Here is a 72089-nt window from a genome sequence, read left to right on the forward strand (position 1 = left end):
TAACACATGTCGGCTGGCTGGTATTTAAGGAACAACCATTTTTAACACATGTCGGATGGCTGGTATTTAAGTAACAACCACTTTTAACACATGTCGGCTGGCTGGTATTTAAGTAACAACCACTTTTAACACATGTCGGCTGGCTGGTATTTAAGGAACAACCACTTTTAACATATGTCGGCTGGCTGCTATTTAAGTAACAACCACTTTTAACACATGTTGGCTGGCTGGTATTTAAGTAACAACCACTTTTAACATATGTCGACTCGCTGGTATTTAAGTAACAACCACTTTTAACACATATCGGCTGGCTGGTATTTAAGGAACAACCACTTTTAACACATGTCGGCTGGCTGGTATTTAAGGAACAACCACTTTTAACACATGTTGGCTGGCTGGTATTTAAGTATCAACCACTTTTACCACATGTCGGCTGGCTGGTTATTTAAGGAACAACCACTTTTAACATATGTCGGCTGGCTGGTATTTAAGGAACAACCACTTTTAACATATGTCGGCTGGCTGGTATTTAAGTAACAACCACTTTTAACACATGTCGGCTGGCTGGTATTTAAGGAACAACCACTTTTAACATATGTCGGCTGACTGGTATTTAAGGAACAACCACTTTTAACACATGTCGACTGGCTGGTATTTAAGGAACAACCACTTTTAACACATGTCGGGTGGCGGATATTTAAGGAACAACCACTTTTAACACATGTCGGCTGGCTGGTATTTTAGTAACAACCACTTTTAACACATGTCGGCTGGCTGCTATTTAAGTAATAACCACTTTTAACACATGTCGGCTGGCTGATATTTAAGTAACAACCACTTTTAACACATGTCGACTGGCTGGTATTTAAGGAACAACCACTTTTAACACATGTCGGCTGGCTGGTATTTAATGAACAACCACTTTTAACACATGTCGGCTGGCTGGTATTTAAGGAACAACCACTTTTAACACATGTCGGATGGCTGGTATTTAAGGAACAACCACTTTTAACACATGTCGGATGGCTGGTATTTAAGGAACAACCACTTTTAACACATGTCGGCTGGCTGGTATTTAAGGAACAACCACTTTTTACACATGTCGGCTGGCTGGTATTTAAGGAACAACCACTTTTAACACCTGTCGGCTGTCTGGTATTTAATGAACAACCACTTTTAACACATGTCGGCTGGCTGGTATTTAAGGAACAACCACTTTTAACACATGTCGGCTGGCTGGTATTTAAGGAACAACCACTTTTAACACATGTCGGCTGGCTGGTATTTAAGGAACAACCACTTTCAACACATGTCCGCTGGCTGGTATTTAAGGAACAACCACTTCTAACACATGTCGGCTGGCTTATTGCAAATAAATTATAATGAAAAATATGAAATTAATCCACAATGAACACAAATTATGTAAAAAAGAAAAAATATAAAATGCAAATCAAATATAAGTTATATTTTTTCGATTACAACACTTATTCCTGTTTAATTATATCAATTTACTCCATGTTTCATTGATTCACAGCAAATAGTGATAGGTGTTGTGTTTTAGTATGAATTCGTGTTTTAAAAGACAAATTGTAATTCTGTAAGTGTTAGGAGTCATTAGCACCAGTGGAGTACTAACATGTATGAGGTTTTTGAAATCAGTATACGATTACTGAGGTCACGATAGATGGAATTATTTTCGGGTTCTAAATCTGTAATCGTTTGAAAAAGAAATCTGTTGCGAATTGATCATCTCCCATCTTCCTCTTGTCATAATGATGTGATTTTATTTCCGATCTTAGTGTATATTTCTTTCTGAATCTGAATGCGGTTCGATCCTACGTACCCTGGATGAATAATTTCTTAGATTCTGTGTCTTTTTGTATTTTGTGGAGAGTTGTCATTGCCATTGCGATTCCCGTTGCAAAATATTAAAGTCAAATGTCTGAGGATAGCATAAAATATGAAACTAGCATTATTATGACTATGTAAAAGAAGTAGCTTGATAACCTACAAGTTGAGAGTTTCACGACATATTTTACTGACAAAGATTTAGCAAATATTGTTTAGTTTTACATGTTGTATCCGACTAGGAATAACATGTCAAGGGATTGTACAGCACTAACAATATAATTAAGCAAATTCGTCTATATTGGTCAATAAAAAAAGACATATAATCTTGTTATCTACTCGAATATTCTGTTATCAGGAAAACCCAAACTGTGCATACAGGAGGCATTCATGATCAACTAGAAAATTGAATCTAAATTCGTTGACGATGCACATGAGTTTAGTTAAAGCAAGGACGTATATTTGTACATCATGGACGTATATGTACATGTATACGTCGGATTCCTTGGTTTAAGTTTTGAGAGTTTTTCTTTGCTGTTTGAAAAAAAGATGAATTCGTCATAATGACTATTGTACATGTGTATCACGCTTTAACATTCTATGAAGTTTTATAAAGATAATTGTGTTGATGCTGATTGAGGCGACGAAATGTCTGATTTTTCATTTTGTATCCGATTGGTTGTTTAAAGTGAAATTCGTCCGACAAAGCGGCATAACTCACATATATATTGAAATATATACACTGTTACACGTACGCAATTGATTTTTTTTTTAGAAAAAATGAACTTCTATGAATGATATACAAAATCTGTGTACAGGAGCAGAATGTTTGAGTTGTAATCGTCATTGGTGCATAATGTTATTCATATCACCGTTTTACTTTTACTTTTGCAACCTTTGAAATTTTAGTTTAGGTGTCTATAAGATAAGAAGTTCAGAATTTTATTAATCTAATCAAGAACCCATAAAGGGCATCAGTTTACAACACAATATGATTGGAAAAAGCATATGTATATGTCTATATCAAATTAGGTTAAAGAACAATCAAGGAACTTTTATTGAATGGTTTGTGTTCATTGTTTATGTGTTCGTGTATGCCTTCTGCTTTAGTAATGCACAGGGGCTTGTTACAAATATGTTCCCACTTGAATTATCTCTCCAATGACATATATTTGTTATCTTAAATAACCTCTATAACTATTGTAATCCATAAAACAAACTCGACATTTTTGAAATAGAACGAATCGAGGCCCTACATTTGAAAATGAAAGTACTAAAGTGACACCTATCGGAAAAATATATTTTCGGCACTCTCGGGTGTTTACATAAATGTTATGCTTTTCGGAAGTCTGCGGTATTTTTTATTACAATAATGTAAAAATTGGCGGGAATTATAAGGAACATACTGTCTTTCGTCCTCATATTTCGGTAAACTCCCGAGAGAGCCGAAAAATAAATTTTCCGGTAGGTGTCGCTTTAGTACTTTCATTTTCAAATGTAGGGCCTCGATTCGTTCTATTTCAAAAATGTCGAGTTTGTTTTATGGATTATAATAGTTATAGAGGTTATTTAAGGTAACAAATATATGTCATTGGAGAGATAATTCAAGTGGGAACATATTTATTCAGGTCACAAAGTAAGTGAAAGTCTTAGAAAAAATTTACAACAATAATTTGAAGCATTGTCGCAAATTAGCTTCCTCCCTTGTGTTTTTTTAGGGGTTCGTATGGATAGTAAACCCGGCAATTGTAACAAGCCCCTGTGAGTAATGTCAGCACATGACCGGTCAGCACATGGTTAAATCAGAAGCAACAGTAATTATTATTTATAACCTATTTTATTCACATGTATTTGAACTATTTACATATATATATAACAAACCAATAATTGTTCACTATATACATTTGTATATACAATATTGAAACCTTATTTATCACAATTAATTTATCACAAAAGTGAACTTGGCTGAACTGTGCCTTCCTTCTTACAAATGTACACTATATATTATATTTACATTATTTACAATCAGGATAACATTTGATCTGTTATGAAATATACACAGCAAAACAAAAATGAAAATGTTTGTCCGAGACATGATATATATTGTTAGTCATCCCCTTCTTAGATGAGTATTTATAACAAATGCACCAGTATTACTAGAGTTATAAGTGCCCATATATAAATTCTATACATCTATGTGTTTCACAGTTCTTATTGACCCTTTGTTTGACCAAGCGTAGTCATAATGATTCAATGCGAGTAGTTTATCTTGGCTTTTCATTAATGGACAACTTCGAACAAACAGTCGCATGTCTTTTTTCAAAATGTCATTTATCTGAGACTTCACGTCTGACTTTGTCAACAATCTAGTTTCCCATGACCCTCTATCCAAAATGAATCCTTTACTTGACTTGCAGTAAACAACATATCTCCTACAACGTTCTCCATTTTGTACTGCGAACTCGTATAAAGTTGGTTTCTTGTAACTTCCGCCACAAATTACTTTCCTTCTGTATCCTTCTGAATCCCCATGCCGTTTTTCCCACTTGTGCTCCTCGTCAGCTGGCACAGACGATACCATTGCCACCTGCCATTTAGACCAATGTGCGCTATTCAACATGAAATTTGTCTCTGGAACATTTTCCCTCTTTAGTTTTGGCAAGTTTTGTAACTGAAATGTACAAAAGTAGTCTATTATAAAAACTTATTTTCGAATTAGTCTTATATAGTTAAGAGTCTTTATTAAATTAAATTGAATTTATTTAATATATTATAATATATATTTATGACTACGAAGTTGATCTATTAAACACAGATATGTTTCAAATATATACCTGAAATTTCATTACATATTTTTATAATCAATAAAATAGTTTATAACTAATGCTTATATCACATACACATTGCATACCTTGTATTTATCAAAAAGTCCGTTTTTCCTTTTGTCCTTCAATTTATCATGCTTTGGTTTGAAGCGTAGAGCCTTTGTCTTTATGGTTTTCTTTAGTACTGGCTTTGGAGTAGGTTTTAGGGCTTTTATAGATCCAGGCTTTGTTAACGATGGTATCTTTGTTATGGGAGCAGGAACTGTATCCATCACATCAGCGTCTGATCTCAATTTCCCAAATAATGCATCTAAATCTTTATGAACCGTCGACCCTCTAGCCCGAACCTCTTTCTCGTAGTTCTAAAATATTAATAACCATGTTTCTTAAACTAGCATGTTTTGACTTGAAAATTATCAAAATGTTAAACTTTTCTGATATGGTGAAATTTGTTTGTTTCTTTTGTTTGCTTTCTATTATAATGATTAATCGTCATTTGCCATGTTGGTCCTTGATCGGTGAAACAAAATATGTTTATGTTTATGTTTGGATTTCAATATGCAATCATTAAAGTCGATTAATTTTTGCAAGCCTAGTTTTGTCTTGATCAAACTTATTTTGTGGGAATATTAAATATCTACCTGTAAGAGAGTTTCATCGTGTTCTCTGTAACAAATTGCCATCATAAAATCAAACATGTTGCTGAAATCTGCTAATTCTAAACATTTGCCATCTGTGGCAGTAGACATCTTTTTGTAGAAGTCCTTCGTTGAACTATAACCTCTGCACTGTACGCCATATATTCTAACATTCTGAAAAATATATATTTTTAATATTATTCTGATAACACAAGTATAAACAAATAAAAACATCAACAATAAAATCTTGTTGACAGTGTTGTGTGCATAATATGTAAACAAATATTAAATTAACTAAAGTTAGTTTTTTGAAATACCAAAAACAAATGTTTCTCGATGAATGGGTCAAAGTATGAAATATAGTCATGCAGATTATAATCTACGAAAGAAATTACCATTGTCATTAGCTGGTATGCCTCTTTCCTCCAATCTATTTTATAAGTTTTCCCGCCATATTTATATCCGGGTTCGTGTGGATCAGCATCGCCAATCATCACAAGCGCTCTCTTTGACCCTGGGGTCCAAGACAACTTTTGGACGTTTTGTAAAACAAGTTCGTAGCATTCATCCCCATCACCACCGCCGGTAGATCCCACATTTTTTACCCAAGTACACAATTCTGCTACATTTGTCGAGAAGTCAATATGTTTCGTTATGTAGTTGTGTTTGTCACAGTAGTCACCATGAGCAAATACTGCCATTCGAATACCAGGAATGTCCGCTTGGAGGCGTTGTATCATGTCCTGAACATTTCCTTTCACTTCATTGATACAGCCAGACATAGATCCAGTCGTATCAAATGAAAAACATATTTCCATCGGCCCACCTGGTAAAGTCATCTTTGATCTGAAAAAAATATAATGCATTATAATCATACGTATATATGTTTGACTGCAGAGTAAACTAAATAATTTACTTCTTAGTGTTTATCTCTTATTATTATCTTATATGTTATCCTTCTACATTGTATGTTAAGTTTAAAACAAATCAAATTTGTCAAATAAGATACATGTATTAAAACACAACTTATTGCCGATATGTTTTGTTTTTTTGGAACATGATTCATTTACCGGGCTGAAGTACGTTCACTATTCACTATTCACTTTTCACTATTCAAAATTCATGAATAGTGAACTGTGTTTTTTTGCACTATTCACTATTCAAGTTTGTGAAATTGAATAAATTTAGTATCAACTTGTATATGTAAAAATGAGAAGAAAAAAAACCCGATATGGTATGCTTGCCAATGAGACAACTCTTGACACAGATATTTAAAACAGCTACTCACCGTACGGCCTTCGACAATGCACAAGTCCCTACAGCATAGTCAGCTATGAAAGGCCCCGAAATGACAATGTAAAACAATTCAAACGAGAAAACTAACGGCATTATTATTTTATCAAAAGAATGAACAAAAAACAAGTATGTAATACACCAAGAAACGACATTCACTTGGGACAGGCACATACACACGGAATGTGGCGGAGTTAAACATGTTAGCAGATCCCAACCCCAACCTAACCTAGGATAGTGGTATAACAGTACCCCATAAGAACCAACTATAATAAAAGTACTGAATTACTGAACATCGGTCACAAGCACCTGTCTCCCATCTCTACGCATGAAAGTAAGGTTAATGTATAAAGAAATATTTATTTTGTACGATAAGTTCGTGCATAAATGATGAACAAACAACCACACCGTAACAACTATTATATTGTAGCAGATACTTCTTAATCTCTTTTATATATATTTCTCTGATTGTAGTAATGTTTTTTGTTACATGTATTTCTATTTGTATTCATTCGATGAGTTTATTTTAGCCTTACACAAATCATTTTTATAAGGTCGTTCTTATGTTGCACTGTTTCACCACTGTCCTAGGTTAGGGGGGGGGGGGGGGTCACGCTAATATATATTTAACCCCCGCCACATTCTGTATACATGTATGTACCTGTCCCAAGTAAGGAGTGTGTAATCAAGTGGTTGTCGTTTTTTGCTGTGTTAAATACTTTATTGTTTTTCGTGAATTTTTTGTACATTAATAAGGCCGTTCTTATTCGGTGACTAACTATGGTGTATGAGCTTTTCTTATAGTTGAAGGCTGTACAATGACCTGTAGCTGTTAATTGCTGTGTAATTTAGTCTCTTGTGAAGTTTTGTCTCATTGGCAATCATACAACATCTTCTTTTTATATATCCAGGACATACAAGAAGATATTAAAGTTATTCAATAATAAACTTGAATAGTGAATAGTGCACAAAAACACAATTCACTATTCATGAATTTTGAATAGTGAAAAGTGAATAGTGAATAGTGAACGTACTTCAGCCCGGTGATTCATTTCGGGCACCTGTTTTTGTTGTCCCTTTTATCGTGTTTATGTCGTTTGAAAAGAACTAATTTGAAGCTGATGCAGGTGCTTTTGTCTATAATAAATATAATACTCACTTTTATTACAATATAATTGTAAATGTTTATGCTGTGAACAACAGATATATTATGATCCATATTAGTAATCATACGGTTTATATACTGTCAAAATCTGTTGACGTAAACATTTATATAGATAAAAATAAGTCTGATCATGTAAACAATTTACAAGAAAACACACGAGGTTGTCCGAGTAGACACCTAAATCGACAGAAATGTTTCGTATCAGTAGAAAAACTATATGAATATTGGCTCAATTATATTTGCATTTTCTGTATTTTTTCTCTTGATTGATATTTACATTGTTTTTGAATAAGCATAACTTGGGAACTCATTGTATTAATAAAATGTAAATTGGAATTCTCCCAACGTATTATTAACTATCCATAGCAATTTAGTCGTTGTTGGGAGAATTATGATTATGACCAAATTGTTTAAATATAACTTTTGCCTGTACAACCTGTGCAGAGATTTCAATGATAAATATCATGTTTGAATAAGACCGTGTCTTCCCTTTTTTGAATGATACTTTGGCCACATGCATATATTTCGAATTTGTTTACTGCAACATCGTCCGGGTACGTATAGCTGCTTGGGAGATTTTGTACTTAATGAGAGAAATGGTACATGTTCAAAATGTTATTAATCATGTTTAAGTAAATAAAATGCAATACTATTGTATAGTATCCAGTGTAATTGATTAAGATATTCACCTCGATAAGTTCTTATGCATGAATAATTGAATTATTTTAATAACTCAATGTAGTAACAAAATGTGAATAAAAATTCTCCCAACGTATATAATACTCTCATAACATTGATCCATGGCTACTTACAAAATGTAGTTGGGAGAATTTTAATCAAGCCGAAACTGTATAAATGGAAATGTTCAATGCACAACCCGAGCTTGGGATTCGATGAATGATATAATTGATGAAGAAGGAGAAATGTTTTTCTTTTTTAAAATTATACTTTGGCCACATGCATATAAATATTAGCATTTGTTGACTGCAACATAGTCCGGATACGTAGGTACTTGTGAGATTTTGTACCAGAATATTGGTACATGAAAAAAATGTCCAGTTATTAATTAGGAACATGGGAATTACTGTTATTTTGTATACATGTTAGTCTCTAGTTCATTTGAAATAGATCTTCACTTTAATTAGTTTAGGCATGTTTTTTCTGCGCATGACTGATTTACGTGAATATACATAAACATAATAACTTTAACATATAATTTAAGGTTATAATTTCTCCCTACTTAAATGTCAAGAGATTTACAAGATATATAGAGATAGTCCTACAACATGTATCTAGTTGGCTTCAGACAAGAAGATACGATACAACGATAGCTAGTTTACATATAAGAATTAACAACTACAATGTTTACGTCTATTCTAGGTTTTTTTCTCATTCGAAAAAGATCAATTTGTGTTGATTAAACCCAGAAAGTCACACTTACAAAAGGTTTATTTTAGCTATTTTTTCATTGCTTAATTCTGTTTTGTTGTCATTAAATTTATACCTTATCAAGGCATGAATAGTTGTTCTATCTGTCTTTATTAAAATCTGAACTTGTGGCTCAGTAAAATATGTACAACAAGGAAATGTACTCCTATTTTAAAACAAAGTCTTCGATGATCCGCCATTGTAGTGATGGGTAAATTGTCAATTACTGAAGTATTCTAAACCCAAGTTGTGAAGAGGACCTATTTGGGGCAAAATTCGCCGCGTATAAAGAATGTTATTTGACGCAAGTAACATTTTGGGCCAAGAAATCATTTTACAAAATGAGTCCATTAACATGTCTTACAAAGGTCACAGACAAATTTTGCAAACCTTGTATAAAATATTTGAAGAAAGTGTCCAGACCTTTGAATTTTTATCGGTGTGTCGCTACAGAGCTACAGGATGTCAACCGTAAGATTTAAAGCGATCTCATATATCGTGCATTAAACTTGCATAAGGTGAATCATTCTATTGAGACACGATGATGTTTTTTGGATTAATAAAAATGAGCCATATTTCGATTCTTGATGTCGTGTCAGAGTTATGGCACCTTTACTGTCAGAATTTAAAAGTCAATGATTTTGCGTAACGAACATTGATTCGTACTAGACAGAAATTACTAGGACGAATATTTAGGTGCTAATTCAAAAGATAAAAATCTATTTACACGGACAAAATATTCCGATTGTAGCCGGCAGTTTGTGTTTTTGTATCTAATGCCGCTTGTTATAAAGAAACAAATAAATACTCATTTTACAGTTGTTGGTTTGTGACAGTCAGGGATCAAACAAAATCGATGCCAGCCTGTTAACCCGAGAAGAAAAAGGACGGATCTTATCGCTTCTGTGTTGATTATCAAGGATAGAACAAGGTAACTGTAAAAGATGAATATCTGCTCCCTCGTATTGACGAGTCCCTGGAACAAGTTGCTGGCAGTGCCTGGTTCTCATGTTCAGGTTACTGGCAAGTGGAAATGCATCCTGATGATAGTTACAAAACAGCTTTCGCTACAAGACGAGGCTTGTTTCAAAGTTATGCCCTTTTGTCTATGATGTGTACCCAGTACATTTGAAAAGATTGGTGGAAACAGTTCTTGCTGTGTTGCAATGGGACATTTGTTAAGTTTCTTAAGATGATGTAATCGTAGCTGGAAAAAAATATTAGTGACTTGTTAGTTAATCTTGATCGAGTATTTGAAAGGCTAGGTTCAGCTGGTCTTAAGCTTTAAGCAAAGAAACGTTATTTGTGTGCAAAAGAGGTATTATTTTTGGGACATGTAATATCAGGAAAGGAGATTCCTCAAAAATTGAAGTCGTGAAAAACTGGCCAATCCCAAGCAATGTGACTGAAATACATTCGTTTTTGGGACTATGCAGTTATTACAGACGGTATATACAAAACTTTACAATTATAGCCAGGTGCTTACACGTTCTTATAGAAAAGGGAAACCCTATGTATGATGTGTTAAATGCCAGGAATCTTTTGAAATTTTGAAAAACAATTCAAAACGATTCTGGCACATCCGGATTTCACAAAGGATTTCATTTTAGATACAGACGCAAGTATTGAATCAATTGGTGACGTTTTATCACAACTAAATGATCAAGGATCTAAAGTTGTGATAGGTTATGCCAGCCGAACATTAAGCAAGGTTGAACGGCGTTACTGTGTAACAAGAAAAAAAACTCCTGCAGTTGTTAACTTTGTAAAACATTATTACACTATATTTACGGTAGACGATTCATAGTTAGGACAGATCATAACTCCTTACGCTGGCTTATGCAGTTCCAAAATCCAGAGGGTTCAATTAACTTGCTGGTTAGAAGTCCTTAGTGAGTATGAAATACAAATAGTACATCGTCCGTGTGCTCAACATCGAAATGCCGATGCACTAAATCGTGTACCCTTTAAACAGTGTGATTATTTTTCCCATTGGGACAAAACACATGAGAAAAAGGAAGCAATGTTTACGTTTTACCGGACACCTCAGACGAATATAAGGATGATCAATCACATCTCAAAGAATTACAAAACAAGGAAAACGATCTTCTTTACATAAAGAATTGTTAACGAAATCAAAGACGTCCAATGTTTAGTGAAGTATCGGGTAAAGTTTTTGTTGTTCGAAGCTTGTTGTCTCAGTGGGAGAATCTGCAACTAAAAGACGAAATTCAAATCAAAAATTGAAAATTGAAAAGAGTGAAAACGACAAAAATCGACGAAAAGTGGTTCTACCGTTTACAGACCAAGAAATGTTCTTCAGCGATGTCATGATGATAAAACATCAGGACATTTGGGCACCAGAAAAACATTAGAAAAAATACGACTTACCTTTTACTGGCCTGGATTACAATCAGATGTAAGATTGTACATCAGGGGTTGTGAGTTTTGCTCTAGAATGAAACGACCAATTCCAACAAAAAGAGTACTAATGGGAATAGTACAAAGCAGTTTTCCAATGTAGAGAATAGCGACAGACATACATGTACTTGGAGAATTACCAGAAACAAGGAATGGAAACAAGTATATCCTCGTTGTGTCAGACTATTTCTCAAAATAGACAGAGAGTTTTCCGATGCCAAACATGGAGACTGAAACGGTAGTAAAACTGATAGTAGAAGAAGTAATCACAAGGTTTGGAATGACAGCATACGTTCATTCCGATCAGGGACGACAGTACGAAAGCTAATTGTTCTATGAAATGTGCAGAGTTTTAAACATAAAGAAAACAAGAACAAAGCCATATAACCCCCAATCCGACAGGATGGTAGAAGAAATTCATTAGAACACTTGCAAAAATGCTGAGTGCATATGTGAACGACAATCATGATGACGGGGACAAATATCTACCTTATGTCATGATGGCATATCGCAGTATCGAACATGAGACCACAGGTTATACGCCAAACTTTTTGATGTTCGGTAGAAAACCCCGCTTGACATTATGTACGAGATGCCACAGGCACAAAAATAAGTACCAACCAATAAGTGGGCTTAGAAAATGAAAGAAAGGATGGAAAGTGCACATTCAATAGTACGAAAGAATACCGAGACAGCAATGCGTCGACAAAAGAGATATCACGACTTAAAGCTGTCATGGCAAAAGATTGAAAAGGATGACGAAGTGTATGTTTATTTTCTGTAAGAAAAAGTGGACGATCACCGAAGTTTACTACATTTAAGATAATAGATCGGTGTACAGAAGTTACATACAGAGTCAACTGTGCTAATAGAGGAAAGGAGCAGGTAATTCATGTTGATATAATCCGCAAGAAGAATATGCAAAGTCTCCGAGACGAGGCGATAGAAAGTGAGAACGGTCAGGAACGAGAACCAGTTAACGATGTATGTAGTACAGAAGGTTGGGGAAACATGCAAAATGAAGAAGAGAATGTCTCAAGAGACTTAGGAACAACGTGTTTGGAAGAAAGTAGTCATGCGCCTGCAATGAGAAGGCGTTGTAAACCTGTAAGCCTGTATGGATGAAGGATTACTGTGTTGAATAAGCATCAGGGTGTATATTACATGTATATTAAAGTTAGTTTTTCATGATGTACATAAAATTGTATATATAATTGGTGTTGTTTTTATAGTTTATTCTAAAGATTAATAGTGTGTTCTTATTGTTGTATTTTCAGAAGGACATCATGTCGAATACCAAGAAAACACCAAGGAAGGTTGTTTTTACACAAGTCCTAGAGGAAAAGTTTCAATTCCATTCTGTCCTGTTGAATTTGGAAATAAGGAAGACAGAAACCGTCATTTAATTGAGTGTACAGATTATTGACTTTTCTGTTAGTTGTGTTCTTATAACACAAATAAGAGAGCTAATCTCACCAGGCACTTTAAGAAGGTTCATTGTAGTACAGATAATAAAGATGAATCCGAGGACACTGAGAGTGAGAGTGATGATAAGAAGCAAAAACCAATAACAAAATCAATCTATGAAGATAAAAGTAAAGATGAAAACAACAACGAGAAACCTGTATGTTCAAGTGAGCCTGCAACTCAAACAGTTGATAAAAATAAACAAGAATAACCACAGAACCAGAAGAAGGAGAACTTTTTGAAGCTGTTTACAGATTATGACGATATATCTAGTGATGAGGATGATGATGATGATTTAAAACTTGTTGATAAACCAAGTGAACTTATTGTTAGTCAGCCAAAGAATCCTGTGGACGAAATAGATGAGAGTGTGAACATGGGAGGAATTTTCAGGAAGAAAACAGACCCCCATGCCTATAATTGCACCAAAGAAAAGGAAAACAACTACAGTGCAGGATCTAAAAATGAAACTTGTCAAGACAAAGTATTAATACAGCGACTCTTGGATTTGATAAAATACCTCACAGATGTCAGTGTAGATAATATGAAGTCTATAAACGTGAAGACAATTACAAAGTATCTAAAAGATGGAAAACAAGTGAAAGTTGTTGAAATGAAGGTTCCTAAGTGAATAACGAACAATTTCTTGGAATAGTTTAATTTGACTTTGATTATTATATGCTTGTGTTGCTACATGTACATCGTGTTTATTTTTATTCAATCGAAAGAAATGACTGAAATAAACCATATATTTCTGCCATTTTTTTGTGTTTTTATCATTATGTGTCCTTCGGATGGGGACGTTAAATCCGAGGCCCCATGTACAGGAAAATATCAAGACCTGTGCATGTAAAAGACCCCTCCTGCAGATTTCGATAAGAGTAGGACTTGTTGCCGCTGCAGAGGCTAAATTATATCAAACCTATTAAATGCAATATATTTCGGAGTGGTCATCAAATTTCTGATATGCTTGTGCTTCTGGAAATTATGTTTAAACAAAGTTATTGTACAGTTAAAGTACAAGGTGTATATCTGCTGGTGTTGCAAGTTGCAAGAGGTGGCGTGAATCAGATGTGGATACTTAAAAATTCCAAAGATCTTTTAGAGTACATACAATCTAACTCTCTTTCATCTTGCAATACTTTTGACTTTTCTACTCTTTACACAAGTATTCCATATTCCATACTAAAAGACAAATTGAAAGAGTTGGTATTGCTTTGTTTCATAAAAAATAATGGCCAACGTAGATGCAAGTATCTTGTCTGAGGGAGGGATGAATCCTACTTTGTACAGGGTCACTCTGATCAAAACAAAAGACTGTCGGCATTCCAATGGGAACCAATTGTGCACCTCTTCTTGCCGACTTGTTTCTTTATTATTATGAGGCTGACTTCATTCATGAACTTCTTAGGAAGAAAGATAAAAAGTTAGCAATATCCTTTAACTCTACTTTCCGCTATATTGATGACGTTCTTTCACTAAATAATTCAAAATTTGGTGACTATGTTGAACGCATCTATCCCATCGATCCAGAGATAAAGGATACACCAGATACAGTTAAGTCGGCCTCATATCTTGACTTACATCTAGAAATTAACAATGAGGGTCGGTTGAAAACAAAACTTTACGACAAAAGAAATGATTTCAGTTTTCCCATTGTGAACTTTCCATTTCTAAGTAGCAACATTCCTGTTTACCCTTCTGGAGTACCTTCGATTACCCCTAGTTTTTGGTGGGGTTCGTGTTGCTTATTCTTTAGTTTTCTATGTTGTGTCATGTGTTATATTGCTTGTTTGTTTATCTTCTTTTTAGCCAGGCATTGTCAGTTTATTTTCGATTTATGAGTTTGACTTCCCTCTAGTATCTTTCGACCCTCTTTGTTACATTGTGGAAGTGTATTAGTGAGAATACAAGGTGTATACTTGCTGGTGTTGCAAGTTGTTATATTGTGGAAGTGTATAAGTGAAAGTGCACTGTGTTTAATCTTACCATTTTGGAATATATTCATTTCGTTTGGATTCATAGTGATAATCAGTGTGTGATTTGAGCTGTGTTCATATACATTCCTTGTGCATGGTGAAAGTGTAATTGAACATGCATAAGGTGATATTACAAATTGGTGGATATTGTTAATATATGTTGTATATATGTGCTATAATGTGTTCATACTTTTTGTGTGATATTTATCTGATGCATGTTGCATAGTAATCCGTTGGTGACATTGTGTAATAAAGTGTCTGATGCATGCTGCATAGTGATATATAAGTGACATTGTGAATTATCAGGCTTAATAGATTCTTAATACATGTTGCATAGCGATTGCATAGTGACATTGTGTATATATGTTCTGCAATAAGGCATTGTGTTTATACATAGTGAATGAGGAATTTTACCTTGTAATTTAATTTATGTGCGTTGTGTAGTGTATATATTTAACATATTGTAAATTCATTTAAGGGTGTGTTAATTGTTTAAAATAGGACAACTTGTTGTGGTGCAAATTTGAGTTAAACACTTGAAATCCTGATGTATAAAGATACGGATCATTGATCGCCCGTTACACGTTACACTTTCGTCCTCTTCTCTTCAATTGTGACATCACTGAATGCTAATAATTATTAAATTACTGCAAATGAGTGAAATAACGGATGTCACTTATTAAGCTTGATTTGCTGTACAATTTCAGAGTATATGAAATCACCCCTGTTAACGTTTGTGGGGTCCGTGTTGGTTATTTTTAACATTATGTGTGGTGTTTTGTGAATAATTGTTCACCCATTTACTTCAATGGTTTGTAATCTGTATCTGTTTAGTGATTTTTTGTTCATTTCAGTTTTTTATTGCTTCCTTGGTACTTTCATTCTAGTTTTTCAATATTTTTATATAATATTTAAGATCGATCAGTTGTAGAATATTTTTTTTTGTCAAATTGTGGTTACAAAAATGTAACACCAAGCTCATTACTATATGTTCCTGTATAAAATTAACGTTCCGACGTTTATGTCAATCTAATGATCATTCGAGCCCAAAATCCAAAACCTAATACAAGTGAGGAAAAGCTAACAAAGACAAATCAAATAATACTCGTATGTTCATGCCAGTATAGATATACCCAAAGTGTCGTAATCCGGAAAGGAATCAGAGCTTTGTCAGCGGAATTCAATATGCAATTGAAGACGTTCGTTTCCTAAATTGTCGTGTATAAGGTTTCTAATTTTACTTGACAACCAACAGCTTTCTATATTTCCCCGCGTATCATACGAAGTGAATCGGGCTTAACTAATTCTGTTTATCATTTCCGTCACACTTTTTACCTTGCCAGGCTTTCAATTTGCTATACTTTTTTGTAATTTTTTAAAACGTTTCGGATTTTTAAATATTATGGCATCGAGTATCATTGAAGAGACGTTTATTGTGTAAATGCGTTTCTGGTGCATTTAAATTGATACTGTTAATGTTATCATAGTAGTATACTAACTTTGTATTTAATTGTAGTTATCAAAAGTACCAGGATTATAATTTTATACGCCAGACGCGCGTTTCGTCTACATAAGACTCATCAGTGACGCTCAGATCAAAATAGTTAAAAAGCTAAACAAATACAAAGTTGAAGAGCAGTGAGGACCCAAAATTCCAAAAATTTGTGCCAAATACGGCTGAGGTAATCTACTCCTGGGGTAAGAAAATCCTTAGTTTTTCGAAAAATTCAAAGTTTTGTAAACAGAAAATTTATAAAAATGACCATATAATTGATATTCATGTCAACACCGAAGTGCTGACTACTGGGCTGGTGATACCCTCGGGGACGAAACGTCCACCAGCAGTGGCATCGACCCAGTGGTGTAAATAGTTATAAAAAGTACCAGGATTATAATTTTATTTAACATCCATGAAATGTTTGTCACTGGACATTAAGCAATTTAAACTCCTCATATTAGAGCAGTACTTGTATTGTTTACAGGACGATTTTTTATCAATATATATATGATAGTGTTAATTTAAGTATTTTTTATCAGTACATGTGCTAGTATTATCATTTATTTTATTTTTGTGTCTTTTCTGTGTATTCTTTGATTTCAAATTACAAGAAATAAAAACTTGCGAAACAAAGCTTGAACATTTGGTGTTTAAATTAGGGTTCTAACATTTAGCTAATGTTGTTGGCTTTTTAACTGTGATGTAAATAATCATGAAATATAGTATAAAATTCTTCATCCGCTTTATTCGATCTCATTTTTAAATAATACCGTTTTGTTTTGTTTTCATTTTTGAAATTTCTTTTTTATTGACCTACATGTACAAAAACTCTTCTTTAAATTTATTTATTGAAATATGGGATGCATAGGAAACTATAAACTTAATCATCAACTCATGATGTCAGCAACTTCATCATCTTCAGGTTCTTCTTCTAATTCACATAACTGAAAGTCTTTATTTGAGTTCAATTGCCTTCTCTCCCGAATATCCGCAAATTGAAGAGGATCCGGTAAACGTTCAGGAAGTTCATATTCTTTTTTTGAACCGGCGAAAAATGAAGGTTCATTTACTTGCATCGAGACTGAGAGTAGAATATCTGGATTAAATATAGCTTTTCTCTCCTTTTGCTCAGCAACTGGTTCCGACTCCGGTTTCCTTGTAGGTGTAGGCGTACTGCGCTTTCGTCGATTTTCTTGACGCTTCAAAACTTCTTCTTGAACTTTTTCAGAAAACCCCATTGCACGATGTAATTGCCCAGACACTATCTTTGCATTTAAATCTCTGATATTTACAAAAAACATCGATGAAGATCGATTCAAACTAGTTTTGTTGTTATTGCTGCTGTTTTTGTTTTTATTTTCGTTTTCATCTTCGTTTTCTATTTTTTGAATTTCCTTTTTCGGCTGTTGATAGTCTTTTATTGCGAGTCTTTTTTTCAAAAGTCTTGGCTTGGCAATTTCGCCTTTCGCAATTTTATCTTGAATATCACTTTCACTTAAATCTGGTAAATATCTTCGTAATACTGCAGCTGTGGTCATGTTCTCGTGTGATATCCGTAAGGTTGGGAAACATTGATCACACTTGTATAATCCCATTTGTCTCGATTGGTCTTGTTTACACTGACTACACACTTGAGGTCCTATGATTTCACAAATTTCCCTTCCAACAGGGAGAGATGCCAAATAGTTAATTGGATATACTGAATCTGTATCGTCGTCTATGTCATTCGCACCAATACGAGAATTGGCACGAGACGGGAGTGGTTCACTTCGGATGCTCTTTGGTGTCATTGCATCTCTTCGTACATCATGCATATATCGACTAGCGCTTGTGTGCGGACGACTTGGAGCGTATTCCTCGAACTTATGAGTTTTATTTTGTGCAAGTTCAACAGCTGCCCTTCTTGTTTTAGCAGAATAACTTAATCTTTCTCGTTCAGCAAGATGGCATATATCATCTAAGCTTAAGCTTACTGGTTCTCGTCTCGTGATTGTTCTCACGGGATTCTGTTGTTTCGGTATAAAATCAAATGTCTTCGCTCTCGTAAGCTAAAAATAGAAAAAAAAGTCATTAGCTCGAATTCATTGTTATGCACAGGTGCACAGTTAGCTGAATTTTCCAAAGAGTGTTTCCTTGTCATTTTTTTTTTATCTTATATCTGGTAATACCGAATGAGAGGTAAATATATCAGAATATACAACAACTACTACTAATAAGCGGACATAAATGTATTAGCATGATATGAAATGAAATGAAATACCAGATATAAAAAGGGTGATGACGGCCCAGTAAAAACGAGAAACGAGAAACAAGATGAACCACACCATCAAAGGACAACCACTGAACATTAGGTTGCTGACTCAGGATACAACAAATGCACTGGTTTTACACGTTTTAAAAGTTTACCAACCTTCATTCTTATCTGAAACGATAGTGTAACATCACAACAAAGAAATACGCACTATAAAATATTAATTTAAATAATCATGTTTGTTTAAGAAATAATTCATGAAGCCATAGATTGTTGGAAATTTACACATGGCCTGGGCCGTGATATTCGAATTTTATCCTGAGCGAATTTTATCCTGTCTTTTTTAATTGCACTTTTTAAAACAATAAAATTGGCAAAGGATCTGCAAATAGGTTCCAGTACATGTAGATTTACGTGGGAAGTATATTGTAACAGCCATTATTATGCATATCTCTGAGTCTGCGCTAAGTATATTTTATCGAGAATTTTATCACAGTGTTGTTTACAAAGCTAAAGAAGCACGTCATATTAGAATTAACGTTAAATTTAGTTTGTTGTTTGTAATTTCAAATTCATGAACTTTCACAAAAACAAAACTAAACAAGTTCAGCTAGATATTATCCCATTCTGAGCACCTGCGATCACCCCCGTTTTTTGTGAGTTTGTGTTGGTTTTCTTGTTTTCTATGTACTGATTTGTTGAAGATTGTTAGTCTTTACGACCTTTTTTTTTATCATGGTAATGTCGTTTTTTTACCTTGACTTCTGATTTTTGGAATTGACTTTTAGCATCTTCTTTTTTTAAAATGTCATTTTTAGATAAAAGACACCACATACCGAGATCACGATAAGAAAGACTGTGATGTGAGACAATCATGTAGATATATACAAACACCAAATGTGAAGTAACATCGTTATTCAATACAAGCGCCAATCGTGAAGACACGCTTTACCGTACCTTGACCTATAATGGTTTGCCTTTATAAGTTGTGAGACTAATTATAAGATGGAGAGTTGTCTCATTGGTACTCATACCACATCTTCCTATACATGTATCTATGTAGCCTTGTCAATCTTACCTTTAACGTTAAATGTTTGTTTGAAACAAGAACAGTCTCGTATTGCCGAACAACCGGCGGCAAAGAAAATCTCACTTTAGACTGTAACTCAGACATGTTAATAGAAATTTATTGTCACACGTCACAATATTAAAATAATCCTTTAAGAAATTGTCTGAGATTGGTAGAAATGTATTGTCTTAAGTTGACAAACCATTATCCCGAAGACAAAGAATATAATTAAAGTGTTCGTTCAAAAAGTAAAATCACATTTTATCACCACAATGTAACGAAATGCACAAATTTAAAATTACGAATATATATATGCAAAAATTAACACTTCCGTGTATTGTACTATGCTGGTTCCATCATGAAATAACAGTTCATTTTGTGTGTGCAGTAATATATTCATTGTCATTGACGAAATTACCTGGTTTTAAATTTCTATAAAGTCTAATAAATTATTAACTGTCTTGTTTTCATTATAACTTTCTATGGTTAGATGGTTAAATTGTTTAAAATTGTGTCAATATTATTTCCGTTAGCGATAAAATCAATATGTCTAAATTCTCATATCCAAGACCAAATATTAATTCACGAAATCTGCCAGACAAATATTTGTTTTTTTCATTTTTTTTCTCCTGATTAGTGTTTTTTTCTCTCGATAAAGTATTGCATGAAGTGTAGTGAGGAAGTGCTTTAAATTGTAACATTAATGGAATGTTGAATTGATCAATTTCAATGTCAATATTTCTTTCATTTTAAGGATTGTTGAAATCATTTGATTTAATGCAAGTATAATTGTCTTAATTTCTCAACTACTCAGTTCATCGAACTAGTGACTTAAATAATTATTTGTAAGAATGATTAGTCATGGGTTTGGAACATGATTTTAATTTCAAATAATGTTTGCGGAACGGTAAAATTGTAAAGGCATGTATATTTTCTTGTTATTGTTATAAGTAATGAAAGAATTCCTCCTTAATTACAAAGTAGGTTGATATTTATCTTAATATTGAAAACAAAATCAAATTGTGTAACCTTTCAAACTTTGGTCGAACTTTGGTACTATACCTAATCATGGAGAAGTTGCAGTATGTTTTATTCGTCAATACATGTAACAACTTTAAAAGGACGAAATGTATCCACTTGAAGAATGAAATGTAAATATATCACTGCAAGTCAATTTACTTTAGCTTTTTGAATTATGAAATAAATTGCAGTTTCTAATCATGAGGTTTACTTAGTGAGGAAATATTGTCAAAGTTGTCTGTAATTTAGAAAATGATTTTCTAAACCTCAAATTAAGGAATATCCAGATTTCTTTGATTACAGTACACATTAAAGTGAACATAAAGAATAAATCACGACAATCATTGTTTCTATGATAAAAAAAAAAAAAACCCCACTCTCTCGTTTATCTGACTTTGTTGTGGTATATTCCACCTCAAACCAGCACCCTTATTAGTGTGTAAGCTTGGTTCTGAAACCAAACATTTATGTTACCAGACAATTTTTAATCTATTCTAATTATAAAACTATCACAATCTTTAAATTGTTACAAACAAAAACAAAAACCAGTTAAAGCGAACATCAGAGACGCTGGTACAATTTGAAATTTCCAAACACGACGCAAAGACCACAAAGATATGCTAAAATAAAAAATAGTTATTTGCGATATGAACTGGCACAACTCTAAAATTCCAAAGGTGATTACAGTTAAGATGTTATATATATAGTTTGGATATACCACATAACACATATAAATGGTTACATTGTTTGATGACTTATGTAGCGATAGTGACACAGAGATGTAGACACAGAAATATTGACACAGACAAAATAAAACAGAAATGAGTATAGAGATGTTGACACATAAATGTTGACACAGAAATGATGAAATTAATATATTGACACAGAGATGATGACACAGGTATCTTGAAATAAAGATGATGAACAGAAATATTAACACAGAGATGATGACATATACATGTTGACAGAGATGCTTAAACACAGCATTGTTGATACAAAGATGTTGACACAGAGATGATGACACAAAGAAAGTGACACAGAGATAATGACACATAGAAGTTGATACAGAGATGATGACACAGAGAAGTTAAAACAGAAATGATGACACAGAGAATATAGTATATATGTCAATACATATAATTAACAGACACTGGTGATGGTTATGTCAGACCCTGGTGATGGTTATGTCAGTGCACCTTTCCTATATTGAATGATGACACAGTGAAGTTGAAACAGATATGTTGAAAAAGAGATGATCACACAGAATTGTTGATGCAGACATGATGAAACAGAATTGTTGACAAAGAGTTGATGACACATAGATGTTGAACCAAAAGATGATGACACATAGATGTTCGAATACAAGTAAAACAATATAATAAAAAGAGTTCAGAATTGAATAACTAATCTAATCTAAGGTCACCGTTGCCCAACGGAGTTGGAATGCAAATTTCTCAAGTTAGAACTGCTCTATCTTATCCCCTGAAAGTTATGCAATGCAATGCAATGATAAATTGGGACCAGTTATTATCCAGTGTTAAACCGATGGCTACTTATAACAGTCTAGTTTCTTGTAACAGAACTTCCAGGTACATGAACTTCAAGTGTAATACGTTCACAATACTTATCTCTGTTTTAATGGTATTGACAGAAGTATAATTTATTTCATTTAACAATATACCACATACTTAAATTTACTTCAAACTGCACTTCAAATTTGTAATCTTAATTTACAATCAGTGTCCAATAAATCAATCATATACATGTACTCGTAAGATAACCTCAGTATGTGTTGTGGCGTTATCTTGACAACAGGCGCATGGCCTACGAATTCTGAGTTAGTTAAGAAATAATTGATGCCAGCTATACTTTATTGTAGTTTTAACATGGGTAGGCATTATATTCGTGATTATTTTTGCCAGAGCGATAGCGAGGGCTAAAATAACACGAATATAATGCCTACCCATGTTAAAACTACAATAAAGTATAGCTGGCATCAATTATTTCGATTCTGATTAGGACAATTACGGTAATTTCTATGTTCGCTGTGTACATAAGTGTACCGTATTTGTGTAGGCTCTTCCATCAACCTTCCTGTCGATTTTTATCCAACTAGTTCAAACCAGTTTAATTTCGCAAAGTTGTATTTCTAAAATTCAAAATTTAAACAGAAATTAACAAATTAATTTATTAACTAAAACAATATTTGTGTCACAATATAACAGAAAAGTTATATTACAACAGTCTTTTCCTTTGAGGTCAATTTCTGACACGCACATTTTCAAGTCAGTTGACGTCAATGGCGGTGGACGCACAAGGAGAATCGGGTAGGTCTTTATTTACTAAATTAATCGTAAATATTCCGCCGGTTAATATTGTAGCATTGGTAAATATGTTCATATCTGATAGAGGATTCCTTGATAAAGTTGTGCTGACATTCGAGACTTGGCAGGAGGGGCCCTTTGACAGAGATCCATTTATACTTGCGGTGGCTACACCTTGTAAAGTTGATCCAGGCCAAAGGGCACGCCTTTGTGCATCTGACGATTTCAAATGCTGTATTACATGATGATTAAAATTAATACTGGGTGACAATCTTGTTGCATTTGTAAAATGGATTGGAAACCTTGGTGGTATATTGGTAATTACGCCTATTTTTTTTTATAGGAGAATGGGGTTCGATTCCCTGCTAGGGTCAATCCATTTTATCAGAAATATGAAACAATTTTGTCATTTCAGTACAACAGTAATAATAACTTATACTGTATTTTATATTTTATTGTCGGAACATATGTTTCAATGAAATTATTATATACAATGACATGCCTTTTTAACGGGAGAGATGAAACGTGTTTTTCAGAGGGAGGGGTTTTGAAATTAGAACAGCCAACATGAACGTTGTGGTATCTAGGTCAAATATGTCAATTACGAATTGTAACACATTGTTGCCATTGTAAAAGTATTAGTAACAAAATGTGTATCATTTTAGTGTTTGAAAGTGTTTTAATTTAAGGAAATACATTAAATGCTTACCAATTTGACGAAATTCATTTTTCTGCCGTCGTCAATATACGCATGTGCAAACTAATTTTATTGGACAATAAAGTATGGTTTCTTTACAAAGCTAAAGAAGCACGTCATATTAGAATTATTAATATTTTACTTTTGTATTGTCTGAACCATTTGTATGTATACTTAAAGATGGTGGTAAACCATTTATACGCTAGAACAGGCATCACGTATAATTTTTATTAGTTTCAATCATCGATAGACATAATCAGAGGGGAAATAGCAATAATGTATCTTTTGATCCAACTATAGAATTCAAATGGATTCCACCCTTCTTATTGGTATCAAATTGGCCCCTATATTGTAATACTGGTTTATTTACTAGTATAGGATACTAGTATTGAATTGTATTTCACTTGAATGTTGCGTTTTAAAGGTCCCTGCTGGTAATATCGCTTCTACGAATACAAGTACTTATAAATCATTGACATTAAATTTACGGGGGGTTGGGTTAGCTTAAGGTAACTAAATAAAAAAAAAAAAGATTTCCATTTGTCCCCTGTTGAAGCTACTAGACTCCTGATAATCCTTGTTATCTTGATATAATCCCACTGAAAAAGATTTTTTTACGGATATATTGTGAGAACTTTTTTTTGGGGTTGAGTTCATGCATTTCGAATAATTATATTCCTAATCGATAAATTGATTTATTAGATGATATAAAGACATGCTATGAGGTAGGCGTTAACTATGTAGAAACAGCTTTACAAAACAAGCCTTACAAATGTGTGGAGTTATTGTTTGCATTGTTTATAGATTTCTGATTTAGCTATCAATACGGCGCTGTTTGAAATCTTCCATGAAAAACGGCAACCGATATTAAGACAACATAATGTTTCGTAAGAGACTATTATATAATAAGATATAAATTGTTGAGGAATTGTTTTTTTTTTTAATATTATCTTTTAAGCCTTTATTTCAAAGTAAGTGTTTTGCTTTTTCGATTTCCAGTTCTTTAATTACCTTTCATCAGTCAACAATCAGAGTTTTAAAAAATGGAGGGTTAACCTCTAAAAACAAAGTTTAACTCCGCCAAATATTGGTGTGCTTAGTAAATGGCTGTATTCATATTTAATGGGTTTTTGGGGTGTTTTTTAATACTTAGAGAATTCTAATCAGATCAAGATGGCTGATTAATATAAAAAATATGATCGTTTTTTGTTTGATTTGTACCAATCTTGTATAGACTCCGAACGATTTAGAGCTTGATTTATATTTGTGTAGACAACTGCCTATAATTGAAGACTGTATGTTGCCATTTATATGTACTTTTGGTTACGTAAATCGCAAGCTTGCTAAATCTGACGGACGTACAAAAATATATGCCTTACATCTCCTTATTAAGATATTTATGTTTAACTTACTTTTCTCAATTTTGCAGATGTTATTCCGACACCATGCACAATAGTTGCCAGCTAACAAGAAACGGACACATATAGAAATGGCGTTATAAATGGTCATAAAATAAAATTTATAAGCTCAAGTGATACTTTATAGTGTTTTCTTAAAAGCATTTAAACTCTTAGGAAGATAAAAATTGATACTTGTTCATCACATATACCATTGTGTGATACTTAAGAGATTAATACATCATCGGGCCTTTTCCATATCGGCCCGGGTATCATCCTGAGACCCCCATATCAGCCCGAGACGTAGTCGAGGTGCTGATATGGGTCGAGGGATGATACCCTTGCCGATATGGAAAGGGCAATATGTATTAATCTCTTTATCATATACTTCCGACAATTGTTTTATGTATGGCAAATTAACAAATAAAATAACTAAAACAGTCAAAAACTTTATAAAAAAGTTAATTATGAATCCAACATATTTTATGTAAATTGTTACTATTTCCTTTAGAGGCATTTTGAAACATTGAAAATTTGAAAGAGTTTTAAAATTACTATTACTTCATGTTTGATGTACTATAAAATGATTCATTTGTGAAAGATTCAACCTGAATAAAACAAAATAATATATATATTATGCATAGGTGTGTGATAAAAAAAGATAGCTATACAAAGTTACTAGACAGCAACATAAAAAGTTAAATCCAATCCAAGATATCGTCAGGTCAAGCGAGTACTCTCAGATCTGTTCCTAAATGTCTTTTTGTTGTCGGGATGTATAAGTACCCGGCTACGTCCACTTGTATTTTTGTCCATCTGATGAGTTAAGCCTTTTTCAACTGATTTTTATAGTTCGTGCTTATGTTGTACTGTTATACCACTGTCCCAGGTTAGAGGAGGGTTGGGATCCAGCTAACATGTTTAACCCCGCAACATTATTTATGTATGTGCCTGTCCCAAGTCAGCAGCCTGTAATTCAGTGGTTGTCGTTTGTTTATGTGTTACATATTTGTTTTTCGTTCATTTTTTTTATACAAATAAGGCCGTTGGTTTTCTCGTTTGAATTGTTTTACATTGTCATATCGGGGCCTTTTATAGCTGACTATGCGGTATGAGCTTTGCTCATTGTTGAAGGCCGTACGGTGACCTATAGTTGTTAATGTCTGTGTCATTTTGGTCTCTTGTGGATAGTTTTCTCTTTGGCAACCATACCACATCTTCTTTTTTCTACTATATACAGTCTTCGACATTATACAGAGGTCTTTTACAATATGTCAAATTCTTAATCATCTCAGTCCAATTGCTTGTGTGGGATATATAAATACACAGCAATGACCGGTTGGAATAAGGACGTTTAATATTGTCACGTCTTTTGTGAAAGCGTAACTATTACACGCCTTTTCAAAGTTTCACACACTTCATTGCGATCGACCGACCTTGAATACCCACTGTGTTAAACGCACTGTATATACATAAAAGGCTTGCCACTGGAAGTTGAGCTAGTAATAATCAACCAATCTAAAGTATTAAAACCCTGTGAATGTTTTTTGATTAAAAAAGAAACAGCTGAAACAATCAAAGATGGGCAATCAACACTGTATTCCCCAGACAACAACAAACTAAAAGTTACTAATACGTCAGACAACCAATGACGGTGATAATGATTTAGGACAGGCACAAGCAAAAGTGGTAGGGCTAGACATAAGTCTGTTCAAAGTATTGAAAAAGTTTACCAATTTGCATTATAAGGGATAATATTATGATTCATATTAACTCCTTTATTAGAACAAGACTTGAATGAATTAGGGATGAAAGCATATTACGTAAACTTAAGGAACCAACAATCAATCAATTGGTATACATCAAGGTATACATGTATGTTCTTCCCAAGTAAGATGAACGTTCTGTTTCATATTCATACATGGTTGGTTATTTAAAAAATATCTATATATAATAATAATAAGAGATGTTACGTTTTCAAACAATTGTATATAATTAGTTTTGACATAAGTCGTCTATAGTCCTTTTGTCTAAGATTTCTAAAAACAAAATTCCATTAATACAAAAAAGTATATAAGATATGATCAATGAGGTACAAAAAATGTATTACACTAATCCAGGCTTATTTAATATAAAACATGTATGTGTAAACTTACTGAAATAGGATTACTTTATTGGAGTGACCTGTCACACTTATTCTTAACTACGACACGTACAATCGAGAGTCGCGGTCAGGCAATAACCCGAATTGATCCAACATTAATCTATTAAGTTTCTTCTCCTTCATTTAACGTAGAGTCTATGACATTTTAAACTTTTATCAACTATAATGTGATGACAAACAAAAACAAATATTATCTTGGAATAATGTCTTTATAATTAATAAAAAAAAAGTTATAATCTAACAAGTAATCGTTAAAGTTGACATTAAATTCAGTCTTGAAAGTAATTGAATAACACATGAAATGTTTCATTATAGCGAGCGATAAAACGCTTTGTTTTAAACTGGTATTATTTAGTAGGTTTTTCTATATTAATTGGATTTTGTATAAAACAGCATATTCGCCTGAAAAGGGATATTCACCATACTAATAGTCGAGTGCTTCTTCATGTATACTAATGGTAAAATGTTTGAATTACAATTGATTTGAAAATAATTCTCATTAAATAATAGTCTTTAGCTGTGTATTTATAGGCTTTAATCGTTACATTGCAAATCATTCTATTTGGTCAGCTGTCCAGTTTCTTATAAAACTTCCTAGTAATTACTATACACCTACGATAACTTGCCTTTAACCAAACTATTCCCCTGAATGATTTTAATGGATCAAAATGCTTTTTAAATTGTTTAAATTAATATACATTTGATTCGCCATTTAATCAGCGATGTTTTTAAATCCTCACATATATCGTTTGTACAGAAATTGCTTTCTCAAGAAAATATAAAAGATTTGGTTAATTTTCTGTATAATTTTAGATTTAGTAATTTACTGAATGTATGTAAAAAATGAAATATCTCTCACGTTTGTTTGGTATTTTGGTATTGGAGATTTGAGAAGATTGTTCTATAAAATAAAATGGAATTTATCTTTTAAAATTTGATGCTTTTACATGTGTACTGAAGATCTAGTTTGTACTAGTATATTAATAAATAGTTTGGAAAATATCTTATATTTGGTTGGTGTTATATGTTGTTCCTTCGGTTCATAACATATAGAATAAATTAAAACCGATTTGGTAGGTTTTCTGTAGTGCAGAGTTCGTATGTAAAATAAAATTGAGAATGGACATGGGGAATATGTCAAAGAGATAAAAACCAGCCCAAAGAGCAGACAACAGCCGAAGGCCACCAATGGGCCTTCAAAGCAGCGAGAAAATCCCGCACCCTGAGGTGGTCCTCAGCTAGCCCCTCGATAAAATTGTGGTAAGAATTACCGATTTGGTAGGTTTTCTGTAGTGCAGAGAAAGTATGTAAATATTTAATATAAAAACAATAATATCTTACCGATTTTGTAGGTTTCCTATATTGTAATTTTGTTCTGTTGTTTCTCTGTGGCTGTTGGTACTGTGGTGTCCATGAATAACTCACAGTCGTCGTTCTTCTGACGAAAACCATGATGTCTTTTTAACTGAATCTGCCAATTATTTTCTGTGTGCGTATTTCTGGTACACTTCTGAATATCTCAAGTTTTTTCTGTATCTTTGTCACTCAAAAGATCTTGAAGAATTATTAAAGAAATATGTAAATAGTTACACATACATTAGAACTGTTACACAATATTTCCGAACACAGACTGACATTATCTCATGTCGAGGATCGGTATACACTGAAAAGACAGGTCTCTAATTATCTGAATAATAGTTCCTTGCGTGTACACGTCTAGTTTGTTTATTTCTTGCCAATCATCTGGTTGTTTCTTGCCAATACACACACGTCTTTACATCCAATACAAGTGATTGTGTTTGTCATGTCACAAAACAATGTAAGAATATACCCACACCATGGAATGTCATTGGAATATATCTGTTTTGGTTGATTATTCATTTGATCGTAGCCTATTGAAAAATATCGATACTTTTACACAAAGGAGGACTTATCTTTTAAGTAACCCGCATTGTAAAGGTCTAATTTTTAAATCTACGGGTTTTTAAATTAGAATGTCCTAATTACAAGTATTATAACTTAAGATTTATGAAGAGATTTATGTTACAACAAAGATTCCCAATCAATAGAATTGTTCATTTAAATCACATGCTGTTTATCGGAAGGCCGTAACATTATTTATTAGATTTTTCTATAAATATTCTGGACTTTTTATTGACTAAAAAGCTAGACAAAACTCACTTTAACTAAGAGAATATTTTCTTTTTAAATTATAACACTTCGAAACCACTGCTACAAAAAAATCCTTGAATAATTTTGATTAATACTTCATTAATCTTGACGGTTATTTCAGACCATTTTCTGAACAGACAGACATACATTTTGCATATATAGTAGCCAAGAACAAAGAGAAGTGTTGCCTCTCAAGCTTATTGGTGATCGTACATACATTTGATTTTAATTGAAATATTGTGAACTTTAGACAGATGACGGAAATAGAAACCTAATGGTTTGAGTTCGATTCTTTTAGTTGTATTTTTGGTACACTTAAAAATCTATAAACTCTCTTTTTTCCGCTATTTCATGTTGATGATATTGACATTTGAAAATTAGAATCATTAGATGCAGCTATTTCATTAATTAGTTTCATATGTCACCGGACAAATCGATACAGCACCCATATAAACAGGTAATAGAAATAATATGGCCTCAAATAGCTTATCTATACTTCATACTATATTTGTAGCTATATTATATTTGATTGAAAAAGATGACATATGTGTTGAAATAAGGCTAACTTTATTGATCAACACCTTAAGGTTATTATCTATCAAAATCTATAAAGTCTTTATATACTGTCTTTCAACCTGACTTAATCATTTGCATTTAAATGGTACGGATTTTATCATTTCTATATTTCAAAGTTGTAAAATTTCAATACTATTTATTAGAATTACAAGGCTTTTCTCGACTTACATTATAAATTATGGATAAGTAATTCATTTTATCCTGATCATAAAGGATTTAAAGTTCAAATGTTTGAATAATTAACGTAATTTTGCTTATTTTGCAGAGGTGCATGTATACTGTATACAAGAAAAGTGATAACCTCTGCAATGTACCTTTCTCATTGTTCTATGATTAATTATTAATATAAAGAAGATCCATACCACCCTCAATTCTCCAATAGTGCGACATAAGTCCTCACAGGCCCATGCTATCCTTTTTCGTACACATAATCTGTTCCCCACCCTGATATGATTTTTCTATTATTTGTTTGACATTATTTGTTTATAACATGCCATGCTTTATACCTGTCGTGTGAACACATTTAAAAACAATACAAATTGATATAACATAAGACTTCTTCTGACACAATACAGCAATCGCAGTAGCTACTTTATTTATCGTTTTCCACACTTTGATTATTATTACAGATAGATAGATACGTTTTCATACATTCCAGTCTAAGAGGGCCCAACTCAGCTAGGCTTTCTCGTGAGAATCATTCCTATACCAAAGGCCTTGTCTGCTATGCTATTAAGTTATTGATTAATGACCGATCAAGTCCAGGCAAAAATATTACATTGATAATAAGACCATAACGTCTAAATGATATAAAGCTGTCTTCTAATGAAAGAGTTTGATATGCTAGTTATACTAATACGGAAGCTGTTACACTCAACAACATTTGTGCAAGTTTCGGCAATAAATACACTCACCTATAGTTACTTTTCTCGATGGTATTTTTGGGTTAAAAATTAAAAAAAAAATATTATAAAAACCGTGATTATTTTTACAAAGAGACTTACAATTAAATGAATCTTATATTGACATTGGTGATAATCTTATTTCTCGATTTTAATTTTTCAGTTTAACACGGACAACATTTCTCAAATAATAACAGTTACAGTAAATTTAATATGTTCAGCAACATTTAAGTCCTTGCAAATTTTATTGACAGAGCCAGCGTAAAGTGGCTGTGTTCTTACTGGTACATTGTCTAGAAAAACCTGGATACGTTTGTTATCTTACAGACACAGTATATGGATACATATAGCTTTTTTAGTAATATCCATGGATATTTTACCTTTAGTTATAACCTATTAGTATTTAAACGGCACGTTCTGTAACACCTAGTCCACTGATTATTCATATATCACATAGATTCTTTCCATTTTCATCGGGCAATAAAAAGTGTTGTAACGAAAATATTTCCAGCTTGAATTGAATTGTAATTGGTGACGTTCGACGAAGATGACTTTTTTTGTGTCAAATAATCTTCTTTTATTTCTTGCTTTGCGGTATGGGTTTTGCTCATTGTTAAAGTCGTACAGAAACACATATATATAATAGTCGCTAACCTTCTACATCATTTTGTCATGTTTGTATTTGAGGAAAAGTCGTCTCAATGACAATCACATACACAGCTAATGTATACAATTTATTACTAGCATCTAATAAAAAGTTTCTTCGACTATAGACTTTTTATATTTTCGGTGTACTTTAGGGTTATTACATGTATTTTAGTGAAAAAGGTGTTTATGTTGCTCGAGTTTGTGAATGCAATATTTATTTTATAAAGTTAAAAATACACCAATATATATTCATGCAATAATACTCTTATTGTAACCAGCAAAGCTAGAAGAACTGGTTAAACACATTTCTATCGCCAATGCATTGCACTATGGTAAACTATGGCACTTTATGCCAACTTTGTTACGTTATGTATTATGTATGTTGTTGTTATTCAATAACGTGAGTTGCAATTATTTACAACATTACTGTTTTAAAACGAGATGATGCAAAAAGTTCTGATCAACATAGTAACAAATAGGAAATAATAAACACGTTTATACATGTCTGATAATGGCGTGTAATATTTTTTGTTGAGGAATTGCTGACACACCTGAGATAACATATTTAATTTATAAACCTAAACACGCGTTACACTTTTACCATTTCACGTTGTATAGAAGAATTACTGTTACTCTGTCGTTGCTCAGTCAAATATAGCACACTTTGTAATACCAAAGGCAAACACAAAATCAAAAGTACATATGTTGTCTTCGGTAAAGGCTGAGTACTTCCGAATGGAGGAAACCATAATCCTCGTCTCTTGCCGTCTCGTATGTGATGTGAAGTCCACGCAACGAGAAATATCAATGAAATACGTTTCAGAATGTCGTTAGAGCGCAGGTATGATATAATCCAAATACAACCAACAGCTACAGGTATAATTGATGAAGCATGGAATATTGGTCTGTTGTGAAGTGACAATGCAGACTGCAAGAAAATGAAGATGATGAATTAAAATTACTGCATACATGTACATGTACATACGAAAAATTCAGTCTGTAAAGTTACTACTCACCTTCAATTACACCACAGTAAACATGATGTATAAGTACATGTACCCCTGGTGTCAATAGGTTGATACATGTAGCTAGTGAACATGTATTCCGAGTTCGTGTTTTTTTCGTTTTATCAAATGGATTGTGTTCATATTTCACAATTGCCGGGGTGTATGCAGTTTTATGCAATTATCTATTCCTCTGTCGAAATTTATTTGGGGTCAGTTCTTTTATAACCTCTCTTCAGATCTGCCAGAATATATCTAATGTTAAACTAAACCATAACATATTGTTGTTAATATCTGTGTCGTTTGATCTCCTGTGAAAAGTTACCCGGTATCACATTGGCAATCATATCATATCTTTATACATCTCTGTTGGGATACGGTCATCGGTGCAATTAGGCAGGAATAGCATGTTTAGGACGGATATTGAGAAGATATTATTAATAACCATGATAACTTTCTCACCACTGGTATTTTTTCTAAAATACCCTTTCTGTAGTAATATTTATATGTTATAATATTTTAAAAAGTTGTTTGTGTATCATTTCAACTTTCGTACATCATATACATACTAGTAAATCATGTGTATTCTTTTCTTGCAGCTACGTGCATGCCCTTTGTAAGAGACACTGAAATAGTACTTTAAAGTATATACAGGATCATACCGAAAATTTTGAGATTGATTGTATCTTCATAGCCAGTGAATGTGTCTATGATTATTAAGACATACATGTATACTAGTATTGGCATGATTGGTAGACCATGGGATTGGATTTATTTTAGATTTTATTTATATTAAATATACAGAGGAATGCAACCTAAAGTTTCACATTGCATAGTTATACCTTCAATTCAATAGATCGTGCAGCAATAAAATGGTCTATATCGATCACCATTGCTAACATCATACATCCGGAACATTCGATCAGGTCCTTTCCGCAATCCGACAAATCTACTATAATCGCCCAAGTGAAATATCCAACAAATCCATGCGTTAAGTTATCCAGTAAAGCTTTAGAAAGTTCGTTACTCAATCCAAATATAGAAAATCCATGTGTTCCAATATAATTATCACCAAACAAACAAACAGCAAATAAAATGAGCTCAAAACAAACGCATCGTATAACTGTGAGTGTGAAAGTCATCACAGTAAATCAAGACGATTCATAAATATGACATGAATATAAAGAAAAGACACTATCCGAAATTTAGAAGTTATAACATATCATCAGAATGATTGTAAAGTACAAACTAATAATTGGTATGTCATGAATTTTGATTTGTTTACAACGGATGTTTCCGACACATAATAACTTCGGTTCTAAACTCGGTCTCGGATTCATTCCGGATTTCGAGTCTAAAGAAAAACTTGGGGAAAGTCTTAAGTAGCATTAAACAAAATATAGTATTTTTGACGAGGTCGATACGCTCTCATAATTGACATATTCAGATTGTATTGATCAAGGACGAAGTCCGACTGTAAATATTATCTAACGTATTGACGTCACTGGATGAAAGTCCTTAATTTATGATATATTACATATGTAACTAATTTACTTTACTACATTGGTTAGAGGTATAGGGGGAGGGTTGAGATCTCACAAACATGTTTAACCCCGCCGCATTTTTGCGCCTGTCCCAAGTCAGGAGCCTCTGGCCTTTGTTAGTCTTGTATTATTTTAATTTTAGTTTCTTGTGTACAATTTGGAAATTAGTATGGCGTTCATTATCACTGGACTAGTATATATTTGTTTAGGGGCCAGCTGAAGGACGCCTCCGGGTGCGAGAATTTCTCGCTACATTGAAGACCTGTTGGTGACCCTCTGCTGTTGTTTTTTTATTTGGGCGGGTTGTTGTCTCTTTGACACATTCCCCATTTCCATTCTCAATTTTAATGTATTAGAAAAATGGAATTCAACTGAATGTTCTGTGTATTTTTAAATTTTATTTTGCAAGATGTTTAACATGCTATTGAACATATCAATAAATAAGATTAACTTGTTTGTATTGTATTTTAATAGGTAGCAAGAAAACAAACTGAAAGTACATTTTGTATGTGACCCCATTTGTCCTTTCTTATCTGAAAGCAAGTTATAATTTGAGCATCTTCTTACATTTGTCTTAACATTCTATGACTTGGGAAAGAAACATAAATAATGTGGAGGGGGTAAACGTGTTTGTGAGTGCTCAATCCTCCCCTTACCGTACGGCCTTCCAGAATGAGAAAACCATATACCGTATGGTCGGCTATAAAAGTCCCGACAAGAAACAATTTAATTGGAAACAACGGCCTAATTCATAACAAAACATTTTACGAAACACAAATATGACAAACAAAAACCAAATACAACCACTGAACTACAGGCCTCTGACTTGGGACAGGCAACATGAATAATGTGGCGTGGTTAAATAGTTATTAAAGGTACAAGGATTATAATTTAATACGCAAGACGCGCGTTTCGTCTATATAAGACTCATCAGTGACGCTCATATCGAAATATTTATAAAGCCAAACTAGTACAAGGTTGAAGAGCATTGAGGATCCAAAATTCCAAAAAGTTGTGCCAACTACGGCTAAGGTAATCTATGCCTGGAATAAGAAAATCCTTAGTTTTTCGAAAAATTCAAAGTTTTGTAAACAGGATATTTATAAACATGTTTGTGAGTGCTTAATCCTCCCATAACCTCAGACAGTGGTGTACCAGCACAGCATAAGACCAAACTATTAAAAAAAGACGCTGAAAAAGGCTTAACTCATCAGATGGATACAAATAGAAATACATCTAACAAAAACAGAGTGGACGTGGACGTGTATTTTTACATCCCAAAAACAAAAACACACTACTCTGTTCTATGGTCGGGTTGACATTTTCCCGATTTCCATTCTCAATTTTATTAGGTACATATCTGAGAGTACTTGCAGTTACTGACAGTTAATGAAAAAGCGAAAAAAGCATGCACCCGAGACTAACATATCATCAGTACACATTCAACATCCAATGGATTTATGTGTAATGACTTCATTAACATTCAGTTGAAATTACGATCGTGTGCAAATAATTCCAAACTATAGGTATCGACATATTTTAGTACCGTGTAAGTACAGGTCAGATGCACCCTGTCCTTGAGATTGATCAATGCATCTGACCTCGATCTCAATTCATAGTTCATTGATCAAGGTTCAGTTTTGTACTAAAGTTTGTATCGCAAAGAAACTATAAGCAGTAGTCTAATTATATTTGTTGTATTGCGTGAATGTAATATTCATCTATATTTGGTGCATTGGATTGTTTTAGGTGTACATATATTTTGGGGGTATGTTAGTGTATATATGAGATATATAAGGCATTATTGTATGTTTTAGATCAACCTATGTGTGGTGTACATGTATGGAATTATTGTAAACTTTCCAAGTCACATTGGAGTTTTTGAAATTTTGTATATATTCGAAAACTACTGAACTCCCACTAATATATTACGACAAGGTATCATTCGGAAATAATTACAAACTGCGCAATCTCGAGGGGAATAATATAATCTTACATTTAGCAATTAAAAACCCGACCGGTAACAAGAAATTTTCTTAAGAGTGGTCGTAAGTATTGAATTAAGGGATTGATAAGATAATCCTAAGATCATTCAAAGAGTGTAAATCAAAGCTTCCTCAGGTTGTTCGTAGATCGGTCTTATTTCCCCCTTGAGTTGCATAGTAATAGTTTTCAAGTTAAGAGTTCTTAATAATTTTCTGGCGTCTCTGTGGTAGGTTCCTCGCAAAGAAATTAGAATCGCCTTAAATGAATCATAAAAACGTTTTAATGAACGATAAAATGCGCACAACAATCAACTACCCATTTAACATAAGGAAAACAATTCTAACCTCAGACCACCATTATTCTTCCCCTTTGCTACAATGCATTTTTAATAACAGTCAAATTGAATTAAAACATGAAATACATTTAACTGCTTATATACCATTATTATTCTAATCAAATATGTTTGTCCCAGGACAATCCATAAGTGCTTTTTCTTTTGAGAGCCCTATATTTACATGCCTATGGCTATGGTAGGATTTGAATCTTGAATAAATGACGATGGCTAATTTCTACCTTATTTTCATTTCAGCCAAATCACTACTTTCACTTTCAACAATAAATTTTTTGTCCACATGTTTTACTTATTTTAATATATATGCAACTTATAGGACCACTTAAATATTAAACATTTCAAAGAAAACAGTAGTGAGAATACTTACGAAGAAATACCCCATATAATAACTAGATCACGACCAAAGGGAATCGATTGTGGTCTGAATCCTTCCAACAAAAAATAAAATCACAAAAATACTTAACTCCGAGGAAAATTCAAAACGGAAAGTCTCTAATCAAATGGCAAAATAATATGATAAAACACATCAAACGAATAGACGACACCGGTCATATTCCTTCTTGTTACAGGCATTTTCAAATGTTAAAAAAAATGGTGGATTGAACCTGTTTTTTTAGCGCTAAACCTCTCAATTGTATGACAGACTGTCATTGACAGTCTTATCAAATTCCATTATATTGAAAACGATGTGTGAACAAAATAGACAAAATAGGCAAAAATGTCACAAATAGGGGTATAACAGCAACACAAATCCCACTAAAAACTGGTTATTATTTCAGGTGATCCGGAAGGGTAAGCAGATCATGCTCCACGTGTGACATCCGAAGTGTTGCTCATTCTATTATGAAGCCGATAAATAGTCTAATTCGGTAGGTTACATTCGTGTAAAGGGAATGGGATTTTAGTTATGACATAAGGAACATATCCGATATCATCTGTATAACGGATATTCCATAACGGTCAACCAACTCATGATGGCGTCCGTAAAATTTAAGAAGTGATGATTTCAACTTCACCATTTGGAACATTTGGTTTAAAAATGAAAAAGGTCACAAATTTCTCTTTGCTTTAAATTTAACAACTTCTCTCAACATGCCAACATTGTAATGATTTATAATAAAGAGAAACTACCATCCTTCACACACATGGCCAAGAAAACACTGATATATAATTTCTTATTCAGTTGAATTAAGGGTTAGAATTTAAAAGTTCTAAGGTTCACGTATTATCTTTTTTTAAGCAACTTGTTATATTATTAAAATTACAAAAAATATCAAGAGAAGCTATTGCGAATTGTTCTTGGTACACCCCTAAGTTGCTAAGTTTGTTTTAAGAGCACTTAATAACTGACCAACATTTAAGAATGATTTTGTGTTACCGGAGATACATGTAGTAAGATCGCTTTAAGGTAGACGTAAGTATCGTTCTTAAATCATGCACTTTTTCAAAACATTAAGGGCTGTCAATCATTCTAAGATAGGTCTTGAGTTTGGGTCTTGTTACACTCTTAAATCTTAAGACGCTCTTTATATGTTCGTAAGACATAAGAATGCTTCTTGTTACCCACCCCAGACTATTTAACATAAAGAACAATTTATCATATTAAATGAATCTAGTATCGTGTGTCAGCCTAGTGTTAAACCAACTATTGTTGGTACATACGTTCTATTTTCAACTAATATATTCCTGGTTTTAACCAACGTCTCAGAACAATGACAGACGTTAATACTTTTGTTGAAATTTTATTTCCGATGAATCGTTATTGTGTTGAATGTTTGTTTCAAACAGATCCAAATGTCGTGGGTATGTGTGTTGTTTTAAAATTGAATTAGGCAGTATAGTTATTATTACCACCGTAAGAAAAGACAGTTATAAGGCGAATATCGAAAAACTTTTAATATTATATGGCAATATGCACGACAATGCTATATTTAAAAGAAAAAGAAGAAATGACAAGTTTCGATATAGCAAAGCAGAGATTGTTTCATACAGATAAACGATAGAAGATGTATACATATTTGATCAGAAAAAAATGTGTAACGAGGCAAATGTAAATCTCTTTTACCAACTAATTAAACCATCGATGACTCTAATTTCTATATCATCTCAGTATATCTATTTTCAATTCATCCTGCACAAGTGGTTAATGTATTTGATGAAATGTGGTAAGGAAGAGAAACAAACTTCCACGTTTTCCCTTCATCTCTCTAAATCCTCCGAACAGCACAGTGAACACAAAACGCTTGGCATCCTATAAAATAATTGATAAAGTTTCATTTGACAAATTTAATAACGAAAATGCATTTAAACATCATTTCTAATAAATAATATAAAAAAGTTGCTTTTTAAACTTTAATATGCTATTTTGGATTTATAGCAATAAAATTGTATGCCTAAACGAGATAACAGGGTCGACCGAAATCCAATATAGAACAACAACCCCGATATATAACCGACTCCTTCAAATCTGACATATGAAGTAAAACAAGACAATCAACAAAGAACAACACATTGTCCAGATTGCGAGAAATGATGTAGACAGAGAATATAATGTTAAATCAATTTAATCTGCGTATCACTCATCTTTCCCAATCCTTCTGCTTATATGTACTATAATGTCTTAAAAGCATACAAGAAAAGAATAAAACCGTTGCTGAATGCAGTTATTAACAAAATTACTAATACAGTCTGGTTTACTTTTTTTTTAAATTGTTATTTGGATGGAGAGTTGTCTCATTGGCATTCACACCACATCTTCCTATATCTATTGAATTGTATGAGTAACGGTTACCCAAAGTGGTACGCGGGCAATACAAATTATCTGTTGAAAAATGCAATGGCCCTGTTTGGGAAATATTGTTAAATTCAATGAGTAAGAATATTGTTTATGAAAATGATTATCTCAAAACTATAAATACTTTCTGCTCTTACCTGCTCTTTTGGTACCTATAAAGTAGAGCAAACAAATATATAACCAAATCAACACTTATCATGCATGTTATTCGTACAAAAAAACACAAATGAATGCTAGTCAAAACATTTACTAAATTTTATCATCGGTACAAGGACACCATTCGTAAATATAAGTCAACATGCAGACTTTTTATACGTTCGGGTATTTCACATCCAATCTTTTATGGTAATATTCTTTATGAACCACAAAAGTGTCAGCATTCACCTCAGAAGTTAACAAAACCTTTAAATAGACTTATTTAGAAGGGATATAGTTACGATACTGTAGTCAGGTCATTAAAGATTGCATATTTTGGCTTTAATATTGATTCACTTATAGGGTCTTTGCATCGGAACTAAACACATTTAATTTTAAACTAGTTGTTGGCATGACACGGATTGTGTTCTTCTCATATGTTATGCTGGTATGATAAATAACCCCTAACGAAAGAGATTATGCCTGATATTCATATGATGAAGACATAATCTTTCAATCAGTTTAATTGAAGTCTGGAGCTGGCATGTCAGTTAACTGCTAGTAGTATGCTGGTATTTATGTATTATTGTCATTTTGTTTATTCTTTTGTTACATCTTCTGACATCAGACTCGGACTTCTCTTGAACTGAATTTGAATGTGCGTATTGTTTTGCATTTACTTTTCTACATTGGCTAGAGGTATAGGGGTGGGTTGAGATCTCATAAACATGTTTGACCTGCCACATTTTTGCGCCTGTCCCAAGTCAGGAGCCTTGGCCTTTGTTAGTCTTGTATTATTTTTAATTTTAGTTTCTTTTGTATAATTAGGAGTTAAGTATGACGTCCATTATCACTGAAGTAGTATATGTATTTATTTAGGGGCCAGCTGAAGGACGCCTCCGGGTGCGGGAATTTCTCGCGGTATTGAAGACCTATTGGTGACCTTTTGCTTTTGTCTGTTCTATGGTCGGGTTGTTGTCTCTTTGACACATTCCCCATTTCCATTCTCAATTTTAGATACTAACAATGTCAATAAATTGTTGTTTATCTGATGTAGCTCAAATCGAATTGGATCACATTTGTCGTATGTTAGTTTACTAAAACGTATTTAAAAAAAATGTGGTCTTTCATTAAAAGTTTATGATATCATTAATGCACTACCAATGCAAATGATAATGCTTCGGTTGCAAGTGCTGTACATATTTGACTATAATGGCCTATTATAATATCGTTTGGCTGTTGCATATAAATTTACTTTATATTATTAAATGTCTAAGAAATAATTCAGATGGTTGAATATCTTGTTTATAAAGAAGAATCTAATATCATGAACATGGTGAATCGAGTTAGAAGACATTGCAAGGTAAGACGCTAAAACCACAAAACAGTTATCTACTGTTAACCAGATTTGGTTTGTGTGGAATATAAATTCTCTGTTGAAAAATGTAATGATCCTGCTAGACAAATGTTGTCAACTTCAATGAGAATTTATATTCAATTTGTTTATCAAAAGTATTCTCGCAAAAATATAAATACTCACTGCTCCCCTTGCCTGCTCGTTTTATACCTATAAAGAAGGACAAACAAATGTATAACCAAAGCAACATCATTCGTGCATACAAAAACTCATGTTATTAAGCACTTAAGAGACGTCATTCAACCGCGATCGCTATGAAAATTAGAAAAGGAATACGACATATGAATCATTGTCATCATCTTTACTAGCCAAGGGTTACGATGCACTTCCTTCCTCGTAATCCTTGGCTAGCAAAGATGACAAAAACCCAAATAAAATGTAGATACTAATAATGTTTACAAATTGGTGGTGTTTCCTGATGTAGCTTGAATCGGAATGGATCACCTTTGTCGTTTATATTAAGTTTATAAATAACTGCTAATACAAATTTGGTCTTTCCAAAAAAGTTTATGATATCTTTTATGCACATACTCTTAAAAATTATAATAATGCTTCAGTAGATAGTGTTCTACATAATTGTATGACTAGAATGACCTGTTATGATATCGTTTAGTTTTGGCACATTAATTTACTTTATAAATGTCTATGACAAATAAAAATACACAAATGCTTGAATATCTTGTTTATAAAGAAGAATGTTACTTATGATTATAAAATGACAGTATTTGAAACTGTATTAACAAATTTGTTCGATGTCTGGTGTCTTGTTATCTTGGTGACTTAGAAACGACGAACTTTTAAATAAGACAGAAACAATCATATGTTTATTGTACATTTATACTGCTATTTGAAATAGAAAATAAAAGAATTTCGGGGTAAAACAAATATGATTTAAACAGTTATTAACTACCCTCTCTTCTCCTATAAGCATCCCTGTAAGACAGAGGTTTGACATTTGTTTCCTTTACCAATATTGGGTTGGATGAGAGGAGAAAGTTTGGATGAGTAGACTAGTACATCGTTTGATCTTCCTTGGATGAGATAGTTTAGCTTGAATGCAAAACGTATTTAAAATAAACATGTACAATTCTTTTAAAATATAATGTATTTTTTCTGCATATTTGTAAAGAACTTCATTTTTTTCATGTAAACAAAAAAAAATCTAATATAAAACCTTCCGAAAACATGATTTCACATTTCACCCGAAAAACTATGAATTCGTTTTATTAGTTTTTTTTTGCGAAAAATGCCTAACGCAGGATTATGATCAAAGGTTGAGGCGTCAGTGATGCTTCGAATATGCTACGAAGTGTTAACAAACCAGTGATTGATGTGTTTTAGTAAAATGATGAACAATGCATTAAATACTTACGAGTCTCTGTATGGTGCACTGAAAGAATGATTATATTCTTGTAATGAGTGTCAAGTTTGAAATACACAAATGTGTATATCTGTCTTAAAGATTATGTACCCTTGTGTTGATTCAATGCTTATCAAATGGAAATTTTATAGAAAATCCACAGACTTTATCCTTGTACTCTCATATTTGGCAATTTGATGACCGATAGATATAGGATTATTGCATGCAGTCCTAGCATTGATTTCCTTAAAACAAGTTTATTAATGTAGTTATTGGTTAAAACAAATACAAATATGGACCAAATCAAGTCCAACTTTTAGGGTGCGACTTTAGTGACTCAGCACCAGGTATTTTGGAATTTACAGGTTGGTTTGAACTTTTTGTAAAATAAACACTAGCACATCATACAAAAGTGAGTAATCTATGTTTCAAATTTTATAACAAAAATCTCTGTATTAAAGGTTGTTTATTTTCTATAAAAATCTTGGTTTATTTGCCTCAAAGCACTCTTTTTCTATTAAATGCAATTAAACAGTAAATAATACTGCTTTGCATCAAGTTTCCCCTTGGTATATGTACAAAATGGCCTATCTCTATTATTCATTATATCTGAAGTTTTAAAAGTTTGTACAAAACTGTCTACAGAAGGGGTCCTCAATCTTAAATATTCAGTTCGATAAAAAATGTAATGATAAATGATTATATCTTCACTGTATTTTCGTTTCTCAAGTTAACTGATTCAGCTAAATGTCATGAATAAAATTTAGATTTGTTGCAGATGCATCATAATATTCTTTAAAAAGATTAGGGACAAACCCTGTTTGAAATCAACAATCTCAAGGTAGATCGGGTATCTTCCTCCATTTTAGATTTTGAAATACAAGTAAACAAGGTCTAGATCTTTGATACAATGTGCAAATTTTGAGAGTAGTAGGTAATTCATGTGTAAGAATTTTCATTATAATATAGAAAATGCCATGTTTTATCATATTTATGGTTGTTTTTTACAAAAAAACGAATACTATGGTTTGATTCAACTTTTTCCAACTTTGCCAAATAAGGGGAAGCAACTCAAATGTAAGAGCAGATAGTTCAGAAAGTGTTACTTTTACAATAGAAAGTTTACCAATTTTATTTATGTAGCGAGAAAACGAGTCCGGTGACCCCATTTTTTGTTTTTCTTATCTGAAAGCATGATATTGGTGCCATCTTCTCATATCTTATCTCAAAATTCTATGGTGTAGTTTTTCGTTTATGGCGGAAAATTGGGTTTTCCATGCATAATCTATACAAAATCTGACAATTTTGCACAAACTGTAGTGTGAAAATAAGTCCGGTGACCCATTCTTTTTATTAATATTTTTAAACAAGCAGGTTATAAACTACATTTTGGCAAATTATTAAAAAATTCTATGGATTATTATTTAGACACCCCATCTAGCTTAAATGGCAGCCAGCACGTCGAATGACTGAATACTATGGCAAATATTACAGACGATTCTCACTCAAAGGAAAGGAATTAAATTTTGTCTACATATAATGTAGACACTGTATCATCAGAAATTAGTTTTGCTATTTTTTACAATTGGAATTCATAATGTTTGGTTATAATTGACCTTTAATTTGAAAAAAAAAAACACCGGTAGAAAGAAATACAATGAATGTAAAAATAAGACGAGATAGTATGATTGCAAATTGGACAAGTCGCAATGGTTCACTTGATTGTTATTCAAGCTAGAGACTTGTTTTTTAGTTATTTTGTCGTGTTACTGTATCATTGACGTGTACATCACTTCGTCCCTCTGCCATCGTCTGAAGGTTTATCATAAGTATTATAAACGTTAAATAAGATGACACGGAACTGATACCGTTCTTATATGTTTGAACAGATGTTGATAATTTGGGCCCCAATTAATCAACTCATGTTCTATTTTCTGGTCAAACAAAGAAACAGCTATACTCCGAGAAAAACACAAAAATGCAATCAAAGATCATCAAATATAGTGATATTGCTCGAATTAATACATGAATGAATGAGATCTTTTTAAAGGTGTTCACTGTGCTTCATATTATGACTCAGGGATCACAGTTACAATATAAAATTGAGAATGGAAATGGGGAATGTGCCAAAGAGACAACAACCCGACCATAGAAAAAACAACAGCAGAAGGTCACCAACAGGTCTTCAATGTAGCGAGAAATTCCCGCACCCGGAGGCGTCCTTCAGCTGGCCCCTAAACAAATATATACTAGTTCAGTGATAATGAACGCGTAATAGTATTTATAACTCTACAACTTACCATTCTGATGAACAATGTTTCCAAAAAACAGTTTGTAACCACTACAGAAATCTGCTATGTATTCCCCTCCTTCTTGTAGCATATCCTGTTCCGTGATTGGAACTGGGTCCACCAACTTAACCTCATCAATTGCATGCGTGAGTTTCAATCTACAATAGTTTACTTACAGTTGTCAATAGACGAATTTCTTTCTTAATACATATATTTATTTTTCAATTATTGTATAAAAATGTTATATTTATAGATTATCGTTGGTCATCACAACGAGATTGATTTTCTTGCTTGAGTCGGTACGATATTTTACCTATGACGACGTTGTCAATTTCATGTCAATTTCTTTAGCAACGCCGCGTGCATCCTTAGATTCTAGCGATAATTATCAATCTCAAGCGAGTAGCATGATATGAAAAATTATCACTAAAAAAGATCAAAGGAAAAATGCACAAAATAGCAATGAATATATATATATATTGCCTACACTTGATGTTATTTTGATAGTTTCATAAGACTAAGAAAAAGGTCATCGGAACATACCATGATCTTGTTGATAAATATTATGTATCATCATCACAAATAATACAAATAATAATTTAACAATAAAACAAGCAGACAAAATCCAATATGGAAACATAAAATGTTTGATTTCCCAACATCTATGTAAGAAGAAGAGATTTTACACTGGTAAATAGTCTAGTCATTCTGATAACTGAAAATGGTACTTTGATATGTATGTCTTCCTTTATCATCATTACACGCTGTCTTATTTATGTTGTTAGAATAGTTAGGAAAATGTATTCAAATTATACTGTGAACAAAAAAAAAACACATTTCTTATAAAGGAGTAGGTTCAGTAAAACCCCTTTTTTGCCCCAAAATATAGCAGTTTAACAAAGTTGTGATAATGTAATCGTTAAGCTATTTATTGGAAAGTAGAATGATTCTGCTACATAAATATGGGCTGTTTTTGACAATACAATGCACATATATCGGGTACTAGCATCATAAAGTCATGCTAAATTACTGAAATCTTCACAATTTTAGCATTTTAGTTAAATTCGTGTTCATTCATGATATTGATATTGAAACGTAAGTTGTATTTGATGATAATACATAATATATATAAAGGTTGAGGATGGACACGGATGCGGCCACTTTCATTTTTGACAAAAATCATCTGAAAAGTGACGATTTTTGGCAAATTTGATAGATTTCTCATATTCAAGCTTGAATCGGAGCGTTTTTAATGACTAAATCAGTTAAAATCTTTCACAAAAACTAATTGAATCAATTGAAATAGACACTTAAGTGTTTTAAAAGTGTCTAAAATATTTCGTCAGATGAACTTGAAAATTGAGGCCAAAATTGGCCCTTACTGGACCTACTCCTTTGTCTACCAAGGGTTTAAGTGATGCAGTACTAGTACCTTTTAATTTTGTAAAGCAATTCCAACGTGTCATTAAGAGATTCTCTTGTGTCAATCATAAGACATTCTGCAGTATCTATGTTCTTTATAGCAAGCTTTCCCTGCAAACAATCTAAACATTCAAGTATCATAACGCCTGACGGAGGCATATGTTAGACTTAAGATCTCCATCAATTTAGTATAATAAGTAACTTTAGATATGTAAGAGTATACCAAATTAGATATTCTTTCACAAATATCAAAGAGGACTAACAGACTATCTAATCGTAAAAAACGTCCTTGAATATCTTTTAGGGCATGTGAATAAATTAGCAGACAATGACTATTCTCTTGCTTGACCGCCATACCTGAACTCAAATGAAAAGACATTACGCCTTTTTGAACTGATCCGTAACGACGAATGTCACCAAACAATTGCCTCTATGCGTCGTACATTCAATTTCATAATCAAAACTGACGAGTTGTTAAATATACACAGAAAGGATTATCAACGTCCTGTGTGAAATAAACAAAAGGGAACGAAAATTACCACAATGCCTTGTTTAGAGTTTAACTTGTTATACTGATATATCAAAATCTAGGAGAGCAATCAGCTCCCTTGAATAATTTTTTTCTTCACTAAAATGAAAACAATCTTTACCATGAAAAACGTCATTTTCAATAAAATGTAATTTTGACTTCACTGAGCATTGACATTGACAATATTACACGCTTGTTATTTAAGAGGCAAACTATGGTAAAATAAAAATACCCACAGCTTGTCGATATAAACCTTTATTCTTGTACAAGACGATTGCAGATGATTTCAATGCATATTTTTTTATCCTTAGATAATACAATAAAAACTAGTTGTCAGTTGTCGTCGATACCCTTTTTGAACACAGCGGTATACTACTATCCCTTTTATATCAATCTGTGGTAAATGAATTACCAAATTTTGCCTGAAGTATTTTACAAATTAAGAAAAATCGTTTGTGTTCAAATATCATTGATTCAACATAACTTGGATTCAGTTTTCGTTATGAGACAAATAAAAAAGAATTCTCTATGATTTGAAGTTTATAACATAAATTATTTTAGTAATAATTCAAAGGCAATGGTGAAGTATAATCAAAACATTCATAAAAAAATAAAAAACAATAAGTTACCAAACCTTTATTATTGTACGAGAGGATTTCAATGTATTTTTTTTTATCATTGGGCAATACAGTAAAAAAAACTAGTTGTCAGTTGTCTGTGATACCATTTTTTAACAGCGGTATATAATACTGTTGCCTTTATATATCAATATGTGGCAAATAGATTCCTAAATTTTGCCTCAATGTTTTTACAAATTTAGAAAAATCGTTTGTGTTCAAATATCATTGGTTTAACATAACTTGGATTTAATGTTCGTTATGAGACAAATAAAAAAAAAAGAATTCTCTATGATTTGAAGTTTATAAAATCGAAAAAATAGTAATAATTCAAAGACAATGGTGTAGTATAATCAAAACATTCATAAAAAATGAAAAACAATAAGTTCTAGGGCAAATCAAAATGAATAATGCTAGTAACACCAATCTGATGTAGGTAATACAAAACCTTTTTAAAGTCATGAAGATTAATAGTAGAAGGGCAATCTGAATTGAGGTGAGCCACGCTCCCTACATTAACAGTCAACAGATTCTTTTGCAAGTCTACCACGATATCCTCTTTAATACTTCCTCCGTGTACATCAGCCTTTATGTTGAACGTCTAGAATTCATAAAACAAATAAAATTAATTAGATTTAAAAAAAGAATAATAATCATCCAGATTTGGGGTATCATCTTAATAGAGATAATGAGGTAATTTATCTAGGTTATTCTCGACATGTCACGATGATTACAATTGAGACAAATTCCCACAAAGACCAAATAACACAAAACTTAACAACTATAGGTTACTGTTTTTTATGTCTCTACATATAAAAAACATCGTACCCCATTAGAGTTAATGCTCATATATAATTTCTCCATTAATAACCTCAATATTCAATATCCTCAATTAACCTCAATATTAAATAGCCTACAATATAGTATTGACGATATATTGTTGGACGCTGACGATATGTTGTCGGACTCTGGTGATATATCGTGGGACTCTAATTAGAATGAGAATGATATTACTGCTCTTATTTGGTCCAATAAAATATAACCTATAACCTTTATTGATAGAATATCAAAATTGTCAAATGATTGTTTATATGATGCATGCTGACAGTCATCAAAAATGCTGCGTTATACTATATTAACTGTTCGATATGGAGTTTCAAAAAATGTTAAAGACGTTCTTTCCTGTCTTACCATGTCTCCTTATGCGAAGAAGTATATATACGTACGATATGATCCGGTTCAAATTTGTTTTATTTTTGTTAGTTTCGTTTGTTCTTCATTTTGTTCGTTCAATTGTCTGTACATTACTGTCACAGGTAATCATAAAGTAGTACTGTTCTTGTTAAGAAACATTGAAGAAAATCTGAATATATTTATGAACTTTTAATTTTGATGCATGAAATTGATATCGTATTCACATGTCATTTTTACTGGCTTTTTTTATATCAAAGAAATGCTCATACAATCTTCCGAAATTGCACACATTGCTCATTTTTATACACGTTCATGCATATGATCCGGAAGGAACCAAATATGGTAACAAGATCTACAGTGTAAACAATTGTCATGCTAAAATATTATTATTTCTTAAAACACCTTGGAGCATAAGATAATCTGCAAATTTGTATCTGATAACACAAAAACCCAGCATATCATGTCCCGAAAATTTCTTTATGTAAATGATAAGAAAACAAATATGTTTGATTAGACTTCGAGAACTCCTTATATTAGTAAATACTATGATTTCCATAGCAAAATGGTAACTGGGGGATGACTGAAAATGGATGAAATCTGAATCAGCCACTTCTCCAAAAGTACTGACTGATATGCAAAATATTTCTTAATAAGTCGCTTGTAGTATCAATAAGGATTTTTATTTTTCACCCAAACACTTTTTTGTGTAGGAAATGACTAATTTGTACATAATAGACACTAACCACATAATTTATGAAAATGGCGATTTGATGCAGTTTGTCTTAAGTTGTTTTATTTTATTTCAATGTTTAAATACAATTTGCACAAACCTGAATGTTCTTGTTGCTGCTTGCTAAATAAAATGACGTCGAAACTATAAATATTACTTTAAACATGGTAATAATTGCAGAGTTACTAGTTTTACTGGTAGACACCTTCTCTGTAATGGAAAATATTTCGTTTTTGTTTCAAATATTTCATTGCAAAATATTTTTTTTAAAAGGTGACTATATAAAAACAAAAACAAAAACCACTGATAAATCTCAATAAAGAAATATATATTATAAAACCTAAATACCGTACGGTAAAAAGCTATACATATTTATTTTTCATACTGAAATTGAGAACTTAATTTAACAGTGTAACTATGTACTATCATCTGTAGCAAGTCAAAATATAATAATGATTGGTTTCATCATGCAGTAACAAAACATTGTATTCCCATTTAAAAGCTCTGACAAGACGCAACTCCTGTAAAGCTCTTGTGTCCCAGTCATAGATTACCTTAGCCGTATTTGGTAAAAGATTTTGTAATCTGGGGTCCTCAATGCACTTCAACTTTATACTTGTTTGGTTTTCAAACTATTTTGATCTGTTTGCCACTGATGAGTATTATGTAGGCGAAACGCGCGTCCGACGTATCAAATTATAAGCCTGGTATATTTGACAACTATTTACATAACTTGGTCGATACAATTGTTGGTGGACGTTTCGTCCCCGAGGGAACCACCAGGCCAGTAGTCAACACTTCGGTGTTGACATGAATAACAATATTAATTATATGGTCACTTATAAAAATTAAATGTTTGCAAAAGTATGAATTATTCGAAATACTAATAATTTTCTTATTCCAGGCATAAATTACCTTATTTGGTACAACCTTTTGGAATTTTGGGTCTTCAATGCTCTTCAATAAAATTGAGAATGGAAATGGGGAATGTGTAACAGAGACAACAACCATAGAAAAAACAACAGCAGAAGGTCACCAACAGGTCTTCAATGTAGCGAGAAATTCCCGCACCCGAAGGCGTCCTTCAGCTGGCACCTAAACAAATATATACCAGTTCAATGATAATGAACGCCATACTAATTTCCAAATTGTACACAAGCAACTCAAATTAAAATAATACAAGACTAACAAAGGCCAGAGACTCCTGACTTGGGACATGCGCAAAAATGCGGCGGGGTGAAACATGTTTATGAGATCTCAACCCTCCCCTATACCTCTAGCCAATGTAGAAAAGTAAACGCATAACAAAACGCACATTTAAAATTCAGTTCAAGAGAAGTCTAGTTTATACTTGTTTGGTTGACTAACTTTTTTAATCAGAGCGTCACTGGCGAGTCTCATGTAGACGAAACGCGCGTCTGACGTATCAAATAATGAGCCTGGTACATGTGATAACTATGTATCAATGGAATCAATAATTCTGCAGTCAGGACTTTGTCACTGCAATGATTTCCATCATACATTTTAAAAATATTTCGTTTTGCGGATATTAAGAAGCGTCTAAGAATCTCACACAGTCAAAGTAAACCGAATATAGTTAAGGGCGATTTTTTTCGAGTTTCTCACGGTAATATTGTCCTTAAATATTATACATCACTAAGCTTAGAAAACCTTTGTGCAAGTTTTTCAACTTAATACATGTTTGGCTTTAAACTATTTTGATTTGAGCGTCACTGATGGGTCTTATGTAGACGAACGCGCGTCCGGTGTATCAAAATTATAAGTCTGGTACCTTTGATAACTATTAACACCACTTGGTTCATGCCACTGCTGGGGGACGTTTCGTCCCCGAGGGTATCACCTGTTCAATAGTCAGCACTTCGGTGTTGACCTCTATATCAATAATATGATAATTATTTAATAAAATAAATGTTTGCAAAAGTAAAAATTATTCGAAATACTAAGGATTTTCTTATCCCAGGCATAGTTTACCATAGCTGTATTTGGCACAACTTTTTTGGAATTTTAGGTCGTCAATAATGCTCTTCAACTTTATACTTGTTTGGCTTTTTAACTATTTTGATTTGAAAGTCCCTGATGAGTCTTTTGTTGTCCAAACGCGCATCTGGTGTATCACAATTATAAGTCTGGTACCTTTGATAACTATTGGTGGTCCCGGTGAAAGGTTTCATATAAAACAACTTCGGCTAAAACTAATTCATAAAATAATGTTTTGATGTAATACCCCTAAGTCGATATACTGGTAGTTTTATGATATTTATAATATCATAAGCCCAATTTGTAGTTATTCCTCACATTATTTCACAAGCAATTCATACATTTACTATTGATGAGTTTATGAAGATATACTATTAAAGAAACTTTGTATGTGATCTAACTCCTTCTTGAATATTTATTCATTCAAATTTTAGGGTTTGAGTTTTTCTGATGAAGATCTATTCAAGAAAGTCCTCTATTTCCAGTTAAACGTACTGGATCGATATGGTAACTGTTAATCTCTTTATCTGAGAAGGTCAGTAGTCAGTTCTTCTTCAATAAAATAATTGTTAAGTTTCATTTTAGTTCCCTTAGTTACTTTAGATGTTATGTCTATGTATGAAAGGTCCAAGATTATCATTTGCTATAGTTTCTCGAGTATATATGCATACATTGTCACATTTGTTTGATTTATAGATCTCGATAGCGGTTCGAACAGATGAAATTGATAAAGTGTTAATATTATGATGAAGATTTACAAAATTTTGATAAAATGGAATATTAAACAGTTATCAAAAGTACCAGGATTATAATTTAGTACGCCAGACGCGCGTTTCGTCTACATAAGACTCATCAGTGACGCTCAAATCGAAATATTTATAAAGCCAAACAAGTACAAAGTTGAAGAGCATTGAGGATCAAAAATTCCAAAAAGTTGTGCCAAATACAACTAAGGTAATCTATGCCTGGAATAAGAAAATCCTTAGTTTTTCGAAAAACTCAAAGTTTTGTAAACAGGAAATTTATAAAAATGACCACATGATTGATATTCATGTCAACACCGAAATGTTGACTACTGGGCTGGTGATACCCTCGGGGACGAAACGTCCACCAGCAGTGGCATCGACCCAGTGGTTTAAACAGTTATCAAAAGTACCAGGATTATAATTTAGTAGCGTTATTTAAATACAAGAACACAACATGTAACACTATCTTAAGTAATTATTTCGCTTTTATTTTTGGTCGTAAAACAGAATGATGAGAAAGTGTATTCAAGGTACAAAAAGAGCAAAAAGTTATTTTAGTAAAACATTGTTCCAAATGTGACTTGTGTATTCGATGTACGTTGGCGTTTGTTTTTGTTGCAGTCCAGGATTTCGGTTGTTCCGTTGTTTTATTTTATAGTTGATATGTTACCCTCGGTTTCAGTTCTAAAACTAGATTTGTTTTCTCTTAATCAATTTAGTAATTTTAAACAGCTGTCTATCACTTTTGCCTTTATTTATCAGTCTTTTCTTTTCTTTTTCAGTTTTGTGGTTCTTGCAAACAATTTTCAGGTCGAAACCAATATAAACGATGTTCCTAACAGTATTTTCCAGTTAATAAAAAGACAATATAACAAAGTGATGAACATTAAAACCATTATTTTGCCTGTATCGATATGCTATTAATAGTTTGCTGATAATACTTATACCAGCAGGTCGTACAGTGATTAAAGTAAACTGACTTCCCTTTTACTATTTTGATTGGTTATGGAAATATTCTTCTTTGAACACATATTTTAATAGAATTTATCTGCAAACATTTTACTTCACCAAAAATCGAATGCTTTAGAATATTGTAACAACTTGTCCAAAGATGTACATATTTTGCAGTTGCCTGTCTCTAATATTCAAATATTACATACTACATCGTAGTTTCGTTCTTTGTTTCGTAGTAAACATATACTGTTAGCGCATATTAGAGAAGTGAAGATCTTTCAGCCAAAGTTAGCCGCCGATACTTATGTGACAAGAGGGTGATAAGAATTACTCCTGATATCCCTGATACTAACTTAACTTAATATTAGTTTCCTCCCACTTATTCATTTTCTCGACACATTTATTTCTTTTGCATAAATCGAATCCTAACATCAGCATGTTGACGATAAATAACGAATCGGTATGTTAAGCTCCATAGAGTATGTTTTGTAAATAGATTTACTCCAAACTGCTATCTTGTGTGCCATACACATAGTGTTTCATTTTTGGGACAAGCCCTGGTGTTCAATTTTTGTTGACGTTTTATATATATGACAAAGAACGAGAAACGCGAGGCCCTGATTTTGTACTTGAATATCCATGTTTATCTTTAAGTCGCTCAATGTTTAACCTTTACACACCAACACAGCTCATAATTATTGCCAACGGCTATTCGTGTAATATTTTAAACTAGGTAATAATTTGTTAATGCTGCAAACAAAAACTGTTATTTATACATCAGAATTTTATAGAAAAAAATAAATAAAGAAAGTTATTATTAGCATCTTTAAACAAAAAAACATTATTTCTCGTTCGAAATGATCACGTTACAAAATGTGATAAAAAATAACGAATTCGAAGATAACGTCAACATGTTCAAACGTAATGCGGTCCATAACAATTTACAAAACGAATCCAACCAAAAGAACGACTGCAAAAACAACTGTTCTTGATTTAAAACAAGCATTTAAACCGAAGACACACAATTGTTATTTGCTTTTCCGAGATCATTGTCATAAAGTAGTGTGAGAGCAGCGAAGAGAGGTTTCATTACAGTATTTTACTTTACTTTTTTGTTTTGTTTTTTTAAATTGCACATCAACCATGTTTACTTAACAGAGGAAACTGCTGCGAGCAGTAGACGTCTTCTTGTAATACGAAATTCTTTTTCAAGCCTGTATGAACTCAGGTATCAATCTGATATAAAGGATTTTCGGGATGAGGATTTCATACATACTAGTCTTTGCAACCAATTGTTATTCCCTGCTTGAAAGACAAGACTTGGTCTCTTTTGGAGAGTTGTATCATATAATCCAAACCATTTAGTTTTTTTCCCCAATTTCGTCATGGTGTAGATCTTACTAGTCCAATGAACAAACTTTACTATTCCCCTCCCTTTATGATCTTACACGCTTTCTAGATCTTTTTCGACATTTACTTGTCCAATATGCAGCTAATATGTAAAACATGACAAGTCAACGAATGTGATTGGGTATGTCTGTGTTGTCATTTAATTTCTTTTCTCTTCATGTGCACACGTTTTGTTCCATTTATATGATATACAAATTAACAACAGAATTGGATGTTTTTGGTTAAGCTTACGATAGACTCAAAATTGTAATGCAATGAGCTCAAGGATACGAACGAAAAATGAAATGACAAAACAAAAACAAAACAAACAAATTTCACCAAATATCTCTAATAATGTTTTTTAAATGCAAGAAGAAAAATCAGTTGTAAAGATTAAGATTAAGATTTAAAAAGATCATCGGAAGGTACAAAAACGTTTTTGATAACTATTCAGTATAAACATACCAAATAATACACGACGGTATTGAAGTATAGATTATTGGTACTGACGTTGTTTATCCTCGGTATAACGTGTTATAGTATTCTTTCATTTGTCATTTAAATATTACTTTTACTGCTAATAAATCCCGTCATTGTGTTATAATGTAATGGTCCATTTTAGTTGTCTTGTCTTTCATTTGTGTCCATGTGTTTTGGGCCAATAGTTATCAAAAGTACCAGGATTATAATTTTATACGCCAGACGCGCGTTTCGTCTACATAAGACTCATCAGTGACGCTCAGATCAAAATAGTTAAAAAGCCAAACAAATACAAAGTTGAAGAGCATTGGGGACCCAAAATTCCAAAAAGTTGTGCCAAATACGGCTAAGGTAATCTACTCCTGGGGTAAGAAAATCCTTAGTTTTTCGAAAAATTTAAAGTTTTGTAAACAGAAAATTTATGTGCTTTTTCCATATCACCTTTTTGTGTTTCTATGTTTCACAGATATGAAATATTTAGTATGAGTGCCAATAAGACAACTCTCCATTCATGTCACAATTTGTAAAAGTACGGTCTTCAAAACGGAGACTTGGCTTACAAATAACAGCAAGTTATTAAGGGATCCAAAAATGACTAGTGTTTATCCATTCAAAAGGGAAAACCAACGGTCTAATCTATATAAAAAACGAAAAACGTGAAACAATAATGAACCCCAAATATCAGGTTCCTAAGTAGGGCAGGTGTAAGCCAATGCAGAGGGTTTAAACGTTTTGATATGTACAATCCTTCACCCTTACCTAAACCAATAGTATAACATCACAGCATAGAAAGACACATATTTGTTTGATTTTATAGTGATTAAGATTATAACACAATGTTGATTGTTGCACCCCTTTTTTCACATATTTACCTCTTATGTCTGTTTGTTTTATTCATACATCATTGTCAAAATGATGGAATTTTAAACAACTTTCATGCCAGTGAAAGGTTGAGCTAGCTATAAAACCAGGTTTAATCCACCATTTTTTACATCAGAAAATGCCTTTACCAAGTTGGAAAGATGAAAGTTGTTATCCGTATGTTTGAGCGATTGATTTCGCCAACTGATCAGGAACTTTCCGTTTTGGAATTTCCTCTGTGTTCGGTATTTTGTGTTTTTAAAACACAATGTGTACCCCCTATTTTGACATTTTTACCTCTTATGTCTGTTTGTTTTGTTCACGAATGGTTGTAAATATAAATTTGAAGGTCATACAATAGAGAGGTTTTAAATTACCTTGCTAATCCACCTTAATCTACATAAGAAAATGACTGTACGAAGTCAGGAATATAAAAGCTGTCATTTTTTCGTCTTATTTGTTTGAGCTTTTGTTTGTGTCATTTAATTAGGGACCTTCTTTTCAAATTTTTCTTGGAATTCGGTAGTTTTGTTATCTCACTTTGTAGTAATAAAGAAAATCAAGTTATGTTGGTTAATTTGTGTGTGCCTGAAATAATTAGAATCTCAGATAATTTAAAGGTTCAGACTAATCCGATAACCTTTTTCACAGGGTATGTCGCTTCATAGTTTTGTTTTCGTTTCGTTTTGTTTTATTATGTCAATCTTTTCGTTTCGTTTCGTTCGTATTGTTTAGTGCATTGTATTTTGATTTCGTTTCTCATTTTAGCACTGGGTATTACATTATTTGCAATGTAAAAGTTAAATATACACTTATAATGCCTTTATTCCGAATTATAGAATCATACACACACAATTCTATATTTATGAACCTTTTAAAATAAGAACAAGATTGAAAAAAAGACAAAGCAGGAGAAAAGACTTTGTTGATGTTGTATTCTCACGAAGCACCCGTCCTACCTCAATGTTACCTCTACAGATAAAGCCCCAAATATTTTGAAGCTGAAATCCTCTCTTTTGTCGTAATTTTTTGTTTTCAACTGACCAAATATAACTATTTTACAAGATACACGTGCTCTGGATAGGACAAAATATTTTTGAACTTTCAGATTACCTATTCATCCATATCAAACTATTATGAAAATCCCTATAGTGCATTTGAGAAGCTATTTCAGAAATACTTAAGTCGGAAAGACACGTTTTATGTTATAATACTTTAATACCAACTCGTTAAAGTTTACATCGCAATAATTTCAATTATACAAAACTTTATAACTCTATCTATACTTCAGAAAATTTTTCACTTGAAATCATGTAAATTGAAATGTGTACAATTGTAAAATCGTATCAACAAAATGCATCTTCCTTTATCTCCGTGATCAGTGCGCACTTCCAGGAGCACCTGCAGCACCTGCAGCACCTGCCTGTGCTTGTTTACTGACTTTACAGATGAAACAAAATCCGGAACATCCTGAAAAAATAAATTGTGTTTTATTAATATTATTAAGACAGGAAAATAGGTACGTAAAATAGTTTCTTTCAAATACTTAAGCATTAATTCATATTTAGTCTGATAAAGATGATCGAGGAATAGGATACCAATGTGTCCAACGAATTAATCATCATTACATGATAGTTACTGATATTGTAGGACCATTTAAAATGTGAAAAGAAACTTTTACAGTTAACAGAGAGTTTTAGCATCATTGTAGTTAAATGATGTAATACTGCAAAAAAGATTAATACCACTTTTCGTCTTCTCTTTCTTTTTATCACGACGCTTGACTCCTGAAATTCAAAAGCAAAATAATATTATAAATATATATTTGTTTTATTACACTTCAACCAAAGTACAATGTCAACCCTGCTTGTTCTTTCAAAGTATATTAGCTAGGGCTCATTTTTCAGGGCTGTGTGTTATTGATTTTATGCTTGAAGGCTTTTATCTCTTATCGATAAGACCTCCGCTCCGGGTATTGGATAAGTATTGAAAATTTAAAAACAAACCAATAGGAAAACCTTAAATATATGGTTCTAATTTTCATTTAAGAAGAGATTTAAAATGTCATGGATTTTTCTATATTGTATATTTTGATATTTGCAAATATATGTTTTGCTTTTTTCATTCTGTAGACATACCTTGTTGTGCATCAGTGATTAATTGCAATGCAATGAATGAGTGTGTATTAACATCTAAAGCTTAATGATTAAATGAAAAGAAAATAACCCTTTAAAGTCTGGGATTTATCTTCATCGAGAAAGCAACGAAAAAAATAATGACGAAATAACAAAATTTTTGGTGCAAATTTAAACAAATAGTGTTCTTCATTCATACCTCTTCGAAAATTCTAGGATCCAATTCCCGCCAGACTCACAAGCTAAGGTATAGACAGTTATATACCGTTGTCGACAGGATAGGTAAATTAATATGCTAGTAACTTGTAAACTGTATAAGGGAACATTGAAGCTTACCAATAATTTCTATCAAATGATTACAGTTTTTTCTTTGCATTCGTTAACCCACTTTTAAAACGACGATACAGTAAACAACTGTCTCTTTAATCGTGTTTTCCCAGCCTTGATAAATCTATGTTGGCATTTTTGTTTTTGCTACATTCCCTCCAAAATATCAAAATTTTGGAAAAAAAATCAGACTGTTGTAATATTGTTTTTTTTCTTAGTATCGTCAATTGGAATATTGTCCAACGTACCTGTGTACGAAAAAAACATAACAATAGTGATGTTTTCTTCTATTCTAATTTATCAGTTTTAAATTCCGATTCATGAATTTTTATGTCTTAATGCACATGCACATGTACATGTATTCATTAAAACTCATATAAATAAGACAAAATCATTTGTTCTTCAACTTAAATTTCAACAATGTTTTCATCGATATACATTGATAAAATACTCTTTTCTAAATCCAAGCCCAATCGTAAAAATTGTATCCAATGCAACCAGATACGTTAAAAGGTTACATGCATTGTCAAAAGTGATAAATGTGAAGATGTGTGCGTTTCCTGGATTTGCTAAAAACGAAAGGTGTTGAAAATTGAGACCTTATTTCAACGGATTTTTTGTAATCAAATCGCGGAACCAACAAATTCTTCCATTGTCACCTAAGCAAATAACGCCAGCGAGCAAATACCGATAATCGATTTTCGGTTTATATATTTCATATCAATCGAATTTACTAACAGAATTTGGAATAAAAAAAAAAAAACTGTTTGCGATCTTCTCGTTTGAATCATGTTTGATTAAGTGACTAGTAACAACTTACGATGCTTATAACTGTTCACTGAAATAGAGAATTTTTTTTTTAATATCATCATAATGACAGCATGCACTTTCTCATACTTATGAACTAATAAAAGTGTATGATTTATTTGATGTTTTTACCCCAAAAAGCAAATTCGTCAATCTATTACAGTGACTTGACTGTAAGTGTTGCTATTCACCAATTGCAATTCATTCAAAATTTTGACCAAATTGCAATTTGTTTTATTAAACCAAATTGTTCAACTGGTCACAAATTTGAACCAACTGCTGTAGAAAACCACAGTCAAGACTGAAAGTGCAAGGTGATAAAATAAAACATATTTACAATCCTATAAGACTTTAACTCCACTTTATTGATGGTATTTTTAAATCAGTCTATCAATCTGTATAGTTATATTATAGCCATTACCATACTAAAGGTGAACTGTTTTATTTTTAATTGCTATAAAAATGTCCACACTAAGCTTTTATATAGTTATTATTTTAAATGATATATGATTCTTATAAATATAAAATCCTTTTCAAAAGAAAAACTATATAAAAGCTTAGTTTGGACATTTTTATAGCAATTAAAAATAAAAAGGATTTTATATTTTTAAGAATCATATATCATTTAAAATAATACATCATATATTCAGTAAAATATGTGTGAAATAACAATATGCTATTGATAAGTTTCCTTGTGGAGATAACCTAAAATACTATTCTTTTGAATAAAGATTTTTTGAAACCAAAAAAGATTATCTCCCCTTCCTACAAACATGTTGCAATTTCACAAATATTTTACTGAATATGAAATGTTTTTATTCACATAATGTGTGATTCTTATGAATATAGAATACTTTTCGAAAGAAAAACTATATAAAAGCTTAGTTTGGACATTTTTATAGCAATTAAAAATAAAACAGTTCACCTTTAGTATGGTAATGGCTATAATATAACTATACAGATTGATAGACTGATTTAGTAATACCATCAATAAAGTGGAGTTAAAGTCTTATAGGATTGTAAGTATATTTTATTTTATCACCTTGCACTTTCACATTTTGACTGAGCAATTTGTTCAATATTCTGACCAGTTGAACAATTTGATTTTATAAAACAAATTGCAATTTGGTCAAAATTTTGAATGAGTTGCAATTGGTGGATAGCAACACTAACAGTCAAGTCACTGTAAAGTTCATAATTAATCAGTTAATACTATATTAATGTTTTTATTGTTGCAAATATGACATTCTGTCAATGCGTATATGTTGTTATTTTTACGCTTTTAGAGTGTTAGGATGAATTATAGTGGTGAAGTTGAAGGAATTCAATATTTGTGTCACAGAGAAACATAGATTGATATGGTACAATTGTTGTAGCCACAATCCTGTTCTGTTTTCGTCACTTTTCACATCACCAATGAGACCTGTCAGCAAGTTTGTACTAACCATGAACAACGTGTTGTGTGCAACTTATGCGGCAGGATTACTTACTTGCTACAACATTAAAGTAACATCCCACCATTAAACAACGTATAGAATTCCATTATTGCACTTTAGTTTATAAATATAAGGATCATCATTCTTGTTTAATATCTTATTTACTAATATAAAAAAATAAAATGACAATACTTTGAAAGACAAAAAGTTATGCAATATCAACCCAAAGAGAATATAAACTGACCTTCTTGATGATTAATTATTTCCCCGTAGAAAAGTTCGTATCCTTTACAGAACTCTATAATATGCTCTCCGGCTTCATCCAACAACCTATCGTATGTTGTGGGGAACACATTGACCAGTTTTTCTTCCTCAATGTCATGGGTCATTTTTAAACTAAAAATATTGTTTTGCAAATGCTTTGAATAAAACTTTTTAATTTATCTTACATTATTTATACCTATGTAGTCCGCTGAATACTTCAGAAATTTCTTATATAGCGCAATATGATAATGAGAATAAGGTAAAATCTTACTTCTTTTCAATCTTTTGAATTGAACAGAACATTAAAAAAGGATAATTTGAGTCTTTAAATTTGTGAATTGCTTATTCCGTTCCCTGAAAAATTTATATGTTTCAGAAAAAAGAAAATATGAAAAACAAAAATATTGTTGCATATCAATGTTAATTTCACAAATCGGATAGCCTAAAATGTCTCTACAAGCGAAATTCATATCGGCAAAGAAGAAATAAAAAAATGAAAGAAATAGAATAGAACATAGAAAATGTAGTTATTGACATCTAAAAGAGTTTTACATATGTGTGCTGAAATATATAGAGACAGAATGAAAATTCAAACGTATAGGGCAAGATTTTCCAAATGATCTGTTTGGAAGATTATTCTAAATTTTTCTAAGACCTGGTATGTGTTTCTTTACTTTTATCGAGGTCAACTATTAACTTTCCTTTTGCATTTCTGTTTTTATTAGTAGAATGAAAGTATTCGCTTAAGTGATCTAAAGTGTTAAAAATAAAGTTAACGGTACTAGGTATGTCGAAAGCAATAATTTTATTTTATTTAAATACCTTGTTAATTTTTCAAGCAAATCTATTGTTGCGTTGAGATTTTCTTTTGTATCCATTACAAGACATTCACCAGTATCAATATTCTTCATTGCAACTTTTCCCTAAAAAATTAAGCAAATTTTAGTATCATTTAACACCGTTTGTGTAACGAATGATATTTGTGGGGACAACTATGCGCTTCATTTTTCTGCAATGCTGGGTCACGCATCTTGAAATATTTCCTTTGGTGTATTTTGTTATATATTTTCAAAAGAAATATTCATTTTGGTAGAAAGAAGACAAATAAACGGAAGACGTTACCTTCTCAAAGTCATGAAGATTAATTGTAGACGGACAGTCAGATTGAAGGTGCTGCACATCCCCAACATTAACTGTCATTAGATGTTTAACTGAGTCCACAACAATGTCTTCATTGATACTCCCTCCCTGCACATTGGCGTTGATTCGATATGTCTGAAAAATTATATTATGTTCCTAATTACTAAACGGGAAAACATAGAATTTACCCCTAAGTGTAGTATGCATCAATTTGAAATCCCAAATACATGATATTTTATAATGTTAATAGAAAGGACAAATCAAAGTATAGGTTCTACACTTGAACATGAACAGTTATTAAACATATGGTTGAGATCATATATATAGTTTTATTAAAGAAGAATGCAACTTATGAAATATGTGAACACCTTATTCATGCAAACATAAATGTAGAGCAAATGCAAAATCTTTGCTTAAACATGCTTGTATTATGGCATAATTCAACAAACCTGAATGTTACCGCTGCTTTGAACTGTCGCTACTACTGCTAATACAGTAATCAACACGTTAAAGATAGGCATATTTTGAGCCAGACAGACAGCCTATAATAAAACAACAAATTTCAATTCACAATTCGTATTTTTTTATGTTATGACAGGTATAAATATTTAAATATTGAAGATGTGGAATAATTTCGCTACCTAACAGGCAAATATTTAATTTGTCGATGAAAAATATACTTTAGTATACATTTTTTTTTCAATTTTGACACGTGTTTCTTATCGACTATTGCATGTCTTTTTATGTTCCTAGTTTTTATCATAGAATGTTTTGATTCACTGGCACCTTCCCGAGTATCTTCTTTTAAATGAATAACACTTGTAAAACAAGTGTTGCATAAACCGCTTTTCATTCGAGAATTCATGAGTTTACCTAGATGACACTTCTTCGTTTTCCGTTGGTCTCCCTGTAGTTTGATTTTTCGACGTATTGGTTTTGCTTGCCACCTTGATATATTCTTCCTATTCTAAACATTACTAATCATTGTCTGCATTAATTACTGTCAAATCTGTATATTAAAGTAATCTTACGAAGAAGAGAAAACCACATGAGTAGGAATGGACTGTTAGTTAAGGTTCAATAATTTTAATTATTCTGAAACTGTATTAAAAAGGATTTTTAATATCATAAGAAACGACACAAAGTAGAGATTTTATTGTGTGCTGGTCTATGAACCACCTGACCAAGCTTGACAGTGACTAAAATAGTGAATTCCTATCAGAACGCAAATATCTTTGTCATTTTGGGTCAATGCACTGACGAAAAGTTAATATCCACGTGCTTGTCAATTAACAATAAGAATGAAATACCGAAATTCTTGTCGAAAAAAATAGGACAATGCCACGAAAAACGACACGAGGATAAATATACAACAGTCTACAAAAACTGCACTCTTTTGTACTGGCATGAAAAACAGATATTATTTTATTAGAATTTGCTGTTATAAAAATTTGAAAAATCTTTTTAATTAAAGAAATGCAAAATTAGGATATTGCCCGGATTTGGCTTTAAATCTTGGTCAACTCTTCAACATTTGTATTAGGTTTTAAATTTTTGAAATTATTTGGCCTATAGCAACAACGAATACACTCATAAAAGGTACCAGGATTGAAATTGTGTATATGCGCCAGACGCGCGTTTCGTATTCAAAAGACTCATCGGTGACACTCGAATCAAACGAAAAAAAGTTAAAAGGGCCGAATAAAGCACGAAACAAGAGCATTGAGGACCAAAAGTCCTAACACTTTTGCCAAATACAAACAAGGTAATATATTCCTGAGGTATAAAAGCCTTGGTATTTAAAACATTCAGAGTTTTGTAAATAGTTATTTTTTTCTAATTATGACCATATCAATAATAATGCAGGTCCATTAGAATTGATATCGTTAATGCAATTACATATATAAAGACTGAGCAACACAAACCCACTAAAACCTAAAAAAAGTGATGGTGTTTTGTTAACAAAACTTATTTTAATCTGCTATAAATAATATATCTATTAAAAGATAAAATATTAAAATTCCATTATTTTTTTTTTATCTGTACTATGCATATTAACATGCTGATTGTTTGTTAAACATTTTTTTAAAGTACTCAAACCCCAGTTCCCATCTTTAAAATTTGAAAGGAAACAGACCAAAGGATAATAAATTATTATAGATGAGCGTTCCTCGTAAAAAGAATCCAGAAAAGCGCTTCGTATGCAATAATTGTATCAAGTATTATTAATTCATCAATAATACTATTGAGAATGGAAATGGGGAATGTGTCAAAGAGACAACAATCCGACCAAAAAAAAAACAGAAACCAGCCAAAGGCCACCAAGGAGTCTTCAACACGGCAAGAAAATTCTGCACCCAGAATCGGGTTTCAGCTGGCCCTTACACAAAAATGTGTACTAGTTCAGTATAAAAGAACGTAATACTAAGTCGAGTAACACTTTAACAATAAATCTGGATACTTACGATTGCATTTATTTAAGATTTAAACAATTTGCAAAAAATAATATCCCTGGCGTAAAAATGTATCAGTATTTGACACATAACGTTCTTCAAAAGCCTAAATATCAACAAATTCAGAAGTATACACCACATAAACAGATTTCAGGGAAAGTCAACATAAAACAAAGAAGGTTATCAATATGAATGTAGTGTCGTTTCATATTGATAACTTTCTTTGTTTTATGTTGTGACTTTGGTTTTTATAACCGTGATATAATTTGATATGAAGTTATAAACAGACCAACGTATATTTTAATAAGTAAAGAACGTTGAGATGGAGATATACCTATTTTAAGACCGTTTGAAATTTTTAGCGAGTATAATTTCGCGATATTGTATGTATCTAAACACAGAAATGGGCAGGATATTATACATGTGATGCCCAACTGCATACATTGATTATCTATTATAAAATTGTGTTAATAAAGTATGCTTTGAATTGTTCCTCATCACATATATAAAATTTCATTTCTCAACATTGTTTCGAAATATCGAAGCATGTAATTTGTTTCTTAATAGAAATCCATTAAAGAAGGGTTGTGCTTGCTTGTAACTACTCAAGTTTTTTAGTCATCGTTTTGTTTCTAATATATATCTTCCTCTTATCAAATATTCCAACATTCCATTCCTTTTGATAGTATAAGCAATACGTCGGATATCAGTATTAGAATAGCAACTGATCATACTTCCGCTTGATTTCATATATCGTCTCGAGCGAACTTTTTGAAATATAACTTCAGATAGCCGTGTCACGAATTTTTCGTTAGACAAGTGTTGTCGTTGAATCTTCGATGTTCTTGTGTATATTCATTACTTATATATATTATGAATAAAGTTTGTGTTTTTTTTCATAAATAATACTTACTTTTCAAGAAAATAATAGCCTCAATAGTTTTTGTTCAATTGATGAAGGAACATATATAGTTAGATATACTGTTCCCAGATTGATCAGAGGGTATTTATAGTTTGGCTATTTTGACATATTTTACAAAACGGTGTCGTCTCTGTGCATAAAATTCACGTTATTCCAGATCTGTAGGTAAAAAGTAAGTTATAACTTATACGTTGAATTCTATCGAATTACATTAATAATGTTGTCTGTTTATCCTATTCTTGTATCCTAGACCTAACAATTCTGTAAACAATTTCGGGGATTTCCTTTGCCATTTAAAACCCTTATATTATGTAATGTTTTCTAAATTTATACTCACATTACATATTTATGACGGATGTTTACAGATAATTGTCAGGCTATAAACTTTGATTTAAGATATCCATTGAAATCAACAAGATTAAATTCATTTAGTGTCTAAAATAAACTCGAACATTATATACCAAATGATTGGAATTAACCATATCTATAAAAGGAAGGTACACAAACTGACTATTATGAGAAAGTACATTTGAAATGTATATAATTTGTAATTTCAAGAAACGGAATCCAGAAAACTCATATTTTTATCGTTAACTAAGAATACTAAATGAAGTAAACATAACAACCTGATTTGAAATCTTTATTACGATCCGCACATTTATAGGCGTTCAACATTAATTTGCATACTAAAAATTTGATAAGATACATTTATAGGCGTTCAACATTAATTTGCAAACTAAAAATTGGATAATGAAATTTGACATGATTGAAAAAAAATACTAGAAAGTGTGTCGGTTACAATGAGGAAAACCGTAAAATGCAAGTCATAGTCACAAACTCAATCAAACTTTATCGCCCATGCAAAGTTCGTTTCATCTCTCTGCGAATCAAAGCGATTTGTGCTGGTTATTGAAACTTCGCCCCTATATTCACCCCGACTATCAGTTGTTTAACGTATATAAAAGAAAGCGTATGGTGAAAGTCATGGTAAAAAAAAGTTCAAGTTAGTCACCCTCGTGCATAATTATGTACAAAACTCAACTCTAATTTTCCTTTAAAACCCTTTGGATTTTGTTAATGACACTCAGTATGTTTCTTTACCAAAAATTAAAAAATGTATTGGCTACACGGAAAAAAACGTACAAAACAGATTTTGGTTAACCCCTTATATCACTTTAGCTATCTCTGTGCATATATTATTAATGTATGTCTGTTCTCTAACTTTGAAAACCCTTGCAGTTCTGAAATGACTACGAATATTTATCACTTCAACTTCGTTGTGTCAGGTACCTTGAAAAAGTCGGAGTCATAGACACAACTGTGTGAACATAACAGGCCTCGATGTGCGTATAAATATAGAACGCCCCTGATCGGAAACTTAAACAAGTTTTCCTTAATTAAAAGAAATGATCATCTGTTCAATTCAGATCAGTAATCATTACATTTCGGATTCATCGGGAAAACCTACCTACCTAGTCTTTTCGTTTTCTGTGGGACAGAAGGCAATTACAAATTACCGCAACCTCTGCCTATCATTTATAAAAAATTGTAATCTTTTTCCACCTGTAAACCATATATTCAAAAGATTTACTGATGAATGGCTTACGAAACATACACCATATTATTTTCAAGTACAGTAATTCCAGCTATGAAGTATGCATCTGGTTTTGTAGTTTAAATGTAAACAATCCACGCCAGGTGTTGCGTGGTCTTTCTGGCTTTCGTCTTTCTTGTGGTTGCCAATGCCACTCGGTCTTTACAATGTGATCGTGTGGCATTCTTATACATGACCTGTCCATTTAAAACGTCTTTGATTGATCTTTGTTGTTATATTTCTATTTTTTCATTATTTTGAGTAGATCTTCGTTTTTTATCTTTGTCGATCAATATTTTGTTTATCCTTCCCAGACATCTGTTGTTGAAGGTATTTTAAGTACAAATTTTTTTTTAGATTGGTAACTGCTATTCTCCAGCATTAATAATTGTACAACAGATTTAAAATTGCTGTTAAAGATTCTCAGTTTGGTCTTTAGGCGATAGATTTCCATGTTGGCCGAAGTCGTGCAAAAGTGGATATTACGTTTTGAAGTCTGGCTTTCATATCAATTTCAGCTCCCTTGTCTTACTAAATCCACTGTTAAGGTAAATCAAGTCTTCGAAATTTTCAATTGGTGTATTAAAAAAAGTAAAATACTCAGGTTGATACGGATACGATATTGACAAAGCCATATGATATTCTCTATTAAACACTGTAGAGATGTTTTATTCCTCGAGATCAAGTCGAGGAGAATAACAACATTAAGGATATTGTACTGCTGCACCAGATGGAATTTCGACAATTAATGTCTCTTTGGTGACACTTGAGACCAAAAATATTTAAAAATTCAAAACCTTATACAAATTTTGAAAAGTTGATAAATATTGTAACAAGGTATCGACTGATATTAAAAGTCAATAGTTGTTTTATTATGAAAATGATGAATATCTTATCAATCTCCATTTTTAGTATACTCCTGAAATATTTATAACACCATGTTCTTGATAGTGCATTATTTTATTCATTTGCCTAGCATTACTGTAACCGTTTATCTGGTTTTTTATACGCGTCAATTATGGTCCCAGAATCATTTTAATACTTTTAGATTGTAAAATATCATTTAACTATACTAGTGCGTGGTAATTATAACAAATGAATGCAACACGTTTAAACTTGCATGCGTCCGAAGCGCTTTCTGGATTTACCTTGATAAGGAACGATCAAAGTCGAACTTTTGACATTTGTTTTATGTTCTGTCTGTATGAAGTCGACACTTTTACTTTTTATTTTTTATTGACAGTCGTTAATCCACCAGTTTTCTGCTATTTTAGCACGCGTTGATTCACCGTGCATTTTCTACATAAGAACATGATTGTACCAAGTCAGGAATATGACAGTTGTTATATGTGCTTGTTTGCTATGTTTGTGCTTTTGATTTTGCCATTTGATTAGGGAATTTCCGTTTTTTTATTTTTTTTATTTATTTTTTTTATGACGAAATTGCTTATTGATTTATATTTATTCGGTCGTCCATTTTTTTCTTCTTCTATATTCCCCTTTATTAGCTCATAAAACGTACCCGTTACTATACTTAGGTAAAGTTTAATCTTTTAAATCATATGTTAACCTCTCATCACTATTTCACGATGATAATAACGTTTTTCAATATAATTCGAAGATTTTCTATGCTTTAACTTTAAGTTAATGAGAAAACAAAGACTTTATTTTTTAGACATATAAACAAAATGGTCATCGATATTAATTCATAATTATCAAAATAATCAAATAATAAAAGTATAGAAACTTTGGCTATATGGGTGCTATCAAAATGTATTCATTGTTTCAGATACTTATAATCCATATTTAAACATAATTTGGGAACATAAAGATGTTTAAAAGAATTCAGTCTTGAATGTTAACATTTGCCAGCAAACAAATTATAAATACAATTAAATAAAACCTATGTCTAAATATATCTTTGTTCATTTCTGAAAAATTAACGGTTTGAAAAACCGAAAACAAAAGTAAAATTCGATAAGAATTTGAAGTTAGACGATATATCATTCATTGGTTTGTTTATTTTCAGGTAAGAAGCATTTATATCTGTTGTATGGGTTAATTTTCAACTTTGATTTGACCTTCCAAATGTTTTGATTTGAGCACTATTGATCAGTCTTATTTAGACTAACAGATGGTATCTGTAGTAATATTTGTTAAGGAAACATATTTACGTTTACAGGAAATTTGTATCAACCATTTTGATTATACACAACTTTTCTCAATAACTCAAATATTTAAATGATTTGAAATAATGAAAAGAGCTCTATGACATTGTCTATTAGGTTGGTACATTCTAGAAGACGTGAGATAATTACCTCAATAAACAATACACAGGTTCACAGTTTCAAATACTCGAAAATAAAATTACAGTTCAATCAAGCCTTTATGAAACAGTAAATATGCAAATACATGGCTTATTAAAATTGAGGTATTAAGTATGAATCTCTTTCCTGTCTTTTAAATATTGGTCAGATAGTTTAGTCGACATGCCAGTTAATTCATTATCTGATAAGTAGGAGGCAGAATCATAACAACAAAGGGGATTACAGAGATGTAACCGTGTTTGAAGAAGTTAAAATTAAATAAAAAAACAATCATTACATGTATGAATTAGAAGACATATATGTATGATAAATATTGTATATGAAATTGAAATGTTCATTGACTCAAAACAGGTCAGTTTTGATAAAGTCCCAAAACTATTTAAAGGTATTAAACATTTTCAATATGCATGTACAATATACAATGAAAACAAATTATGCATAATGACTACAATAGAACAAGAATGGTACACTTTTCAACCATTTACCATCTAACATAAGGGGTTATCAAATACCCATTGAGAAAATATATTTGTTTTATGAATATATTTGTGGTGACAGATAAAACATGATTTTTTTTCATTTGAAAATGCCTTTAACAAGTCAGGAATATGACAGTTGTTGTCCATTCGTTTTTGAAGTGTTTTGACATTTGATTTAGCCATGTGATTAGGGACTTTCCGATTGAATTATTTTTGTGATTTTACTTTTTAAAAACGTCATGAAATTTTTTTTTGTCAAATATGACAGCTATTGCACCTAAAAAGTATCATGTGCATCGACATCAAAGTGCAACAGAGAATTTTCAGGCACAGCTGGACCTATGTGATAAAAGGGTTTTTATTTTAAATTTTATACTTCTTTAGATTTACATGTGCAATTTGTTTTCTTACTAACGTGAGGTAAAGTAAACTTATGTTTGAAAATGTTTGAGATGTTCCCTTTCAAATAACAATTGGTGTGGTTTGCATTGGTTGACACGTTAAATAGAGGCACAACCTCTAAAATATTGTTTTTCTTTTGTTACATCTTCTGACATCGGACTCGGACTTCACTTGAACTGAATGTTAATGTGCGTATTGTTATGCGTTTGCTTTTCTACATTGGCTAAAAGTATAGGGGGAGGTGAGATCTCATAAACATGTTTAACACCTCCGCAATTTTGCGCCTGTCCCAAGTCAGGAGGCTCTGGCTTTTGTTAGTCTTGTATGATTTTTTATTTTAGTTTCTTGTGTATAATTCGGAGTTTAGTATGACGTCCATTATCACTTTACTAGTATATATATTTTTGAAGGGGACAGCTGAAGGACGACTACGGGTGCGGGAGTTTCTTCGCTAAATTGAAGACCATTTGGTGGCCTTCGGCTGTTGTCTGCTCTATGGTCGGGTTGTTGTCGCTTTGACACATTCCCCATTTCCTTTCTCAATTTTACAATATCGATCTGCACAAGAATAGACATTCAAACAGTGAAACAGGGAACCATGTCAAATGAAATTCAAGTGTTTGTTTCTTTATCATCTTCTGCAGGGTTGATAATATGAATCTCATCAGGTATATGTGTGTTCATATATGTTGTGCCTGCATATGTGTTTCATTAATGAAATGCAAATTCACTGAAGAAAAAAAAGGATGGATAATATCATGCTAGGTTTAGGTTACTTGTAAAAAGTAATATCACAAAAATACTGAACTACGAAGAAAGTTCAAAACGGAAAGTCCCTAATCAAATTGCAAAATCAAAAGCCCCAAAACATCAAGCGAATTTACAACAACTGATATATTCCTGACTTGGTGCAGGCATTTTCTAATGTAGAAAATGGGGAATTATACTTGCATATATAGCTAGCTTCACCTCTCACTTGCATGACAGCCGCACAAATTTTCATTATACTGACAACGATGTGTGAACAAAACAAACAAACATAATGTCAACAAAAAAGGGGTCGACAGTCAACATTGTGTTATTATCTTAATCACTATACAAATAAAATTATGTAAACAAACATTTACTATCGCACAAAAACAAACTGACGGGATATATAAGTACAGAACCACGTCAAATGTAACAAAAAACACAAAAAGTCATATAGACAAAGCATATAAGCAAAAATGAAAGATAAAAATACAAAAAATATAAAATGAAACAATAACACAATGACGGGATGTATAGGTACAGAGTAACTTCATATGTTTCAAAGAAACACAAAACGGTATATAGACAAAGCAAAAAAAGAAAGACAAGAATACAAAAATAATGTTTTAGAAACAAGGCAATAAAATAAAGGAAAAATACCTCAAAAGCATTCAAACTCAGTCGAAAATTACAGATGATGTTTTTAACTATTCAGCATGTGTTTGATATAGACATGTATATATATACATGAAAAATGAGAATTTCGTTGTGTTATACATGAGGGTGTTATATATGTCATATCCGTATTCAAATTTTACTTGGATGTTTCAAAGCACCATTACCTATTGTTTCTATAAAGTATTTTGGAAATTTGCGGGGAAATGGTCACAAAATAGTCCAGTCAATCTAGCATAAATTTGGTCCTAACCTTGAAGTAATTGCAACAGTTTTAATCATGGCATTATACCTCAAATATACACAGAAAAAAGTCCTATAAAATCTAACTTGAGGAAAACTTAAAAATCATGATTATAAAATTCCTATGGAGATTTGCATTGATATGGGAGATAACTCTTTAAAAAAGGCAAAAATATAAATAAAAATTGATACCAAATTAGACCTTTACCGCTTCTATTCAACAAAATGTATTAATTCTTGATATCTCATCCGTCTTTAGAGAATAACAAATAAATCTTAAGGTGTTTTTATATCTTTTATCAAGCTACAACCTGCTAGATTTTATAATTCATCAGTTGACATTTATTAGATTTTTCAGCATGTCAAAGTAAAGAATCTCAAATTGAATATTATTTAAGCATATATTCTTCCTTTTGTGGTTTAAAGTTTCTTTAAACAGGATAGATGCTGAACAAATATAATTTACAGATATAAACAATACCAAATATTCACATTATATTTTCAAAATGGTCACAAAGCCATAAATTTGCAATTTCTTAAATGAGAAATG

The 72089-nt window shown here is 32.1% G+C and overlaps 5 protein-coding genes and 1 long non-coding RNA gene across 7 annotated transcripts in view; 1 reads left to right on the forward strand and 5 right to left on the reverse strand.

Moving 5' to 3' along the window:
- Positions 1 to 3666: 3666 nt before the first annotated feature.
- On the reverse strand, positions 3667 to 7859 carry LOC143048542 (uncharacterized). The gene is made up of 5 exons (XM_076222266.1): positions 7764 to 7859; positions 5707 to 6157; positions 5315 to 5485; positions 4760 to 5035; positions 3667 to 4519 (listed from the first exon to the last, which is right to left on the reverse strand). The coding sequence occupies exons 2-5, from the start codon at positions 6148 to 6150 to the stop codon at positions 4034 to 4036; spliced, it is 1377 nt and encodes a 458-aa protein (XP_076078381.1). The 5' UTR covers positions 6151 to 6157; positions 7764 to 7859; the 3' UTR covers positions 3667 to 4033.
- A 9532-nt stretch (positions 7860 to 17391) lies between these two features.
- LOC143048543 (uncharacterized) lies at positions 17392 to 29424 on the reverse strand. Of its 2 annotated transcripts, none has more exons than XM_076222267.1 (2): positions 28826 to 29424; positions 17392 to 18610 (listed from the first exon to the last, which is right to left on the reverse strand). In XM_076222267.1, exons 1-2 carry the CDS (start codon positions 28934 to 28936, stop codon positions 17450 to 17452), a joined length of 1272 nt encoding a protein of 423 aa, XP_076078382.1. In that variant the 5' UTR covers positions 28937 to 29424; the 3' UTR covers positions 17392 to 17449. The 2 variants fall into 2 exon arrangements, with proteins under 2 accessions (XP_076078382.1, XP_076078383.1); XM_076222268.1 differs by lacking the exon at positions 28826 to 29424 and adding an exon at positions 19892 to 20257.
- A 2910-nt stretch (positions 29425 to 32334) lies between these two features.
- LOC143049374 (transmembrane protein 267-like) lies at positions 32335 to 34078 on the reverse strand. The gene is made up of 2 exons (XM_076223034.1): positions 33629 to 34078; positions 32335 to 32710 (listed from the first exon to the last, which is right to left on the reverse strand). The coding sequence occupies exons 1-2, from the start codon at positions 33926 to 33928 to the stop codon at positions 32372 to 32374; spliced, it is 639 nt and encodes a 212-aa protein (XP_076079149.1). The 5' UTR covers positions 33929 to 34078; the 3' UTR covers positions 32335 to 32371.
- A 10612-nt stretch (positions 34079 to 44690) lies between these two features.
- On the reverse strand, positions 44691 to 47830 carry LOC143049375 (uncharacterized). The gene is made up of 3 exons (XR_012970207.1): positions 47682 to 47830; positions 46098 to 46198; positions 44691 to 44823 (listed from the first exon to the last, which is right to left on the reverse strand). It is a non-coding gene; the product is annotated as an uncharacterized LOC143049375 (long non-coding RNA).
- An 8981-nt stretch (positions 47831 to 56811) lies between these two features.
- LOC143049376 (uncharacterized) lies at positions 56812 to 65288 on the reverse strand. The gene is made up of 8 exons (XM_076223035.1): positions 65061 to 65288; positions 62144 to 62236; positions 61677 to 61829; positions 61377 to 61477; positions 60535 to 60686; positions 58868 to 58885; positions 57331 to 57372; positions 56812 to 57055 (listed from the first exon to the last, which is right to left on the reverse strand). Exons 2-8 carry the CDS (start codon positions 62213 to 62215, stop codon positions 56964 to 56966), a joined length of 630 nt encoding a protein of 209 aa, XP_076079150.1. The 5' UTR covers positions 62216 to 62236; positions 65061 to 65288; the 3' UTR covers positions 56812 to 56963.
- Positions 65289 to 68596: 3308 nt separating this feature from the next.
- Positions 68597 to 72089, forward strand: part of LOC143048544 (heat shock 70 kDa protein 12A-like) — a 10375-nt gene continuing 6882 nt past the window's right edge. The window contains exon 1 of the mRNA XM_076222269.1: positions 68597 to 68692. The gene's annotated coding sequence lies outside the window, so the exon portion shown is untranslated. The remainder of the gene's footprint in view (positions 68693 to 72089) is intronic.

This window comes from Mytilus galloprovincialis, chromosome 10 (assembly GCF_965363235.1).
Source record: "Mytilus galloprovincialis chromosome 10, xbMytGall1.hap1.1, whole genome shotgun sequence".
Classification (NCBI taxonomy): Eukaryota; Metazoa; Mollusca; class Bivalvia; order Mytilida; family Mytilidae; genus Mytilus; species Mytilus galloprovincialis.

Excerpts from the sequence above, each read along its gene's own strand:
- LOC143048542 (XM_076222266.1), bottom strand. The coding sequence starts at position 6,150 with ATGACTTTACCAGGTGGGCCGATGGAAATATGTTTTTCATTTGATACG. Across the intron at positions 5,036-5,314 it reads ACGATGAAACTCTCTTACAG|AACTACGAGAAAGAGGTTCG; the intron begins GTAGATATTTAA and ends TTAATATTTTAG. Across the intron at positions 4,520-4,759 it reads GACTTTTTGATAAATACAAG|TTACAAAACTTGCCAAAACT; the intron begins GTATGCAATGTG and ends TGTACATTTCAG.
- LOC143049376 (XM_076223035.1), bottom strand. The coding sequence starts at position 62,215 with ATGCCTATCTTTAACGTGTTGATTACTGTATTAGCAGTAGTAGCGACA. Across the intron at positions 61,830-62,143 it reads AAAGCAGCGGTAACATTCAG|ACATATCGAATCAACGCCAA; the intron begins GTTTGTTGAATT and ends ATAATTTTTCAG. Across the intron at positions 57,056-57,330 it reads GAAAGAGAAGACGAAAAGTG|GATGTTCCGGATTTTGTTTC; the intron begins GTATTAATCTTT and ends TTATTTTTTCAG.
- LOC143049374 (XM_076223034.1), bottom strand. The coding sequence starts at position 33,928 with ATGACTTTCACACTCACAGTTATACGATGCGTTTGTTTTGAGCTCATT. Across the intron at positions 32,711-33,628 it reads CACGATCTATTGAATTGAAG|TCTGCATTGTCACTTCACAA; the intron begins GTATAACTATGC and ends ATTTTCTTGCAG.
- LOC143048543 (XM_076222267.1), bottom strand. The coding sequence starts at position 28,936 with ATGGTTTTCGTCAGAAGAACGACGACTGTGAGTTATTCATGGACACCA. Across the intron at positions 18,611-28,825 it reads ATAGGAAACCTACAAAATCG|CTTACGAGAGCGAAGACATT; the intron begins GTAAGATATTAT and ends TTCTATTTTTAG.